The sequence below is a fragment of the Camarhynchus parvulus genome, chromosome 4 (assembly GCF_901933205.1).
Source record: "Camarhynchus parvulus chromosome 4, STF_HiC, whole genome shotgun sequence".
Classification (NCBI taxonomy): Eukaryota; Metazoa; Chordata; class Aves; order Passeriformes; family Thraupidae; genus Camarhynchus; species Camarhynchus parvulus.
Genome location: NC_044574.1, coordinates 47,416,433 through 47,487,002, shown reverse-complemented (window position 1 = coordinate 47,487,002; position 70,570 = coordinate 47,416,433). Strand labels below are relative to the sequence as shown.

The following is a 70,570-nucleotide window of genomic DNA, read 5'->3' as shown; positions in this document are numbered from 1 at the left end:
GATGCTCATGCATGTGTCATTCTGTCACAAAAGGTGTTGCCACCAGAGAAGCAGCTGATTGGCACAAGCAACTTTTGTGATGCTACTGGGGATTTCTCACAGTCTTCAGAAAAAGCCACCCAACAATTGCCTAAGCCTGCCTTACACCTCCCTGCTGCAGCCTGGCCTCAGGGTCAGTGTGAGGCTGGCTGACTGGTCTCTGTATTTCCTCTGACATGACAGTGCTTGATTCAGTGCTGTTAATGCCATTTCAGCAGGTTCAGCCTGCATCATCTATAATTCTGACAAAAGGGAATTATGCAATGTCCCTTATTATGCCTGTCAGAGCAGAGAGGCTCAGCATGAGAGACTGGCATATTGCAGTGCCCTCTAAAAGCAAGAATGCCTGAAATCTCCTCCTGAGGTATGATGGCCATTCTGGCTTTGTCCTCAAGCATGTCACTCATCACTTCAACAGTTTGGAGATTATATTTGGCTGGCAGGATGTTTTAATTTAATTTACTAATAAAATTAATTAAAGAGTGGGGCTTTAAATCATGAAAGCTTTTTGAAAATCAAGTGTTATTGTAAGTAATCTCTTTCCAGTTGTCTGTTGCACAGCGGCAATTATGACAAACATCCACTGGATTTTTTGGGAGTTTGAGTACCATAATTTTTCTGCTATGATTACATTTTTTCCTACTACAAACTGATTCTAAGCAAAAGAAAAAGTTTAAATTATCTGTGTTTAAAGCATACTGTTAACTATAGCAAATATTATCTTTTTTAAAGCAGTTTTACATTTAACATTTTAACAGCCATCTTTCACCAGCTGCTATACAGTAAATACATATTTCATCAGCTAGACCACACTGGAATCCACAGAAGGATCCAGAAAGAAAGTTAAATATGCTTTCTCTCCTATCCCAACAGCCAGAACAAGAGTGAAACATTCTGGGGAAGCCACACAGCACATTACTGACTTACAACATTTATCAATGTTAGATGACTACTTCAGGCCTCTATGTTAACAGACATGAAGGAGTAGCTAAAATAGCATGTTGAAACAGTCAGTTGGCTCTCTGAGGTGGAAACAAAACTGAAGATAAAGCAAGTCATTTTTTTACCATGAATAACATCTTTGCAGCTTGCTATGTGAGAACATTTAACAAAGGATCTTAGTAACAGGTATGGCATTAGTTGACTGTCAGAGTTAAAAAATGTATCCTCTCTGTGTGTTTTGCTGTTTCCCTCATGGCAAAATGATTTCTAGTACACATACTAGAAGAGCTGCTCTAACAGATCTCTCAGAACAAAGGCACTGGCTGAAATCTAATTTCACTGGTTTTTAGAGTTCCTGAGCACTCACCACTTACACTAATATCAGTAAGAGTTTAGGAATTTATCTGTCAGTCCATATGCTCTTATTTCAAGTCCATCTATCACAGATATTGTTACTTTTACTTTTTTTTATCTGATAAGCTCTGGCCTGGGGAGGTGAACAATTAAATTTAATTTTTTAGTCAACATTTTCTACCTCCTTACAGACATTTTCAGATGGTTTATTCTTCTTATGACCATAGAGAATAAAGAGCAAGGAACATTTTGTAGTTTTGTTTCATAGTTGCCTTGCTGGCTATGTGGAACAGAATCACTGCACTTACCAATCCAGTTCACTCTGTCCAATTAACTCCATCTCACCTGGTGCATCTATAACACCAGTTTGGCACATCCACACAAACCCACATCTGCATAAACTTACATCTGTCTAGCACGCCTCAAAGACAGAACCAAACAGGATGGACAATAAATAGGAGTAGAAGCAGAAACAGGCATTGTTATAGTCAGCTTTCCACAGCAAAAGCACCTGAGGTGAATCCAAGACTGGAATTGTCTTGGATTGGAATTCAAGAGAGAATTGAGACCTTGCCAGTGCCCAATACTGAGCTCCTGCAAGCAGGTTGCAGGGTGCTCCCAGGTGCTGCCATACTCAAACACTCTGCAGGAGGCAATGACATCCTGAGCATGTTGCAAGCCACATCTTCTTTGTGGAAGGTCATTATTTTCCTACAAATGCCCATGCAGCTGGTGTCAGAGGGATTCTCTGGTGAATTGGTGGGCAACCAAGAGCAGGTATAATAAAATACACTTCTGGCTGCTGGGAATGTTCAGTTTTCCTACAATTCACAGAACAGGTTCAAGAGCTCTTTGGAAGCAATTTTTCCTGATTAGTAGATCTTTGAGCATTGAGCATTTCCTGAAATATTTGCTCAGAACCTGCTGAAAGTAAACTTGCACTTGGAAGTACAAGTTTTTGATGTAATGGCATTTCTTGTGTGAGACAGTTTTATGGGTGCAATATAGAACAAAAGCAAAATAATAAATAGGGTCAGACCCTACCCAGAGGGGCCAGAGTGGATTTCTTATGCCAAATTGGAAAGCAGTTGGCACGGAGTGATCAGCAAGGGCTCTGCCATGCAGGAGGCAGCTTGACCTGACAGCACCTCAGGGAGCTGCAGGCAGGGCAGTGCCAGAGCCTATCACAGACCCAAATGCCTCTGTGAGCGTGATATCCCAGGACTTGGCATCCAAATCCTGCAGCTACCAAACACACCCTGCTTGAGGCCACAGCTGCCAGCTCTCCATCTAAACAGGGACAAGGAGAGAAGAGCAATGGGGAAAAAGGCTGGGGCATTAAGCACAAGCAATAACCCACATTATATTTAGCTTTCAGATAATGGTTCTGTACTTCAAAGCTTTGAACAGATTCCATGTTGCTGGTTGGAGTGTGAATATGGAAGCTCCAGGTCAGACTCCACTGACAGTGGTGATTTTAGAAAGGAGAGAAACCATTCCTTGCAGTTGTCATTTTCCCTCTGGAGTGCTGTAAAACACTACTGCACTACAGGAATCCTCTGGGACTGCCTGCAGGAGTCAGAAATTCTATTATTTCTACAGTAGTTTTGAAGAAATTGAAATGACCTAACAAAGGCTTGGTTCTCAGGGACTGACCAGGCAAATACTAAGAACTGTGCTAAGCATTAGGGATGGGAGAAAATCACTTTGCAACACAGCAGCATAAAACTATTGTGTAAGCAACAAACAAACAGCAAGCAAAGTGCTCACTAACATTCACACACATTCTCACAGAATGTCTCCTTGGCTGCACACAACAAGCAACGTCTGTCTAGCTGAAGGGTGAATGAACAGATTCCTGGAAGCTATGGCCACCTCCTTTACAATTGCTAGTGTTGGCTGGCATAGCCTTTACCTTACACCAGGCTGGGAAAAGCAGCAGTGAAATCAATCACAGCTAGGCTTTGCAAAATAAAATGCCCTTGGATGCATGGAGATGTGGATATGTGCTGTAACCATATGCAGAGCATATTAAAAGGTTCCTTTATTTCACCTACATCCCTGCCACAGGCTTGGATGTGTCAGGTAGTACTGAGTGATCCCGGCATACTGTGCAAATGGTCCAATACTTCCTTTTATATGAAGAAAGGTTATTTAATTTAACAGCTGTTGTAAAGTACACTGAGACTCTTGCATGTAAGGTTGTACTCAAAATTGCAAAGTAGTTGCTCATTTATTCCTGCTAAGATCAAATAGAGAGAACAAACTAGGCCATAATATACAAGGTAAAAAAGAAAATGAATTTGGATTTGTATATGAGTTGTATCAGAAATACAGTGGTGTTGGAAAGCACTGAAAACTTCTAAATATCACTTGCTATTCTCAGAATGCAATATATGCTTATTTCTATATGGAAAAGCACAGTAAAAATACATTTCCTTCAAAGGAGGTATGTTAATGTTTGTAGTGCTCTTGTACCAAAAACCATTGCAGTGTATTATAGAAACTTATCTTTTTCAAAGTGCAAGCTGGATTTATTCTAATAAAATTCCTATTAGCGCTATGAGAGCACTGATAGGAATTTTATTATAATATTTTATTTTGAGGGCCATTGCCCCACACACTATATAAAAAAATGCTCCACACTCTCAAGTCACTTCACAAGCTACCAAACTAAAATTGCTATAATAATGAACACAGTATCTAACCCAAGATCACCATCTACAAGATGCAACCCAACCTATTACAGCAACTTTATTAAAAAATAGAGTATTTCAAGACCATTCTGTATAATATTACAAGTGGGCATTAGGAAAATAAAAGGAGGAAAAAAAAAGGAGCCCCCGTGCAAATTCTCCTCAGCAACGTGCAGGGAAAAGGTTCCTGTACCTCTTGGGCAGTGCTTTGCAAATTAGCCATAGGTGCCCAGTTTTCCAAAATGAAATAAGACTCCAGTAAGGGGAGAGGGGCACAGGAAATCTATTCTGGGAGTCTGCGTTCCCAATGGTGAAGAGACTTCTCCATTTGTACGTTTGCATTTGGCTGCCTTATTTAGAGCTGGGCTGGCAGGCAAGGCAAGACGTGTCAGAAGAAACCAAACCACACCAAAATATCTGAGGCGAACACTAAAATTCTGTTGCAATCTATGTATTGAGAGAGAGGGGCTTTTAGAAGTGCCTACCTTATGTATGTTGGCACAGAAGCCAAAGACACTCATCCCTGCTTACATTCCCGATGCTCACAGCCACTCACAGCTGCAAAATGTACTAAGGGCAGGGGCTCTCCTCAAATGTTACTGGATCACAGTCTTACCTTCACATTCCAGGATGAAATTCCCAGAGTGACAGCTCTTCGCTTTCAGACATGAAGGAGGAACTGATCCTGAGCTCACTGATACCAAATTCCCACTGATTGCATAAAAAACACTGGACCAGTCCTACCTTATGGAAATGACAGGTTCTTGTCTTAACCATCAGCACAGCTTAAAGAAGTACATTTCTATTTTATCCCTCAGAAATCAAAAGTGATTAGGTCCTTTGGTAAGAGAATATCACTATCATATGCTTTCCAGGGCCCACCTAAGTTGTTTTTTTAAACATGTATAGTTTGAATTAGACCTGACACTGAGAAACAAGAGAAAAAATGGAAAATTTTTCTAATATTTTAGAAAATATTAGCAAGCATAACAGCAAAAAGAGGACAATCTGATTAAGGCCTTGGGATATGGTTTCCATGTCATGCCCTTTTACACCTGTCCCAAACAAGGTGCCACTGCATGAGAATAGGACGTGGACACTACTTTTCCCAATCCAAAGTCTACAGGAGGTTCCACCAGCAAACACTAGCAATTGGCATCAGTATTCCTTTTCCTCTATTGCCAAACACAGGCACCTCTTCACTTATATCAACAAAGAAATAACACCTTCAAAAATTATCAGTTATTAAAGATTATTCAAGGCATGGTGTTCTGTGGATCAAGCATGCAGCTACTACTAATGCTTTTATAATAAGATGAAGAACAATCTATTAAGTGCAGAAGCCTTCAAGAGAGGGAAGTCTTATAAGCAGTTAATGCTCAGTGGTTTGCCTGTACTGACATTTGGCTATTGAGAACTCTTGCTACTGCTGCACCCAAATGAATAAATGACAACATTTATCTTTCACATCCCTCTGGTTTTACCAGGACTCATCAGATTAAACATATTGTGGAGAGTAATGTACAGAGAGGAAAATACTGCCATATCTTAGCTTCAAGTGTTTAACATAGACAGATTTACCACGCAAACTTACCTCTGAAATTGCCAAGATTTCTCCTCATTAACCAACTGAACTTTTCATAGAAGAAATGTAGTACCTATTAGGTAGCTGAATTAGTATTTTTGATGCAGCAAAGCTCTTGGCAGTCAGTGCTCAGGCAATGTTGTTAGGGCTTGAAATAATACTCTGGAGATTGGAGTGCTGGACTCAAAGCAGTTTTCTGTGCTGGATTGCAGACTTACTGAGAAGCAGCATTTCCACAACTAGAATTCAGCCTACACTAAAGAAGGACTTGGTGTGCTACATTGTGAGTGGCAGTCACTTTTCCTTTCTGCAGCATCATTACTTAAACAGTAGATGTCCTAAATTCTGTGACTAGCAACTTAATGGCAGCTGGAAGCACTGTTTCTCATAAACTGCTGAACTTTCAGGATGGTGGAACTGCTATGAAACACCTCCACATAAACAAAAATGCACTCTTGCAGAAATATGCTGGGCAGAGCAGAGGTTGCTGATGGCTAGTAAGGCAAATTCAAGAAATTGTGGAGAATTTTCATGTGTTTGCAGTGATTATTTATCCATACCAGGTTCATACAGTGACCCTTCAGTTGCGCCTCCATGAGCCCATTACCCTGCTCAAAATCTCAGTCACCTGTGGTCTCCTCAATAAACAATTAGTCAGCCTCAGAGGCTTTTTTGGCACAACATTTTTTGGGATAGGTTTAAAATACGTTAATAAGGGACATTTTATCTATTACTTTTTTATCAATACTGCAAGAGGCTTTCCCTCTACCTGACACATTGCTGAAGTTACCAAGATGTGGAAGCATATTCTGAACCTCTCACACATCCCAAGCTCTCACCAGACACTCCTGCTATTTATGCCTGCTTATTCTTGGTGTCTGAGCACTGCCAGAAACAACGTGGAACAGTATTCATCTCACTGTAACTGGAGCACCACCCCCCTAAATCCTCCACCACTGGCATTTGCTGAAATGGCTGTGGGCTCAGAAACATTGTCAAATGTCAGTTCCCAGGATGTTGTCAATAAATCATTTAGAGCATCTTTGCAGAACCTCTTCCTATGTTTTCTCCACAGCCCACACAAGGCTGGCATCATACAGTTCACAAAGAACATGGCCTTTTGTGGAACTTACTCCAAACATTCATCAGAGGAAGAAATCTCATCATTTCAGCTATATTTTTAGGTGGTGACATTTGATTTCAACTTCCCCCAGGCGTGTCCCCCTGACCTTTTGATGAATCACAAGCTATTTGTACTGTAATAGTCTTCCTATAGTTAAAGTTTGGTTAATTCATTCTGCCCAGAACTATAACTGGGAAGGATCAGAAACATGTGCAAGGTGTGTTTTGATGTGCAACATCCACTAAAAGTACATCACCTACGTGGCTTATTTCTCTCTTCAGTTTCAGTCTTCTACACAGTGAGACTGACAATCATTCAGGCAGCAGCACTGTCCAAGTTCACTCCAACTATCTTTCTAGCTGCCAGCTGTTATCAAACACTGGTCTAGCTTTTCCCACTGAACATGTGGCCCATCTAATTTTTACAGTTCAGTTAGATTCCATTGATGACAAAGGTGTCAATCTTGCAGCTCCTTTCCTATGCAGACTCTTCTTCTTTCCTTCAGCCTAGGCTTTCCCTATCCACAAGTCTTGTTGCAAAGCAGCTACCTCAGCTTCTGAATTGATATCAAATATAGTGAAAAAATCACGTACAATAAGAGAGTCTTTTATCCCCCAGGTCAGATTTCTCTAAACTCTACTGAAGATCTTTCCTGGATCCATTACTGGAACTGGTGAATTGTTACTATTCTTTCTCCTCTCAGTTCTTGCCCGTGTCTTTATAAGCCAAACAATTGGAGGATGAGGTCCTTCCACTCAGGGAACTGCATCCTCTTCAGCAGAGTGTGTTTATTCTTTACTCAGTCTTACTTGTGTGTTTTCTGTAGGAATCTCCCTTGCTTCTCATGCATTCTCCTCCAGCACAGCCTTTTGGTTAGTTTAGAATCTGTGTTTGATCAGGTGCCAATTTAGTACTCAACTTCAAGGCAGACTTGCACATAGATAGTTACAATAAAAATAATTGTTTCCTGTTCCAGCCACAAATCTATCATTTCTGTGTTCTGCTTATACTGAGCACCTTTCTAAATGTTCATCCACCAATTCTGGCCTTTTCCAGTCTTTTATTTTAAAAAGAGCAGTTGTTTAACATTATTCCTTTTTTTGGCACATCTTCTGGCTGATCACCCCTTAAAAGAATTTTCAGGACCATTCTTCTAGTTTCTTTATGCAGGTCAATGAGCTTTAGGAATCACCATTTTTTCTCTCGCATCATTTGATTCAGATTTCATTTCTAAATCTCTGAATCTTCAGTAGGGAGAAACCAAAAACTTAATCCCCTTGTGACCAGCCAAACTCTTGTCTCTGCCAGTGCACATTCAGGCATTCTCTAGTGTTAAATCCTTATCAAAAAGGCACAAGAAAATGCCACTTTTCTATCAATGAACAAGGGGCTTTATTACTTACCTCTCCTCATTAATTCCTGTTACAGTTTGAAAGAAATAGTTCATATAGCTACTGGATACAATGTCTATTCAATCAATTTTCCTGACCAGAACAAAGACCATTCTTTTTCTGCCTTGTGAAAAATGCTTCTTTCCTTGTTTTTGCTGCTGATTACTCTATCCAAAGGGAATGTCTGCTCCTCTGTCAAAGAGTAAAGAATGCTCAAGCAAGGAACAAACAAACAGCACTTCTGTGTATGAAAATATGCCTCCACCATTCTAGAGAGTTCCTTTCCTCATGTTGAGAAGTAATTTAGCACAATCTTCTACTGAAAAATGCTATGCTCAGATTTTAGGCTGAACCCAGAATGACTGACACAGAACTCCAGGAACTGAGTGCTCTGGAGATATTGATCCAGACACAACAGCAAACAGTACAATTGCAAGGTGCTGTGCCTAAGTTCATGTGGAAGTTAAATCACAGAGGGAGAAAGATAAGAGTACAGTAAGAAGCCAGCTACAGAGAATGGTAAATTAAATTTAGGATAGTATTACTTTCTCTAATCCTCAGCTATGAAACATGATGCTCAGAACAAACAGGAGTGTCACAATTCCTGTTTTCACATTCATGCTTCAGCAGGAGGAAATCACGCCACCATGTCAATTCTGTGCCAGAGAAGAAGAAACACCAAGCATATTCTTTTTTGGAGAATCAGTGAGAAACCAGAACAGGTCACTCAAGACCTGAGAGCATGCTCTGGAAAAACACCCACAGATAATGTCATTCATGTGCAATCTGAAACAAGCAATCCACTGCAGGATTAGCTTAACATTGAAGAAGGTTCTATGCAAAGAGAAAAATAACATTAAAAGTCAGTAATGTTATTGTGAATTTAGTTTGCCATGCTATGTAGCTGCCTGTTTACTGTATGCTTATACTGCCTTCTTTCTCTCTCTGTCATTTCACTTCCACATGATCTTAAACACAAGGGACTGGGCTATAAAACAAAAAAATATAATTGATCCGAATTATTTTTGGAGTCTTAAGCAATTGGCCAAATATTAGCAGGAAAAAATTCAAGACACATGACTCAGCAGTTCATCAAATCAGTGCATGGCATTAGATTTCATCATCATTAATTAAATCAGGTTCTTACAAAAACCAGTACTTATGAGTATTGGATTTAATTTCATTTTTCTTCAACAAAGGTGTGACTGTTTTAGAGACTGGAAAATACTACAAAGTAGACAATACATAGTGTTTTGTTCCTCTTTTCCAAAACAATACTAAACTAGAAAGAATAAATGAGAGTCAAGCAAGAACCTGATCTAGAGATTTGTTAATGAATTTACTTTTTGAAGTATTCGAGAAATTTTTTTGAGGATGCTAGAGGTTTCTTCAACTGTGTGTCTAAAAGAATAAAAATACTAAAAAAAGATAAAAGCAACAAACTATTCATTTAGTTGACCAGACAAGCAACGTATTGAATTTAAACTAAATATACTAGTTGCACCAAATATACTAGTAATTGTCATTTTGGATTGTTCTTACTTTCCATCTAATCCAGTAGCATTCTCAAGCGCCAGAAGCCTATACCAGAGGCTTAGAAGAAATTGCTTGAACTTTTCAAAGATCATATAAAAAAAAAAAAAAAAACCAACCAACCAAAAAAAAAAAAAAAAAAAACTAAAAAAACCCCAAACCCCACCAAAAAACCCCAAACCCAAGAAACCACAAATTCTTTGGCTCCTCCTTAAAAAAAAAGATCTTTTCATAAAATATTTGATAGCTCATCCTGCTTTAGAATAAAGTATTTTCTTCTCAGAGCCTCTTTTGCAAAATGCAGAATTTCATACACTGTCAGTAAACTGGTATTCCATTATTATGAGAGGTTAGTTGTAGTTGTTTGCACAGTCAGCTCCTTTCATAATACTCTTAAGTCAATCAAGGCTCTTTCAGAAACACCAGACCTCAAGTTAGAACAAATATACTTAAAAAATATACCTGGCAAGTGCTATTGATCTAGCTGCAGAAATCCTACATTCTTTTTTAAAACACTAGGTTAGGATGCTATTTCATGAAAAATAGAAAATGGAGAAAGGTGCAGTTACTTCTATATTGGAAAATATTATATCCTTTTGTTCATAGCTGCTTTCTGCCTTTTTGATTGAAATTATTCCCATCTTTAACACCTATGAAAAATACAGCTTTGTTAAAATAAAAAAAATCTTCATACAGGCTGTTTCAGACTGATATTTCAGCTTGATTTTCATCTGTTTAGCAAGGGAGTCTTTCAGATATATAAAAATTACACATTATTTGTGCCTCCATTCTGAAGGGAACTCTGATCTCCTTCAATTCAGAGTAAAAAAAATTCAGTGATTGTAAATAAAAAACAAAACATCTGTTCTATGGAGAACTTCTCATTTTCAACAAAGGAACGTGACAGTGCTGACCTGGAGCTTCTGTGGCTTCCTATAACAATGCAATGAATTCCATGAGAGAAGGCATCCAGGTCAGCAGGTTTCCAATCTACACACAGTTAGATAATTTTTAAAAGGTTCATTTTCAAATTTCATCTGTGGTCACGAAGAAGACTCAAGTTTGTGTTTACCTCCCAGCCACAAATCTAACAAACTGGTTGTTTTTAAAACAAAGTCATAGATCAAGATGCATGATTGTAGCATATTATATCTTGGTTTCAGAGTCTCTCCAGAACTGTTGCTGATGCATGTCCCTTTTTTTTGCAGTAGATTCACCCCTTTTCAGTTTAAAGGCAGTGCTCTCCAAAAACTTCTCACAACTTTCACTGTGGCACAGGCAGACTTCAAGACCAGCTTCAAGTGCATTCTTCAAATTCCCCCAGTGCCATTGTCCCACACTCCAGTTTTATGGCTGCCCCCACCTTGTCAAAACTGGGCATGTGTAGAGGTAGAGCTCCAATCATTGCAATAATCCAGCAGTATCTTCATGCATCATTTTACAGCTACCTGTCTGCAGATGCCCCAGCACCCTTGCCACGCAAATGCAGAATTGCAAGTAAAGGACATTGTGGCATACAGTCACTGAATTCTCTAGGACATCATCCTTCTGTGGTTTCTCAGCCTTCTTTCTGTATTCTCTCTGAAAATTAATTTATTTTCAGACTTCCTTTTGTCCCCACAGCTACACTCATCACATGTTGCCTAACGCTATAAACAAAGACAAAAGGGTCAGGCATACACACTGCCTTGTACAAAAACAATGTTTTATTTTCACATGAAAACAACTTCTGGTTTACTTACTTCTTTGAAAAGGTATTGAGTTTGAAATGTCCTTTGTTTAGCCCCCTAGACATAGTCCAAGTGTGAATGTTTTTGCTATTACAGACATTCTCATGTTACACATTAAAGAGTTTTCTCTCTTAATTGCCTCCCTGAGAAAAGTATGAGACTCTGATGATGGCGCAAGGAATATAAAGCCCACTGTGAGCAAGGACTAAAATAGATGCACAGATGCTTTAAGTTTGGCTTCGTAAGTGCACATTGAAGCCAAGATTATGGTTTAAGACGATAAGTATTAAAAAGTATTATTATAAGTACTATGCTCACTAAAACCCTAAGTGAAAATGAGGTTTACTTAGAATTCAGCTCACATTACTCAGTTATTTCTTTAGTCATCCAGATTTGACACATCTGTTGTAGGTAATGTATAAAAAGATGTCTAACCTTTCTGGGAAAAGCAGGATTAATTCAGAAAACAAAGTGCAAAATATATGAAAGGTGACACATGAACACAGGCTAAAATCTCTGCATTTTCCTACACAGATTATAGTCCTCACTGTTCACACCAATGCTTGATCCAGTGCTGCATTTCAGAAGACATTATACAAATGATTATGAGTGATAAAATCTATCTCACAGTGGTTCCATCATTAACAATTGACAATATAAAAAATTACATCTGTTAGCAAAGTATTTCTTCAGCATTTTAATCAAACCAGCTCTGGGTGATCCAGTGCAAATGTCTTCACTGTGTGATTTGCCCTTTGTGTCAAATTCCTGCCAAAATTCCCCAGCACATTTGGTGTTTTGACATAGGTTACAGAAGCATGTTTGGATTATGTAACTCTTTTGTCACGAGAACCATGGAAAAAATAAGGTATAACATGTTTTCTTGAAAGAACATGCTCTTGATAGTAAATTTCATCTTTGATACACTGATAGCCCATGTGGCGAGAGATTAATTTCTAACTTTAGGGCATGCTAATTCCACAAGGATTAGTCAAACCGAAAGCTTTAACGTTCACAAGTGAGCTATTTCCAATGAACTGTGCATCACCTCAGTTCCATATATTGATGTATCACCTGCAAGTCAGGTGATATCACTTTTGAACTCCAGAATTAGATTTAGAGCTTTGAAACCTGAAATCAAATACTCTCCAGGAAAAAAAAAGAGAAGTTAAAACAATTGTTCTCATTAACAAAAAACATGGTATTTTCAATTGGAAACACCATCAACAACTACCAACTATACTGTCTATCAGGAAAGTAGAAGGCAAATACTGGAACACTTCAGGTCCTGCACAAACCTGGTTTGTCATTAACGTGTCAGATGAACCTTGGTTTTGACACACAGAGAATCTCTTTTCCCTAAAAAATCCTAAATTTCAAAAACAAAAAACCCTGCCAAAGTAAAATAGCTTAGAAAGATAAAAACATTTTCATTGCAATCAAAATTATTCATGGAAAAAGAAGAAAGACTGATTTTTCACCACACATACTTGTAACACAGAAAGGAACACCAAGGATAATTCTAAGCAGGCAAGCTAATTTTGCACTTTTGAACATCCCACCTGCTTCTTTATTACAGCTCCCATAGTCTCAAATACTCATTCTACTAATCCTGGTCACTGGACACCATGGTGTAGGTGCTACAGAGATTTTTCAGTGTGTGTTCATTTCCTGCCATGATTTTGTGTCAGAGGCTTTTTGACACCTCTCACCAAGCTACGCCTTACCAGATAAGCTTATCAGCATTCCAGCAGGCAAAATTTCATCCTACATTAGTGACAATGAGAAATGCTACTGTTTTGAAGCTGACAAACTAAGCTTTGGTTTGTAGTTTTGAGTAATATTTCTCCCTCTGGAAAATGTCAATTCCCAATTTCCTATCAAAACAAACAGTTCCTCTAGGCATAGAAAGGTCCAAGAAAACAACACAGCTGTAATTTTCAGGAAAAACTGTGACTCACGATTCATATACACTTCTAAACATAATATCCGAACCTAGAAAACAAAAGTTCTCTTATTTACTTCAGGCATTACTAAAAGCAGCCTCAGAATAGACTATTCATTATTATCATTAACAGGCAATTCTGAATTCACTGTTACTATTAATTCCTGATTTTTAAACATTGGGAATCACACTCACAATTAACTTTCACTATGCTCATGAAACCTCACATCCAACATGCCCTGAGGACAAAAACTCCTCTTACTTTATATCAAAAGGTATTATATTACTTCAGTGTAGTACATAACACTGTGCAACATCTGTCATATATTTACATGTAAGAGTGTGTGTTGTATTACACAGTACCACAGAGTTTTCTGTACAGAGGTTTCTGAAATTGAGGTATATAGACAGACACATCCAAGTAAATTCTAAGGCTGAGATTTTGCAATAAGATCATCTGATGTAAGTTAATATAATTATCTAGTGTCTCTCAGTTACTTCAGGACACTAAAGAAGCTTTTTTGCCCTTTGCAATAACATCTGCAAAATGACAATACGATGTGCATTGTGCCTCTCAAGAGCCCACAAACTGTGACTTCTGTCTTGACTGGACTGAGAATACTTCAACCCAAGATACTGTACAAACAGCTGTATGACACTTCAAAGCACAAGCTGATGTCAGAAGAAAACTTGTAGATCCAAATAAAGTTTTGATCACAATAGTAGTTAAAACTGTTTTCCTATTATGTTGAAGTACATCAATTTCAAGAAGATTGTGATTCATGTTTTATACATGCCACTAGCACATCATATGGTAAAATGAGAGAAAACAGAAGGGTTTTAATAAAACAAAAAAATATCTTTAACCATAGAACCACTTCACGCTGTATTTTTCTTTGGAAGAACATCACTCCTTCACATCCAAAATCCCAAACATAAAAAATAAGAAAATAAACAGGCAACATTTTTCTTCTATTCCCCCTCCTACCCACCACCACCCAGTAAGACTCTATTACACCAGATAACATATTCTGACCACCATCTAGCATCAACCTGCTTCCAGACACAGCATCACCATTTTTAATTAATTTTACCTATTATTTATTTCATCTCCACCCTGACCCATGTTCAGCACAGATACTCAGACCTGGAGCCCTCACTTTTGAAGGTCATTTGAGAATCCATGCTTGACCTAGAGCAAAGGAGAAGTCTTTCTGACTCATCCGTGTACCTTCGTGCCCAGAGCTGGTCTCCTGCACCCAGTGTTCGAGGCTTCAGCGACAGTGTTTCAAATTGCACATAAGTCTCTTTTGCAAGTTCAGCTTCCTTTGCAGATTTTGGTTTCAAATGAAGTTTTAAAACTTTGTAGAGTAAGAAAAATATCAAAGGTAAAGCAATCACACATGCTGCACTGCTGGCCACTATCAGAATAGAAAACTCAGAGCTGCTTTCATCATTTAACCCATCAGTGGAGAAAACAACACACTGCTCTTTTGTAGGTGGCACGCCTTTGGGTGAGACACATGCCTTATATTGAGTACTAGGTTGCAAACCGTCGATTGTGACTTTGTTTTTGTTAGAATCAGTGCTGAGAGGCAACATATCTTTCTCACCATACTTGGAGTATAACACAGTCACAGCAGAATTGCCTGTGGCATTGACAGTTTTCCAAGTTAAGGTCACTCTTTCATCAGATTCACTGATCACTCTTAGGTTCTTCACAGTAACATTTTGTTCAGCCATACCTGCTGTGCTCAATGAAGTATCCTCACCTTTCTTGCTTAACTCTCCAATCTGCTTTCTGTTTCCATTTGTCACTGCCTTTGAAACTTTCTTTCCATCTAGCATGAGCCTGGATTGCTTTCTGTCAGTAAATGTCATGCTGGTTGATCTTTCAGTGCTCACCAGAGCTGTGGTGGTCGATGTGATGGGAAGAGGTGTGGTTGTCCTCTCGGGTTCCTGCTTGGATTCCTCCTGAGTTGTATTCTGCCTCTCAGCCTCTGGCTTCCTCCCAAACTTCTGTGGTGACACAGTTGTAGTAACTACACCAACCACTGTGACAGTCACAGCAGCTTCTGACATCCCTGCCAAGTTCTTGGCTTTACATCTGTATTCTCCTGCGTCCTTGTATGAAATTCCTGTCAAGCTCATTATGGACCACCTGACACCCTCTCCAGGAGTTTCCTGAATTACTATGGGAAAATGTAAAGAGTAAAACATTATAAATGGGAAGTAAAGAGGAAGTAAACATTATTAGAATACTTCTTACCTTTCTGCCAGAAGGAATTACATGTATGAAAATTTTAAAAAGTGAAACACAAGCAGTCAAAAAAACACAACAACAACAAAAAAACCAAAACAAAACCAAATTTCCAAAATAAACTATGGAATTCCCAGCTGTACTCTATTATTAAATAGAAGTGCTCAGCTTGGGTCAAAATGCAAATAAATGTCTAGAGTCATTAGAATACAGTTTGCAATTTCACTAAGAAAAACAAAACCACATAAAGTGAAATCAAATGTCTTAAAGCTGCTATTGACTCTTAAATACAAGACCTACTGACTTCTCGTGACACTTATCATGCTACCCATTTAAAATTTTATTGGAAATTTCCTTTGTCCTAAGATATTTCAGTTCTCTTAACTTCATCAGACCTATGATAACTGCTGACTACTTAGCATTAGCAAGTAGCATTTTTTACATTTAAGTTATTGCATAAGTATCTGTCATAGCAGCTAGAAAGATGTCAGACAATGATGCCTTGCATCATTTGCACACAGAAAACATGAATTTGGAAAATTTTATGTTTATAATGCTGAGTTTTAAGTTGCTCAGTTACAGCCTCACTGGCTTTTTTAACATGAACATTTTCAAACAGAGGTTCCAGCAAAAAAATTCTCCTTTCTAGCTTCTGAGTTAGGGTCCAACTAACCCAAACTCCATTTCCCTTTATCCTTCCCCCACTTCATCCATTTCTCCCTTCCACACACATTGTTCTTGTAACAGACCAGATCCACAACCAAAACAGTCTGCTGGACCTGTTAAGACCCAGAACTAGATAGTTAGAATTTCATAACAGCTGTTGCACAGATACAATTGCCAGCTTGACACAACACATGGTCCGCTGTTACTCATTACAATGATCTCAAAGCACAAGCAACCCAATAATTTTTTGTTCCCCCATTTCCTATAAAAGAGCAGTTATACCTGTGTAGTTCACTGGAATATTGTCTGACCTATTCCAAGTGAGCTGTGGTGTTGGGTACCCCGTGGCATCACAGCGTAGCAGGACATTGCTGCCCAGTGGGGAGGTGATTTTTGTCGCTGAGGTCATCACAGATGGTTTAAGACACTGCTCTAACTCAGCTCTCTGGAACAAGATTCCTGCCAGGCTCTCAGGTCCACTACATGAGACCAATGGATCGAGAAGTACAACGGAGGTGTCCACAATTTTGGAAAATTCAATTAGCTTTGAAATGCGACAGTCACAAAACCATGGGTTGTCTTGAAAACCTGAGGCAAGAAGGGAAGTGGGGAAAGAAAAAAAAATTGTCAGTCAATATATGGATATTGTGATTACAGTGTGACACATGACTATCACCAAATACAATCAAGGACAACCCTGGACCTATTATGAGCTAATCTTTTCTCTTTCAACTTGTGTTTTTTGTTCAGCTGATTGGTGGGGGAATATTCTCAGAGGTTAGGGAGAACAGTATGAATGTTTATTAAGCTAAACAACTTCACAAAAGTCTATGGGAGCTTAGTGATGTGCTGGCATTACCTGTGCTTAACTTTGCTATTTATCTACCACATTTAAGACCACTTTGAAAAGATGTCTTAAGACTGCTGATACATTTTCACCTGCCTGTGCCTCCTGGAAAGACAGCTTCTCTTTGCTTCGTGTCACTCTCCTCTCCTCTTAGTCCTTATTTAGGCTCTTACAGCTCAACCTTCCCTGACCCTTTTTTCAATGCTTGAGGAGAATACAATGATTTAAGGGTTTAAGAGCTTACACCAACATCTCTGCCCCTTGAGAAAAAGGGATAAAGGCTAAGGAGAAAAAGTTTTAGGCCAACAAGATTTTTATCTAGCTCTGAACCACACCAATATTGTTAGAAGTTGGCTTCACTACAGCCTCTGAAATATATTCAAGAAGAATAACAGAAGAGTAGAAAATAGGAAGGACCACAAAACACCATAATGACTACAATATTTTAATGATGGCACACAAGAACCCTCTCTCTTCTGTCAGACCCAATAATATTTGCTTCTTGCTTCCAGTATATTAATTAGAAGCTTTTCCCTCTTTGTGAATTTATGACATTGGAAGAGAATAACCATTTCTGAGGAATATCAGTCTAAATCCTCAGCTGGTATTGATTGTCCCACTATGTTGACTTTCATAGAGTAACAGTGACTTCACCAGGTAAAATAAGACACAGCATATCACTCAGGAGTTCAAGTATTTTCCTATTGGACTCATACTTTTGAATATGCCTTTCTCATTTTCTCCAAGTACTACTAATAAACAAAACTTATGGTCTGAAATAAGGGATGCAAGGACTTCTCACTACTGAATTTACTGATCAGTACAATAAACAAGTCATATAAGTCAAACCAGTGTTGAAAGAAAAAAGAGCTGTGAACACCAGCAAATATTTTTCAGAGTGTAATTTTAAGAATCATCAAAACAGCTACTGGAAAAATGATGGGTTGTTCTGGAAAAACCTGCAGATGAAAGAATACATGAATATTTAACTACTTCTTCCTTTTATGACCAGACCAAGATTAGGTTATTTTAAGCACAATGGTAGTGATTGGTTAAAACTATGGTAAACCCCAATTAATCCCTGCTCTTTAAAACAACACTTGACCTGAAGAGATTCCATGACTTTGACATCACAATCCAATTTCACCCCTTCCAGACAGAAGAGATTTTACATCTATTCACTACTTATTGTTTGTGGGGAACAGAGAAGGAGAAGTCAAAGGAAAGTGAGGAATGCAGCAACTGCTTTTTCCTCAAAAAAATCTCCAAAACATAAAAATTTTGCCTGTGAAACTCACACACATATTCATACGGAGAAAAGATATTATCCAAGTCTTTTCTTTATCTAGGTACATCAACTGCTTGTGCTCATAGAAATTCTGCTCAATCAGGCACATGCATGTAACTATTTGTGCTCATCTTTTCAATTAGGGAAACTCTGTAGTCAGAGACAATACTCTGGTAATTTTCTCTTTCTTCTCACTTTCTTGCAATTTTCCTCACTATGTTAAGAAATTTACTGCAGGAAAGGAAGGGGTTTATTACTCTTTTTAACCTACTTGAAGCACTCAAAGCCTTTGAAATAGAACCAAAGAATGGTTACATTAGAAAAGACCTTTAAGACCATTAAGTCCAACTGCTAACCCAGCACTGCCAAGTCCAGCACTAAACCATGACCCTGAGGGCCATATTTACATGTCTTTTAAATACCTCCAGGAATGGTGACTCCACCACTTCCCTGAGCTCCTTTTCAGGGAAGGAACTTTTCCTAATATATGTACCTACACAGCTTTCATATTCTCCCAGTGTCCTGAAGAAAAACCCAAGTCATTATAATAGGTATCAGACACTGACAAAATGAAAGGAATGATGAAGCAACAACAAACAGTCCTTAGATTGGATGGCTCTTAAGTCCAGCCTGGACACTGGTTTGACCATCTGATTGTAGGGCAGAAGAAGAGTTATGTCAGTCAACCACTTCATCTTACCCATCCATCATGCTTCCTGATGAAACTGCCTAAAGAAGCAGGATTTATACAAATACATATAATAGATATAGCTACATTAGTTCCTTCCTTGCCCCCACAGCACAGCACCTCAGTTTGTCTTGCCAATATCTGACAGCATTCACATTATTTGTAGCCATTGTAAATCATCAAGTTATGTGAATTCTCAAAATGCAAAGATGAAAGCACTATTGAGTTGGAAGCCAGATAAAACACTGAATTTCATTATACTTCAGTTAGTGTTGAAGAGAACAGAAATGTGAATGTAAACCTAGTTTCCAAGCTACAAGGGGCATTTTGAACTTCATTCAACAGTTTGGGCTGACAAGATGTTAGAAGTGAGAACAAACACATGAAAGAATAAAGAAAAGGTTAAAAGGTAAGGGGGAGGGGTGGAATTAGAAAATTGAAAATATTTGGGAGCTTTAATAAAAAAGTAATTTCTTTAGAAGCAAAAATTAAAATAATGATAAATCTCTGATGGCACATATATCTGAGGAAAGAGAATGTCTTTATAAACCTTGGATTCTTTTGTAGAAATATCAAAGCAGCTTGTTGATCTGAGAAAGAAATACTAGCCAAGGTAAAACAAACATTGATTAACATTTATGCATTGTGATATACCAATGCACAGCCATTTTAATATTAATTACAAATTGGTCTAAAAGCCTTTATTCTAGATTTAGCATATTTTATATTTACTCTCACACATTCATATGTATGCATGCACGTACAATGGCAAACTTATGTGTATGTGTGTCCATGCATGCACATTTTTGCAACCTCTTCAGTAAGCAGGATTTCCCTGGGCTGTGTCAATATGGACTTTAGCTATGAGCAACATTTCCTTTGTTAATCAGTAACCAGACTCAGACCATAACTTGTGTAACACACTGATTTTTAGTTGCTGCAAAATAGCAAGATGTAAAATATTCAAGGTTTGGGCTGATAGAAATACTCACCACAGCTTGGGCCAGCCTACCCTAAGCTCTTTCCAACTGAACCTACACATTTTGATCCATGGTTCTAAACAGTAAGTTCCATATCCAACACTGTGTCACAGCATTTTCCCCACATGGCGATTGCTAAGGGAGTACTTTCAGGAAAAGCAGTATCTACCCAGTGGCTCAGCTTAACCCATGGGAACCTGATGGACCTGCAGTATTCCAAATTTTTGGCACCCCTGCATGCAACAGAGGCAAGATCTCACATAACTGCCACTCTGTCAAATACTGGACTCTTCTGTTCCTCTCAATGACTCACTAGAATCCACCACATGGAAAAAGCTACTGCCATCATTCCTGACAGAAATGTAAATCTCTATACAGCAGCCAGTGCAGAAACTTAGCTGTGACTTGGATCAAAGTGTCAGGCTATGGCTCCAGAGGTAACCAAGAGGGCCAGAGGAATTCACACACTGGCCCCCCAGTCATTTGCACTGTTTAATTTTCAGCTCACTCCACAGCCCTGTTCTGAGGTGTTCCAAGGGCACTTTCCAAGACAAAGCCAGACACGGGTCCAGGGACAGCTGGCACTCCAGGGGTTGCTCACTGAAAGGCTTATGGATGAGACCACACCAAGGATGGCTCTCTCTATCCTGTTGTTTGCCCCAAAGCAAGTGCAGCAGGCTTTGTACCTCCAAACTATTCTGCATGTCTGTCAGCCCTTCAGGCATACAACACACCCCTGCTATTTCATATTCCAAAAGCACAGATCAATGATTTCCAATGCAATTCTCACATAACTTGAGGCAGGTTAGACTGAAGAAAAAACACCTCCATTCCCAGAATTACATTTGAGAGTCACTGTAGCATCCTGTAGAGCCAACAGAGAATCAAGGGCTAAATCTTACAAAGTTTGGAACAGACAGCCAGCTTTAAAGAGAGCTGTCCCTAAACTGTGTGGGTAAGAGCCAGAGTGAGCCACTTGCCCAAAGGGCCAAGAATCATTCCCCAAGCCTCTTTCATTTAGCATAGTGCACACACAGAGGAACATCATACAGAGGGAAGTAGTTAAAAACCCCAAACCTCTTAGTACAGAGAAGATGAACTGGAATAAGGAGATGTTAACATGCCAGTCCTCTAGCAAAAGTAGCCTTTGGCTCCTCCAAGAGTCCTTGAGATAAACATGGGGAACCTGAACTTTCTCATTCAAGCAACTGTCTTGATGCTTAGTCAAGACACTAAAGATAAAATTGCCTCCTGGTATCAAAAAAATTTAAAAATACATTTGCACAAACATATGAGTTTAGGGCCTTGCTGGTTTTGATCTTGTTAATTACACACATATGACAATCTTTTTTTGCCAGAACCAGGAGAGAAGAGAGCTCAAGTCATAATTGATTATACTAATTAGAATCCAACTGCTGTGTTCCTGACTACACAAAACCAGCATTTATTTACTCTGTGTTTCAGCTTCCAGCAGAGTTCTGGCTGCAGTGATCATTGCATGTAGGTACACAGGTCAGGCTGAACGCTCCCCCAGAGAGAGGCTGGAGCACATAGGAGACTCTTGAGCATCAAAGCATGCAATTGTGGGCATCTCATTTTAAGAGAAATATTTTTTAAACCTAAAGGTGTCCAAAGGGAACCAGTAACAATGGTAGAAAATGAAAAGAAAATAAAAATACCACACACAGCAAAAAAAAAAAAAGCCAAACTAAACAAATGAAAAAACCCAACAAAACCAAACCAAACAAACAAACAAACAAAAAAAAAAAAAAAAACAAACTCAATCAAACAAACAAAACCCCCCACAAAAAACTTCCACATTATATTAGAAGCTGGTGAAAGAAATTGTGTGGTTAGTTAGGATGGCAAACAGGGAAGGAAAACCTATGAAAGCTTACTATAAGAGATGGTGATTAGTTTTTTCTGTATGCCCATGCCCTGTAGGACAAGGTAATCAGCTTAGTTTGCAGTAAGGGAGATTGAGGTTAGATATTAGGAGAAACTTTCTCACTATCCTGACAGACAGATAAGCACTGGAGGAGGTGCCCATGGAAGGTTCTGGGGTGGTCTGGCCACAGCTTTTGAGAACAGCACTGACTTTACCAGAATGGCTCAGCTCCTCTGGACCTGGTATCCCTGCAGGCTTGGTCCTTCCTGACCACATATCTCTGTGATCCCTATCTAGCTCAGAGGAGGAGGAGGATATCTTGGGATGCACTTCTGTCTCAGGCTCCAGCAAGCCCAGTGGAGAAAGGAGGGCCATCAGAAAGGAAGCACTAATACCAAATGGAGTCTAAATAAACTTGTCAAAATAACCCATGACATAAAGAGCACTGCACTTTCTAATCTCCAGAGAAAGGGGATGTTTTCTTATTCACTATAAAGTTTCTTATGTAGCAAGCACTGTCTGTCTGCACTGGGATAAACTCATAGGAAAACTATTATGTCCATGAAAAAAAAAAATCAGCTAATTGATTCACAGCTTATCCAAGGTAAATTTACTCAATATAACACCAGGAAAGTACCACCTGGCATTTTGTATTCTCAGGTGCAAATCTATAATGGCTGCACAGAGCCTCCCTTAGCACCTAACAGAAAAAAAAAAAGGAGAAGCAAGGTTCTGTCTAAACCCAGTGTGTGTTCCTCTCTGGAGGCCTGTGTTAAAACCCAGATGTAGTTCATAATAGAAAATGGTCCAAAGGTCACATCCAAAGCCTTCAAAGAACTCAATGCTGACACCAGAGGGTTTGCCAGGACTACAGGAGGCTAGAAAAGTGCCTGCACCAAGGAAGCCTGCAGATGATTCCCAGAGTTAAGGGGAGAGAAGAGTGTGTGACGGTGTAAGATTTTTTTGGTGTTTTTTTGTGTTGGAAGTAATTTTATTTTCTCAGTTCCTTTAGTTTTGCGTGAAGTGGTGAGGGCTATGTAAGATAAGGAAACCAATTAATCTCTGGGCCTCCCACATGAGATCATGAAGATTAGATCTAGCACAATCAGCTCCCACTTTACAGCCTCCTGTAGTCTTCAGTGTGGGGACAGGGAAAGGAGTACTGAGATGGACTTACTTTTACAGCTTTTAGTCTTTTATTTTTTTAAAGCCTGAATAAACCAAAACCCTTTATCATGCAAGCCTACAGTTACCATATTTATGAAGCCATGCAGCCTACTTGCATCTATTAAATTACTTATATAAAATATGATCTAAATGAGAGTTTCAAGCTGCAGTTTCTGCTGTGAAACAAAGCAGCTAAACAAATGGACACTGAATATTGGGAATTTAGACCAAGAAATTGGAAATATTGGGCAGTACAATGCAGGACAGATCTTTACCAGTGCTTATAGAATTACTGCAGTAGATACAGCCAGCTGTTTTTCCTCCCTTCCACCTGCTGCACTACAAACACATCAAATATGCACTTCTATGTAAACAGTGATAGAGAAGAACAGTATTGATAGAACTGTTCCAGCTTGAGATTGAAGAAGAGAAAGGGGTTACCCTGCCAAGACCTGGAAGTGGAGATAAAGTGTCAGATAAAGCACAATGCCACAAACAGAACTGATGAAAGTGCATGCTAGAGAAGGGGATCAAATTATGAAAAAAATCAGAGTCTGACCAAATTATTCTTAAATACTTACCTTAGATACTAAAAAATAAAGTACCATGAATAAATAGGGATCAGACTCCTATTTTCTCTCATATTCTATATGTAAATTGCAAAAACTTCAGGATAATCAGTCAGCTTTAGAGTAATGCAAGGTCAGCAGAGGTCCCAGGGAGACCAGAGCTGCCCTCTTCTAAGCCACCAACACTATCTGCAGCATTGTGTCACAGGACAGGCTTTATAAAAGCATCAGCTCTAGCTGCTTGCTTGGCTTGGGAGCCTCTGGAAAAAAGCAGTTGCAAATGGACATGCTTACAGTTGCAAACACAAAAAAAGATGAGGGAAATGTCATCAGAAACACAATATAAGTCCTCTATTTATATAGCTACTGAATGGCCTGTATTCCTGCAATCTGGATTCTCATAGCATTTACTTCAGTTTTATAGCTTTGAGATAACAACACACATGGAGGTCACTATCTTCATTTTATGGTTTTCTGTTACCAGTAGAAAATAAATAAATGAGCACAGAGCAAACCACAACAGCGCCCTGGGTAAAACCCCCTTTCCTGAATCCTAGGCTGGTCCCCCAACTGTTCTCACTTGGAAGTTAACGTTCAGGTATATTTTGGTAAGGAATGAGATGGGCTGCTCAACATACCCAAGATTACTCTCTGTGTCACCAGAATGTCTGTGTTCTTGGACACAATAGCTCCTGAGAAGGGGGGCCAAATGTCCATGAGGTCTGATGGCAAGGTGGTCAGCTTGTTGCTGGATAGGTCCAGGTAGGTGAGGTTTCTCAGGAAGCGGCCAGCATCAGCAGGAATGCTGGTCAGCTTGTTGTTGTGGAGATCAAGAGTCCGTAAATTGGGCATCTCGGCCAGGGATTCCCAAGGGAAAGTTGAGAGCAGATTACCATCCAGCCTCAGCTCATGCAGCTGTTTCAAGTTGTAGAAGCTGCTGATATCAATGTTGGCTACACAGTTGTAAGTGACCCACAGGTACTTGAGATCTACCAGGTAGTAAAAGGCTTCAGTCGGAATCCTTCGTATGACAGTTTTCTCTATGCGAAGCTTTACAGTATCCACAGGAACATTCACAGGGATCTCATACATGTCAGGGTCATTACAGAGTACAGACCTAGCAACCGAGAAGGAAAAAAAAAAGGGAAAAAAAAGAGGGGCCAAGACATATTTGCATTTATTTAGCAGAAATTTGAATTTCAGATTTAAATGCAAATGCTGTAGCTTTCTGCAACACTACTACCAGAACAAAGAATGTGGAAATCAATAACTGTCCTCTGCATTTAAAAGTTGAACAGACTCTACAAACTTGGAGTCTCTAAAGACAAAAAGAATACAAACCAGAACTGATCCTTTCACATTAAACCTAGATTTGCTTTATTCTAAAGTATATAAGCACCACCCTCTATCCACCCCTCACTCTAGTGACAACTGAAAGACAGAAGCCATTGTACAAGGAATAATACATGCATGTGTCTCAAGTGGGAAATGCATGCCCTTAATTAAAAATATTAAAATTCAAATTTAAGGTTACTATTCTCTAATTTTTCTGTATGATGAGGAGGCAAAGTATTTTCTATACTTACCTTTTGGAATAGACTAAAAATTTAAAATATACCGAAGAAAATTCAGTAAAGAAGAGCTTTCTGGCCCTCTTTTTGATGTCTATGTACAAATTACTTGCTTTATAGAGATGAAAAGAACTTTCTGCTCACAATGATTTCAGTGAAATGAGATCAGGAAACAATTTCTTTGGGGTATATTGTTCACACATACTAGCTTGAAGGATCCCCTGCCTTCAATAAGTCTATCCTTAATTTTCTCCCTCTTTTCTCTAGATTATTCCTCTATTTTACTTTTTCCTCATGCAGCTTTATTCCAGATAGCCTGTGACAATAAATAGCAATGAAAAGAGCATCTCCTAGAATTGACATGACAATACCAGGTCACCACATTTCAAATTAACCTCCTTACTATCAAAAATTACATAATTTACTGCAGATTTAAAAAAAATAAGAAACTACTGTATTTATTTAACCAGAATCCTCTTATATTAGTTAACTAGTTTGTAGAAATAGAAAGGACATTGCAATAGTAGGAACGTCATGGAGCAGAAAGAAATTGCCACCTGCAGAAAATGAAGATTTAGAGAAGCTATTTGCTAAGTACAAAGCCATAATCACCATCTGCTCCTGTTCAGGAATGCTGTTAGCCATTAAGTGCTTGTGTAAAATATACTTCATTGCAACTATGCCAGAAATAATTTGCAATGTCTGAGAATGTTAGCTCCAATTTCTTCAACACTTTTTCTTTATAAATGACCCTATATAACAAATAATAAAATATATACCTTGTTCCAGTGCCATCACTTCTGCCATGGTAAACACAAGTGCATTGTGAAGGACAAAAGCCATGAACTTCTTCAAAAAAACTCATGAGGAGGTAGAAGCAAATAAACAGATACATGGCTTCCTCCCAGAAGAACTGACATGAAGAAATGTGAAGGCTTTATTCCTGGGCATTCATGTGCAGTGTGCTACAAATGTGAATGTAGCCATCCATTTAGTAACAGCAGATTACAACAGATTAGCCCAGATCTGTGGTTGCTTAACCTTCAAATGTATCCTGAATGCCATCAGTTAAACCAGCTCACTCTTTACTCTGTCAGAACACTCTCTGCTTCAAATCACATCCAACCATGTTCCAAGGCTGTTTTAATGTGTAGATTGTAAAGTTAGTGTGTAATAATATATCCCTTTTCCTCTCCTAAGAGGCAGTGCATATATTATACTGTCTATGAAGTGTTCCAAGGTTCCTGAAGGAAATCTAGTACACCATGAGGATATTGCATGGCATTTTCTTTAATACTAAAAATGGCAAATTAATAGGAAGCCTAGATTCCAGAGCTTTTAAAAAATCCCATAAAAACAGGGTTTTGCCAAAAATACGTATATGGTTTAAGTTTTACACTGCAAAGCCAAACTGCATGTGCACACACACATAATAGTTGAAGCTAAACCTATACAGTCATCTTTTTCACCCTGAACAAATCCATTGCTCATACTGACAAATGTATTTCTTGAAAATCAAACATCAGACCTACATAAATATAAGACTGACTTAGAAGTCATGAGAAATTACCATAAATATTTACTCAGTTTTATGCACCACCCAAGTGAGAAGCTTTAGGGTACATTTTGTCATGCTTTCAGGATTTGCTATGCAGTCACAAGCACTAGAAACATGCTACTCACAAAACAAAAGCTGTCTTTACTACAAATTAATTTGGTTCTACCAGTCAAATTTTTAAAAATATTTTAAATATGCTGAAATTCCTTCAAAACCCTAAAACCTAATAAATGATTCTATGGGGTCAGTGTAGATATTTTGACAACATATTCACAGAAACAGAACTTTGTAAAGCATATCCACATGGACACTTGGAATGGACATATACCAAGTCATATAGCCATAGGGAATAATCAGAATATTTGAAATTTGAAAAACTTTCAAGGGAAGCTGGTGGAAAGTACCTCATGAAAGGAATTAATACATAAGAAAAATCTGGGGTTATTGAACTTCAGAGTAAGAACTTCGCAGTTCTGTCTTTCTTGGCCCCTCTGTCACCTTGTCTAGCTCTGTAAGAGTCACAGTGGCCACTTTGCTACCCTTTTTCGTTTGGAACAGCCATATTGGACCAATAAACCTCACTCTCAAAAACTAAAGTCTTGGCAGGTTTTGTCTCCTTAGCTTCTCTAAAAAGATTACTGTGACTAACACAAACCACCTAGCTGGGAAAGATTATTATTCAAAAAGAAATTGTCCAAAAGATTGATGAACTTGAACCCAAATTTCACTTCTTTCCATGCAACTTATGCAGGCAAATGACTGGAGTTCTGCGATGTCAGTGCACTTTGAGACACACTCATGGGCAAAGCATTGTTTATGGTTATCTCTTGCCTTGTCTGACATCGCACCATTGCCAGGATTGCCCTCCGAAACCTGCCAAGGGCAAAAAAGGGAAAACAGAAAGATCATTAGCTGGAGAACCAAAGAGAAGGGAAAAATTTGGTAAGATGGTCTTAACTATTGCAATAGTTCTCAATTTTAGTAGAATGGACTTAATAAAAAAACATGTATTTGGAATTCAAAAGGACCTGGATCTTTTACACTTCCACGTACAGGAGTGTAAAGCTAATTTCATTTCTTAAATAGGGATCACAGCAGCTTTTGTTTATCCCAGGAGAGTGTACAGACATAACAAAGATGATCTCACAGAATGGGAAAAAAACACAGATGTTTTTCTATTGACTCAGCAGGTATGTTCACCTAGGCAGAGATCACAGGCTCTGCTTGAAGGTTGGTAGCAGAGATGGGAAGAATGCCTCTTTGCAAAACACAGTCCCCAGTCAGAGGCACTGGCGTGATTAGAGCATTTGTTATGCTTGCTCAAATCAGAATAGGCTTAACCTATTTACTTTAATGAAAAGGGTCAATCCATCCTAATCCATTGGAATATGATACATCCCAAATCAAACACGAAAATCTACACTAGTTACATGTCACTAAGACCACACACTTTGGCCACAGTCAATAAAACCAGTTTACTACTGATGCAACCTAAATTCTGTACTGAATCCCCTTGAGAAAACACAAATAGGACTTTCAAAAGCTATGTTAGTATGTTCTCAAAAATATGTATCAATTCAGGATGTTGTGATGATGATGATAGCAATTTACTTTAGGCTTTCCTGTCCAAAAGGTTATCTTCAGTAAATTAACAGTGCTGTACCCTTTGCTCTTCACTAATCAGCTTGCCATGTTTTACACGTGATCCTTCTGTACTCAGATGATATGCTAAAATCATGAAATAGACAAATTTCAGAAGACTTACTTTTTGTTTGCAATGACATAAATGCAGGGATTATAGAATGTGGAAGATTTTGCGAAGAGAGGAGCTATGATGGCCATTGCAGGAGAAATTTTCTTTGGGTCTCCAAAGGAAGACCACAAACACACAATAGAATATGGAGACCATGCCACCAAGAACATTATAATCATCACAACAGACATCTGTAAAACAAGAGGAACAGATACATAACCAATATTATCTCAAGATGAAGACCTCACAGCAAAACCTTATAACAAAAGCACATACACCTAGGTGAAAACAGAGCTATCCTGAATGAAATAATATATAAACAAGCACACCTGACACATTCTAACAGTTAACACTGAAATCTTACTTTGGGGATTTAATAGCACACCTCACTGCATGGTCACGAATGTCATTTCATTACATACAATATTCCTTCAAAATCAGCACTACTAATTATGTTAAATCTGCTTATCAGGAGTTTGAATTACCAGAGAGGACTTCACACATGAATTACGACCTCCATAACAAGTCACTCTGGGATGCTATTACAAACAATAAATATGAAGAGAGACAAAAATTTAAGCCAGATATTTAATTTGGCTGTTAATAAATATGTTTCATAAGGCTTAATTATGGTACCATTAAATAAAAGAAAGCAAATGTTCTAGGGCATATAGTGGAGGAACCCAGAAGTCTCTGCTTGGTTTAATGAAGCATTATAGACATGTTCAAGAATGATACAGAGGAGGTATCTGAGCTGTCATGTCTTCTCTGCCTGCCTGCAGAGAGAACAACCCAGGCAGCTTGGGGCCCACGCCCCAGGACGTGCCATGCCACAGCCAGACCTGAACAGTGACAAATTGGGGGTAGCAGAGGTCATCAAATGATACAGAGTTTTCTGGGTTTTGTCAGGGACATGAATCAGCAGTGGAAACTGGAATGGAAACCTCAAATGAATCAAGAGGACAAAACAAACCACTAGAAAACCAACCAAATCTGCAGGGTTGCATACACACTGGATTCCCTACTGCTGCTCACCTACATCACTAGTTAGTCTTTCAGAGATGAACAAAATGAGAAACAAGAAATAAACAGCTACTTTGTATGAGCTGCTCTAGAGGACAATCAATACACAAGCAGTGACTCTCACAGAAGATCCCTATTTAAATGTAAACACAACACCAAAATGTAAGAAAGAGCCCTTTCATTTAAAAGTTTGGTGCATACAAAACTTAGAGGAGGCTAATTTTCAAAAGGTACATACTAGTCCAGTTCTAAAGAAGGATATTGCTTAACTCCAAAGTATTTTTTTTCTTTTTTTATTATAACTTAGTGTCTTCAACTGCGAAATAGGAAAAATGCATTTTCTTCACAAACATCAGTCTAAATTTTTAACTGAGTCCTCAGTTTCAAGTATTCTGAAAGTTCTTCACAAAAGTAAAACACTCAAATTACTCTTTTTAGGTAAAAATACTATTCCTCAGAACTTAACAATGAGAAAGTTTTCCAAGGAATGCTGTTTGCACTGATAAGTAATTCAAAAACATTGGTACATACTCTTCTGTCCAATTCTCTCTCACTTTTTCATCATGCCCAACCATAAATCACATCTTTATACAAAATCAAAGGAGCTGGTGAACTTCAAGATTTCTCAAGGACTTTTATACATTAAAAGAATGCCAACCTTCAAGGCAGGATATATCATTTCATGCCATAACTCACATTTGCTACTGCTTACATAAGAGATAAGCTCAACAGACCAAAAAGAACAAGGGATTGGAATTACACAGCTTGGGAGCTGAAAATGCACTCTCATTCCTAGGCCACAAGTTCAAGTGAGAGTTGACCAATCCATTTCAGACCAGACACATCTGTGAACCAAGCAGGAAGCCTAAGGACTCTGCAGACACAGAGTAAAAGTTCTCCTAGGGCACCTTGGAAGTACATTTCTAGGTAATGACAGAGGAGAGAGGCAAGGAAAACTCACAGTGTTCCCAGCCTTCAAAGCAGCTATTCATCTGGGAAGGGTATTAGACCAAAAATAAAGAATTTAGTGTGGTAAGTCAAGCTAAGAGTTTTCACCAAGGCTTAGTAGCAGCTAATATTTAGTATAAAAGAAAAGGGGGAATGTAGGAAACCAAAATACTTAAAAGACTGCATCATCCCTTTGCAACTAGGACTTTAACACAAAGAACATGCTTAAAACAAAACATGCACTCATTTACCTTTGTCACATCTACTTGGTCAGACCAATCTATATTAATGCTCTCCAGGCAGTTACTGCTGGCATATTGTTTCATTGTCCGGGAAACATTGTAATAACAGTAAAACATGACTGTTAAGGGCACAACAAAATTAACAGCAATTACACTCATTGTGTAGGAAATAAAGGACCTGATAAGACAGAAAAACAAAACAGAGTAACTTACAAATAGCCATCCAGGAAAAGTTACCAAAGAATTTGGTATTTTGATTTGATTGTGACATTTTGTGACAAGCTCTAAAATAATAGGGAAAATTTTCTTTGGCTACTTTTTTTGTAATTAGAAAGTACAAGTATTGAAGTTTTGAAACATATCTCAACTCCTACGGGGTTTTTTGCTAGACTTGCACTATGTTATTCTATTGTTTTAAATTTTTGTTTAAAATTTTACTTCATACTTCAGAAAGAAGTTATGCTCCTACAGCAATGAATTAAACAATCTTAGACTTTGGTGAGCCAGCAAAGCTAAAAGAAAGCATGAGGGGGAATCTTACGCATCATTTTTCCTCCAGTTTACTGTGCACGTTGCTCCGGTGGGATCGGGAGCGTAGCTGGCCCAGCCTGCAGTAGGCATGGAAGACCAGAAGACTGCGTTTATCCAAGCAGCAAGGATGAGAGTGGCATAGCTACGGGTGGTCATTCTTCTTCCTGCAGCCAAGCACAGACACAATTCTCATCGGCTGCTTCTTTCCAGTGTCAAACTAGAGTGGTAAGTGGCTTCCAGCAAGCACATAAAGAGTTAATAAAGATCCTTTCCAGTCCCAAACACTGTAGCATACCTGTTTCAATCTGCCGCCTGACATCTCTGCAGCCTTTAAAGCTGCTTGAACATCATCACCCATTCCAACTCAGCATACAGGCAATACCTGATCCCAACCCCCACGCCAAAAGCTTATTATGCGACACTGCATTCAAGTACCTCCTTGGAAGATTGCAGGGGAGGAATTAACTGTTACAACACAGCTGCAACAGAGGAGAGAAAAACACCCAGGAGGTGTTAACAGAGGCACACACCTGCTTGACAGAGATCAAAACCTCACATAGCCAGAGACTTTTTGTGTGCTTCTCTGTATGGATGTGGCCCTCTAAAGACTGAAAATGGCCATAAAAACACAATTTATAAACAGAGTAACAGCCTAATGATGAATTTTTCACTTTAATGAGCAGTATGCCAACTAGGTAACTTACTTAACCAGGTACTGTAAGTTCAAGTTCTGCCCAGCACTGTAACTATGGAGTCATTCATGAGAAAACAATACAATCAAATCAGAATTTTATTCCTCCCAACAGTGACTGAGTTTTGACCCTAAGTCAGTACCTATATCAGGCCTGCAGATGGTCAGGTAACGATCAACAGCAACAACAGTCAGCAAACCAATACTCGCCATCCCAAAAAAGATATTTAAGGCAGCATAGATCTGAAATTAAAACAAACAAGCAAGAAAACAATTTCTGAGAAATCTTTCAAAGATGCAAGCACAAAGCTGGGTACTGAATCAACACAATTCAGCCAGAGTTCTCTTCCGTAAGCAAGGTCTTAAAGGTCTTATTTCAATGCAGAAAATTTGAAATTTGAAGGTATCTCATTAGAAAGTAAACATTTCAAAAGCACCAGCTTGTGTGCACATTAGAAATCCTAAAGACAGCAGTCTCAAAATCAAAGAAACACTGTCCTTCAATAAGTAAATTTTGAGATTCAGAGTTTGGAGGGATTTATTTCATGTTATCAATATATGTTAAGGAAACCTGAGGAGCATTTGGTCCATCAGAAAGTTACAGCTTTAGCAAACATGAGGTTCTGAATTATCACTCTTTCATCTGATGATTTCACAGATGTGGCTCACTGATTTACCTCCCCAGGCTTCATTTTGAAGTGTGTCAGATCTTTTGCACAGTACAACACATGCTGCAACCCCAGCATGCTCCAAATGCATCTGCCTGGTCATCCCATGGGAAGCCTGACCAGGAAGGATGACTGGGATGGCTGTGTTACCACTGGCACTCCAGTAATACAGAGCCCTGAGCCAGAACATATGGCACCAGCAGTTATAACAGAACCACATGGCATTCAGCCATCTCAGATCACAGGAATCATTTGGTTTAGGCTGAAATGAGCTGTGCTTCAAGTGGTCTCAACTCTCGAATCAGTGAGATCTCTCATCAACCTGAACACACCACAAATCAATCCAGACCCAAAGATGTTAAAAGTGAGGCTTCCTGCCAAACAATAACTGAATTTTGACTGTGAAGGTACTGTCTACTGAGGCCAGTGGTGTCAGATTGTGATGAGCATCTGTTAGATAAATGTCCAAAATTTTTGCCTTATGACACATTTTTCAGTATATGCCTTCACATTACTACTCATATTCATGGGCACTTAAGCCCAACAGTCTATCAATTATGTAAATTAGCATCACAATACACAGTGAGCAAAGGCCACCATCTCTCTGCTATGGAAGTATGTTTTTCAGTCAGCCTATTCTTAAAATAGGCAGCTCTTAAAAGTAGGCTAAATCTTTAATGGGAGACCAAAAACCATAGAGGCCTTCACTTTGGATATCCCATTAGTCCCATCCAAAAAGGACATGAATTTGCCAAGCAGAACTCACCAAGATCTGTCAACCTCACCATCAAAACAGTAGCCACTATCAAAGTTTTTTAGTTCTCAGCAAAATCATCAAATGTGCCTGTGCTACTACAACCATCTTCATTTCAGGATTTGATTTTGTAACCCTTCTTAAAGGTATTTTAAAATGTCTAGTTGATAGATATAAGGTCACGCTTTAATGTTTTCAGATTGTAAATATAAGTTTAAAGTGAAATTCACACAAAACACCATTGCCAGAAATTGCTGATGTCACAGAACATCAGCTTCAGGTCCAGAGTCACATTCTGCATCTCTGCCTTATCTCTTAAAATAACACGAGGCAGAGCCATTACTTATTTCTCAGTTTGCTTTTAAGTGCTGAAACTTTCTCTCTAACTGAATTGCAATACCTGGCATCCAGTATATCCAAATTTCCAGCTTCCATGCAGGTCTGAGGCAGCAGACATGGGGTAACCAATGCCACTAACACCAATATCAGTAAAAGCCAAGTTGATAATAATTGCGTTGGTTGCTGTCCGAAGCTCTTTGTACTTAACAAAGATGCCTAACACAACAATGTTACTGAAAATGCTTATCACTCCTGTAAAAACAGAAAAAGGAAAACTTTACAAAAGGTACACACCAGCCAGCAATACACATGCAGAAGAAAACGCAGCCTATTGCAATACGTAAGGCCCAAAAGAGATTTATTTTCAGTCAAGTACAAGTTTGCAAAGAGGATAGACACCTGAAAAGGAGAAAAAAGCTTTTCCAATTAGGCAACCTTCACATGGATTCAGCCAACGAGACTTTTGATGCAATGATAACAAGCAGAGCAGAAGTTCAAATGCATCTAGAATTATACTTCAAACACTGGCCACCAAGTACAGTGCTGACCTCCATGGTAAAGAAGAATCCAGGTTGGTGACTGGTAAAAAAAAAAGGGTTAGAAAAAAAACTGTATGCACCTGAGCTAGAAGAAGGCCCCTGCCAACCCTTGAGATTCAGTAATTTTAAAATCAAATGAGGCATAATCATAATTACCCCTCAGCTATCTCTCCTTTAACACCACCAAGGATGTCTGTTCTCAGGTGCAGGTCTCCTGTTGGAGGTCCAACATCTTTCGGCCCTACAGATGCCATCATCTATCATATTCATATACTCACACATTTCAGGAATGACACTGATCCTATGTGCTCCTAAAATTTAAATAAACAAGGAGCTGAGGATCTGATTTGAAATGAACACCACATAAAAAGCCCCAGGCAGTACCAGTTCTGTCAGCTCTCCTGTTGACAGATAGCATTTCATCCCTTGGGAGAAAGCAAAGGAGAATTACAAGTTTAATAATGCAGACTTCTTACAAGGCAAGTTTTAACAGATATTACAGCTACCAATAATGAAATCAGACATACAACAGCACTGCAAACTCGTATCCTCAGGGTGAAGAAAATATCCTTCTAGACACACTTAAATTTAATAATCCAGAGTCCAGCCTTAAAAGTAAGGGGGGGAGAGGGGAGGCAGTGAAAAATAGGGAAGAAAAAGTGGAACCTGTATTAATTAAAAATGATAGTATCACTAAAGTAAACTAATAATAGAGCAAAAAAAGAATTTTGTTTTAAAGAACAAAATACAAGACGAAAGATGGATTCCATCTTGAACAAAGTGAAAAAAACCATGTAGATACAAGAAATTATCTCTGTTTCTGAGGAACAGGTCAAGCAGATGAATGAAGTTTCTCCAGGTAGCAGTTAAGCAGTGCCCATTAAAAGAGCATTGAAGCTGGTCAAAGTGCTGGAGCACAAATCTTATGAGAAGCAGCTGAGGGATCTGGGGTTGTTCAGCCTGGAGAAAAGGAGGGTCAAGGTGACCTTTTGTTCTCTACAACCACCTGAAAGGAAGTGAAGCCAGGTGGTGGTCAGTCTCTTCTCCCAGGAAACAAGTGACAGGGTGAGAAGAAATGGCCTCAAGTTGCACCAGGGAAGAGTACTTTTGGATATTGGGAAAAATTTCTTCACTGAAAGGATTATCAAGCACTGGAACAGGCCACCCATGAAAGTGTTTGAGTTGCCATCCCTTGGAATGTGTAGATATGGTGCTTAGGGACATAGTTTAGAGTGGGACATGGTGATGTTAGGTAGTAGCATCAAAGTAAAAAAAACCAGGTACATGTATAACATGGAATTCACCTTTCCAGCTAACATTTTAAAATGATACCAGAGCATTCACCACTACAAGCCGAAAGACATCCATGAGGCAGCAGAACTTGCTGCAGCCTGAGTATCCCTGCTGTCATTACAAAAATGACCAGTGTATACTGACCAGTGTAATGCTTAACAATTACTTCCTTCCCAGAAAACAAGAAACACTTAAATCTTTTAAAGAGCAGCATAATGATGAACACTGCACCCAGACTTCATTCTAATTTTTACACTTCTGCTTATTAACAAGGCTTTAATCTTCCAGATGTGAAATTTGCCGCGGTAAAGCTGGTGCAAAGCAATCAATCATACTTTCAAATATTTTATGGACTTCATTGTCAAAAACATTTCTCATTAAGAAAGTAAAGACTTAATCTCTCATTAAGAAAGTAAAGATTTATTAGACTCCCCAACTATAATTAGAAATAAAAAATTGAAAAAAACCTAAAACGGCAAAGTAATCCAACTTTTTTTTCCCATGACATTTAATTTCCATGCAAGATTAAGAAAGAAGAGCTGGCTTGATTCTGGCTAATTCCATTGATACCCTATGATCACCAATGATAGCTTTGATCCTGAACTGTCTGACCAGCTGGTCAAAACTATCTGAAAATATCACCTTGTTACATACTACATAATCAATTTTAATAAAAATATAAGAGGTATATCTAGGCTTCTAACACTTGGCAATTATTTATCCCTACAGCTTCTTAAGAAACCCACTGCTCTGTGTAGCTGTTCTATTAATTTCTCCAAAGACCTTAAATAAATTATTGTCTTTGCATCCAAAAATACCCACTTTTCCAGCACAGCAATTTGATACTCACCACTTCAGATATAGATGCTAAATAAACTGCAACCATCAGCAATACTATTTCATATAAATGTAAAATAAATTAATATTTTACAGTATTTTAAAATCTAACTACAACCTGGAAAAATTTGTGGTACAGTCAATGAATAAAGACTAAACTGACTTGATTTTCCATAATAAAGGTATGGAAGGCCTGTTCTTAAACACAGTAGGTTTCTGTTTTGGTTAGCTGGATATTTCATTACTATGGCACTCAATGCTTCAGAAAAGCACTACTGAAGAAGCTGTGGTTATATAATGAATAAGTTTTTAAGGGGAGAAGAAGAATAATTTTACAATCATTCAAGTTTAGCCAAAGACCACTGCAGTCACAGGGATAAAACATGATGTAAAGCTCCACAGCGTGCTTTTGTAACACGTGTCATTGGTGAAAAATACAGCTGCAACTGGAATCTGCTCTTCTGTGATTAATGACCAGCTCCCTCCCTCTAAGTCACATTCCAACTCTTCCCCTTACATCCCCCTAACAGACACCCGCTCACATGCTCAGACTACACACATATTACTACAAACATGTGGCCCAGGAGAAATCTCAAGATAGCTTCGAGCACATCACAGAAAAATGCAAGATGTGACAGCTATGCCCTATTTTTATCTATTTTGCAAGCTGGCAGAAACTAATTCTCACTCTCTTCTATAATTACATATCAACAAAATGTAGTTTTTGAGACACAATGCTGCCTTCAAATATAGAGCAGAAAACTTAGATTCTGCACACTTCAAATTTTTCTGCATATTTCAGTCAGGCAGCTGATTGCTAACTTGTCGGTAAACATGGAGAAAAGCCATCAGACAGCTGTCTAACACAAAAAGAAATATCATCACTATTACTGTACAAAATGAGCATTCAGATCTACAAGTTCTATTTTAAAAAGTTATGCAACAATTTGCCAATGCCCATACCTGCTGTTATTAAGTAAGCTGCAACTATGTTGTGCTCAGTCTGTGTGAAGGCTGAATGAGCTTCATTGTCACTTTCTGAGGAATTGGATGAGTCATTCCAATGCATTGTCATCTAGCCTCTAAAATAATTCATCAAGAAGACGAAACACTACAAAACCCTGTCAGGCAAATTCTTTCATTATTCAACAGACTCACTGAACAATTAAAAGAAGGGGGGTAGGGAGGAGTTCCCCCCACCATTGACAGCTGCCAAGCATGATTTAATTGGACTAAAGTGGAAAGAAGTTTACGCTCCCAATCTATGCAAGAGATTGTTAATTAAAACAAAGAGCAGCACAGAACTGAGTAAATTTTGAACAGTGTGCTTAAACTTCAATCTTACTGCTAATGAGATTAACTGTCACATGCCCCCAAACTTTTTCCCCTCAAACCTCTTGTGCAAGGCTTTGGAAACCTCAACAAAAGTTGACTCAGTTCAATCAATCATCAGCCTGGCTTGGAACTAATTCCCATCATCACGCAAAGCACAAAAACCTGCAGTACAGCATGAAGAGACAAATGTCAGTTTCCTTAAAAACAGAATACATTTATTCTAAAGCCCATCCCTTCAAATCTTTAAAGACTTACTTCTTCAAGGTTGATTTAAACTCTCTGACAAAGACACAAGAAAAATACATTCCAGTATTTTCCTGTGTGAAGCATGACTTCCAGAAAACTCAGCTGCTACATCTCTAAAATAGCCTGGTCTATAGAAAACAGTTGTTGAATATGCCTCCCTCTTCTAAACACAATTCATGTGAGCTTACTTTGGGAAAATTTTTCAAAGCATCTAACTGGACATTCTTCAAAGATCTGAGCAGTGAAAGCTCATGTTTTCTTCCCTCCAATGATGAGGTACCAGCACACCAAAGCAAAGACTTTTTAAAAACCCTGCATAAAAAATAGCTGCAGTAAGTCCTTGCCCAAAGGACTTACACAGATCATCAGAAAGCAACTGTTCTCCCTCAGTCATACAGTTTTTGCTTTCAGTCAGTATTCATACTGGGTGCAAAAGTGACAAAGATGAGCACCAGCGGTTCTTCAGTAGTATGTGGTAGGTGAAGCAGGTCCCAGGCTAGGGCTGTGCCTTCTGAGCAGCAATAAGGGTGCAGTGACAAAGAATACAGTCATGCCATGGAAAGTATACCTGAAGAGCTCACTCTTCTATAACCTGTGAAATATTCATAGAGCGTTCCCTCCCACTCCTCAGTTCTCCAAAACAAACATCCTGCATCTTTCTTTTCAATATAAAGGTAAGAAAATTTTTACATAAACTTGTGGGGTTACAGCATTTAGTCGTCATTACTACACACAATCTCACATCACAATCCTGCAAGCAAACGTTTCCTTTAATGCCCGACATCTACACTCACAGCTCTCAGGGTGTTTGTCTTATTACAGTATTTTTCCTGTCAGAAGAGGATTAGGCAGGAACAGGATGGGAGGGTTCTGAAAGGAAAGATGATCCATTTGGCAATGAAGCCACTTTCCTCATGCAACACTGTCATGCCCTGAAAGATTTGGCACGGCAATAATTTGATGTCTTCGCTTTCCTCCTCTGACACTTTGGCAAGATTTTCAAAAGCACCTCAGATCTTGCAGCTTCCACAGAAGTCAGAACTTGCAATGTTGAATGTCTCAAAAAAGCAAACCATTACTATTTTTACTCAGATAGTATTCCAGATGTACAGTAGCAATTAACAAAATAAATTTTATACTTGTTGGTTTAAATGCAACTTTCTAATACATGCAGTCCCTCCTATGTACCAATTGTTCCTGCCTCTTCTCAAATTTGACTAATGTTACAGCAACTAGAATTGACAGAGAAAAGTCAAAACTAAAGGCAGACATCATCAAAAGTATTCTTTTTCTGCAACACTGTAGTTCATAAAATAAAGTCAAAAAGACAAAACAGGAAATTAAATATTGAAGTAGAAAAATAATCTACAGCTTCTAAGCCAGATAAAGTATGTCTTAGCACATTGCTTATTACTTCTGGTATAAGAAGATAAAATCCAAAACCTCAGGCTGTTTTTATCCTTCAATAACATAGCATTACAGGTGTCAGAGGGGTACCTTATAAAGCGATGCCTTTCCTTCTCACCTGTACCATATCAGTAGCAAAATGTAATTTCTATTAAAATCCATTCTTCAATTTGCAAGTCTCTATATATATATGTGGGGCAACGCAATGAGAGGTTTAGCAAGCTGCTTTCAGTTATGTGTAAAATATATATCAATGCACAAACGATGTGAGTAGAGAAACGTACCTTTTGCATTAAAAATAAATAAATTGGAAACGAAAACCAACTCCAAATCTCTTCCTGTTTCCATTAACCCTGCTATAAATCCATCCCAAACCCAAACCCTCCCACGTTTACTATGCCCTCCACCACTGGAGGGCTCTCTAAGGCAAAACGTCCCTTTAACGTTTTCCAAAACTGATGCAAATGGTTCAAACCTCAGGGAAAACAAATGAATACCTCTTTCTCCTCATTCTCAAAGACTTTTACTAGACTTAAGCTGTTGGTTAGAAAAGTTTCGCTCTATAGAGATTTTCAGCTGACAGCCGTGAAAGACGCATGACCCCACTGAGATTTTTACTTGCCATACATCACACAATAGCTATGCTTTTTTTTTTAAACAATGCTCTTCCTTACCAAGACAATGCTTTACACAACTGCAAATTACTTTGCACCAGTCTATGTGCAACAGTCCAGCATTTCTTCAGGCAAACATCCACATGTACAAGTCAGTGCCAGAGAAAATCCTTCCCGTTCTACAACTGCCAGTGGTGCGGACTTACATTAAAATATCCCAATTATTTTCTGCACTTCATCAAATTTCTGTAAATAATATAGGAAATCTCTGAACCACATTGAGCCATCCTATCCCAGCATCTGCAGAAAACACAAGGAAAATAAACAACTCCACAAGGAATGCAGAGCCACTAAAGCCATTCTCATTAGGTAACAATTTAAGCCTTATAATACGCCGTCATGTATTACCCTCTGTTTAAGGCGGATTTGGATGCCAAAAAGAAAAAAAAAGACTCCAAAATTTTGCTGTGGCATGGACAAAAGGCTCCAGGTCTTCTAAATACTTATAGGCAATCTGATCCTGGTGATGTACCTGGTGTCAGTTTCAAAACCAGTTCAAAGTCAGAGCCTACACCTGGGTCAAACGCTGCCACAGGAGTGGAGGAGGACACAGGTAGGTGACACCACTACTGCTGTGTACCGAGCTGCTCTGAAGCCCACCTGAGCTTCAAAGGAATTTCCAGGACAGCTACCCGCCCTTGTGCTGCTGGAGCAGGTGGCAAATGAGAAGCTATTTAGATGCCCCAGTTATGTGCTCCAAGGGCTACCAGAAAGGGGAATATAAATACAGGGAACACCAAACTGTCATCCAGAGCCTACAGTAACACCTTACCCCCACTCCCCTCACTTCAGATTGCACTCTGACTTTTCTTCCCCAGACACTACAACTACTTGAAATTTGCCATTTCTGCCAACACACCTATTTCTGTCACAGTAGCTGTGAGCCCCTCTCCTATTCTCTGCAGCAGCAGCCGAATATCTGTAATTATGCACATAAATAAATCCAGAACACTTCACTTACTAAGATCAGGAGCACTGTGACAGACTCACAGATAGAATCTGAATTAGAAGTTCAAGACTGAGAGACGGGTGTCATTAAATTAGAGAACTTCTTAGTTCATTACAGTGTTACACTGCAGACATGACATTTTCATTTTTTTGAGACTGAATTTTAATCTGTTAGCACCTTACTTATATGGAGGAGGGCAGGGTCACACCATGGCACAGAGAAGACAACACAGAACAGGGACTTAATGTGCCTTGCAAATCCCCCCTTCCCCAGAATGGAGAATGAAAAAAAGGCATCATCATATGGCAAATACATCCAGACAGATTCCTCATATATTCTTCCATCCTAAGAACATCCTACAACCTCCGTGGAGATCTACGATTTCTCTGAATATTTGCATAAAATCCAAACAGATTGTTTGTATGCATAGGCCACGCCATAATGCTCCCTTCCCTATATCCAAGAGGCCAATCTTTCCTCCAGAGCTGCAATGGATGTTGCTGTTTAGCCCCTCTGCACACAGAGGTCAGAGCCTTTGCTTCGCCCTTGCAGCGCCTGAGGCTGACTCACTGCTCCATCTGCTGAGAGACTCAGCACACTCGCCTGCTCCTGGGCTGCCAGGCCACACTGCTGCAGCCACACACTGCCTGTCACACCCTGCACTCCACAGGCCATGGCAGGAGCCTTCTGACACCCCAGCAAAAAGCATCTCCCTAAAGAATAGCAAAGAGCAGCATGGATTTGGGTGCAAGAGTGAGGACTGTGTTATGTTAGTCTTTCAAAGTGAGAACAGTAAGGGAAGAGTGTCCAAGCCAGCTGCCCGCTATTGAAGAATCAGTGAGGAAACCCAGCACAGCAGAGGAACCAGCTGCAAACAGGACAGAAGTACTGACACTGCAGGCGCACTTGGTTTGTGTTGTTCAGCTGCAACGTGGAATGCCCAAAAAGAATTTAGATAAAAGGCAATTTTACAAAGCCTCAAGTCAAAGCCCTGAGGCACTTAGGCCTAGCACTGCACAGCAACAGAAGCCTAATGATTCTCAGTTCTGAATTTAACTGACCTGGCTAAAGCTAGGCTTGTAGCAATACCAGGGAAAAAAAACATGGAATCCCTCATTTCCTGAATTTCCTGGGGTTAAAAGTAGAGTCAGGTTCTTCTCACAAAAGCACACCTAGCAGAAATTCAGTGTTCTGTGTTTTTGTTTTTTAAGCTGAAAAACATTTTTATCTATTATCCTTTGCAGCATCTACTCACATTTAAATGAATTCTTTACTATTTGTTTTTCCACTCTTTCAAGTTTTGTTTGACATTACTAAAAGTAATGGTCACATTTGTTAAAACATGCAGTAACTGTCCAATCCTGGAACTGAAAAATTACCTGCTGCCTTTGTTAAGCAAGAAGCTAACATAATTAAACTGCCTGTTACTACATTCATCAATTAAAAAGTGTAACAATGCAATCAATTCTGAAAGGAACTTTTTTCACGCTGAACAAGATGTTCAAAATACTTGCACATACCTTATTCTACAGACCCCTTTTCAAAAGTGCTTGGTAGGAGAGTCTGTGAACAGACTACTGGCTCCAGCTGAAAGAATCCCAGGAAGTTCTATTTTCACCTATTTTATTTCCAAAGTTCCAGAGCAGAGGCACCCTTGTCTCCTCCATCCTTAGGAAGACACAGTCCCTATCTTTCCAACAACCCTCATTATGCATCCATTTAAAGAGACCAGACCCATGCACACTTTGTCATGCCTTTCTAAGCAATACATAACTGAAAGCATTGTGTGCAGAAGAGCCCTATGATGAGCTATTAAATCTCATCTCTACACAAACCCAGAGCACCACAGAGGTGCAGTACCAGGACATCAAAACCTCAAGACAAACAGGCTAATGGGGAGATGCAGGGCCAATAAGAAACACTCAGCATTTTAATACCAGTAGAATTAGATACCATTAGATGACTGAAGTATAGTATTAATCTTGTCTTGCTCATTAGACAGCACCATCTAAGAGGACTTACATCTTAATGCCTTTGGCTTTCATTAATATTTATACAGAAAAATTCACAAAATATACTCTGATGTCTTCTCTCTTATACATTATTATGCATTTAAAAAATTATCAACACCAAAGTTTGAAATTTAATTTATAAAAAAAGGTTCACAAAGGTTGTTTAAACAGCATGTCCATTTCAGAGCAGCCCAGAAGATTCAATATAAAAGGAGGATGAGAACCAAGGATCAGTCATGCACAGGTTCACACTGAAGTATGTGCATGCAGCGGACCTGTAGGGTCTTTTGAAAACCCATTTCAACTGATTGTTTACTCCCAACTCCAACATGGAGTTAAGCACTGATTGCACTGCTTGTCAGAAACAAACAGTTTAAGAATAACATTGAATTGTGGCTCAGTGAGAAAAATTTACACATATTCTGAGCAATCTTCAGCTCTTCACCTGGGGCTACGCTCTCCTCATGCGTCCATCAACAGTCATGAAGTGTAAAAATAATTGTCATTTGTAGCTTCAAGTTCTTTATAAAAAGATTTTCAAGGTCCTTTACAAAAATTTTGCATCGTTCTTTGCTTCTGCACATGACATGATAAGACAATGAGGAGATACTCATGGCTCCATTTTTAATGTCCTCTTCCTATTTTAAGAGAAAAGAAAAATACATCAAATAATTCTTATCTTAGTTGTGTTTAAAGCAAATTCTATACATAACATTGAATGAATTAGTAGAATAAATGGAAAAAACTAACACGGTTTTACACATGCATCAACAAATGCAGAGTACTGTGCTTCAGTTTAAACTACCAGGATGCACAAAAATGTCTTGCATAGAACTATAAACATCTGTAAGATATTAAAAATCACAATATTCTGTTAATACAAGCTTTAAATTATTTTAATATTTACAAGTTTTTTAATATTTGCAAGCTTTTCTTTTTGGAGCTATTCTTATTACTGAAAGGTAAAAAGAACAACACTCACCCCGAAAGCCTCCTCCACCACCTCTTCCTCCTCTGAATCCTCCTCCTCCTCCTCTACCTCCTCTGAATCCTCCTCCTCTTCCTCCACCTCTGCCTCCTCCAAATCCCCCTAAACAAAAGAAAAACATTACCCTTTGAGGAGCATGTAAATTCTTGGTTATGTACAACAATTTATTTCATAGACAGCTTATGAAATGAAACAAACAACAAAAAAAAACCCAGAAACTCAATTGCTGGACAGTTATCAGGTCAATTACTACTAGCCTGCTTCTTCTAGGGACCATCTGGAGCATTTTAGGTATTGCTAAATATCTGATATACCATGTCCAAAATACTAAAGAGACTGCAAAAAATTAATTACATATATTAACCAGTAATTCATTACAACTATTAGTAATTATTATTTATTACTACAACTCAAGATTAAACCAAACAAACCAAACCACTTTGAAACACTTGTGCCTTGCTGCAAAGGGGCAGGGTATGGAAAAAGAGACAAGAAACTGTGATGTAAGAAGAGATAAACTTCAGCTTTAACTGAAGAGTATATCACGGGTTATATTCAAAAAGCTCTCTGTTATAAATCAGCATTCCCTCCTCCCTGTGCTTTGGAGCTGTTAATTAGCCAGTCTCACCACCTGAAAGGTACCTCTGCCTTTTCTACAAAGTCAAGCAGAAACATTTTTATTTGCAATACAGCTGTTGATATTCAAGTACTCACCAGCAGCTTTAGAAAACAAAACACAAATACTCCACAGAACAAATGACCAAAGCAACCCATGGCATCTCAAATAACTCCAACATTCTGCAGCTTTCATTCTTGTGATCTTACCTCTACCACCACCTCTTCCTCCCCCACGTCCACCACCACGTCCTCCTCTACCACCTCCTCTGGGAGCACCTTTTTCTCCAGGGGGCCTTGGCAAAAATCTCTGAAGAGGCAGCAGCTTTGCTGGATCAATGTAAAACTGCAGGAAGAGAATTCCATTAAGCTTTCAAAATACCAAGACTAAAAAGCACATTAATATCTCCCTTTACAAATATCCACAATTTGGTCTTATCCCATTATGTCAAACTGTCCTCTGCAAAAAGCCAAACAGAGAAAGCACACAAGTAGTAAATCTCAGAATTAAAAAGCTGCTAAAATATATTGATATTTGTGATTTTGTTGCATCAAATACGGTGATATTTGTGTGATTTTGTTGGATCTTTTCTCGTGGGGCAGGGAAAAGGAGTAATGTGGCAAACACAAAACTGGAAAGGACAAGGAACTTAATTCCTATGTTTACATAGGACAATCTGCTCTTAAAGTTATTAAAAACTTAACAAAGCTTTTATTATCTGCTGACAAATTAGACTTAGCTAACCGATGACATTCAGTAAAATTCTATAATTGAGACTGACTTACCTTTTGCATTTTTTTAAATGAAGAGGCTTTCATGTTCTCAGACAGTTTCACTGAAAAATACTGTTGGTTTCCTTAAGGAGCATTGCAGTAATAAAACATGCAAAACTGTGATTTTGATCAGTATATGGAAGGAACATTCAGACATTTTCCAAGTTAGTATTTTATAAATTCAGCTAAATTTCATCACAATTGCAATTAAAGTTGATTTAAACCTGCACAATTTACTTCACATTTAATGTGGGAGAGGAAAATGCACATAGCTAGTGACTGGTGCTCAACCAACCAACACAGACTGTCATAGCTGGGTTACTCCCCCAGCTATCCTGCTTTTGTCATGGATTTTGTCCACCTGGCAGTGACAACAAAATGTACCCAGTGTCTCTGTGTCAGGCTGGCTCTGCCACAGATGTCCTGGCACATCCCACTTTCATGGGCAGGTTAAGTAATACCCTGGACAATGAGCCACAGGACATCTTAGTATAAACCCACTTTATAATTAAATCATGAGCATGAGCAGCAGGTCCCCTAACACACAAAAAAACCCCAAAGCCCTTGATACAACTCTGTTATGGCTTAGTAACCTATAGCAGAAAATTTGGTCAGTTAGCCAGAAAAAGCAACAAGCTGAACCACCATGGATCCAAAACACATCATCAGTACTGCTGAAGAGTGAAAATCTCTGATTACTTCAAGCATTCTGTCATATCAAAAAACCTCTAAGACAGGCACTTAATGTGAATGAAGCACCTACAGTTGCAGCAAGACTCACATATAACTGGTAGCCAAACCCTGAACTGTTTTAAAATCCTAGAGAAATCCCATTTCATGTCCAATCAATTAAAAAAAACCAAATATTGCAAGTCACACATTTTTTGAAGGATACAAAGTCTCTCAGCTGTCCAAATATTTCATCCACTTTGCCAATCTGCTCCTTATTGTCCAGGTACACTGGCGCATTGAAATAAGGCACCTTGTTTTCTTCTGTTTTACATTTACAAACTATGTCATCTTCACAGGGATGCATGAACTCTCCCAGCACTGAAATAAAGAACAAACAAGCTAAAGGGCTGGAGCAGACAATCTAAACAAAACAATAAACGAAGTTTCTCCATGTAACTTACAAACTACCCTTTCTGGAGGGCCCTGGTCATATCCTCCTCTGTTGAAGCCTCCTCTCCCACCTCCCCGTCCAAAGCCACCTCGCCCGCCGCGGTTGAAGCCGCCTCTGTCACCGCCACCTCCTCCTCGGTGAAAGCCACCTCCTCTTCCTCCTCCACCTCCTCTTCCACGAAAAGACATTCTCTACTGTTTCCTGCATTGTGAACAAAAAAAAATAAATTAGTTAAGATATAAAAGATATATATAGATATATAAAGACATTTGCTTTGCTGTACAAATTGCAGTCTCCTGTCAGCCAGGTTTGTTAATTTAATGGTTCGTCCTTTTCAATCCTCACTAAAAACATGCTGGCCTATGAAAAATCAAGTTTGCACCTAGGATGTCATCCACTGCAACATCCAACTGCAAAAAGTGACTAGCAGTGATCAGCTGGTATAAAGATGCCACATCTGATGGCAGTCCCCAGCCCCACAAGTGGCACAAAGTGAGAACATCATAGAATGGTTTGTGTTGGAAAGGATACTAAATGTCAACTTCTTCCAAGCCCTCTGCTGTGTGCAGGGACACCTTCCACTGGGGCTGCTCAGGGCCCCATCCAGCCTGGCCTTGGGATGGGGCATCCACAGCTTCCCTGGGCAGCCTGTTCCAGTGCCTCACCCCACTCACAGTAAAGAACTTCTTCCTCATATCCTATCTCAACCCACCCTCTTTCAGTTTAAAACCATCTTCTCTTATTCTATCCCTATGTTTTCTTGTGAAAAGTGCCTCTCGAGCTCTGCTGTAGCCTCCTTCAAGCACTGCAAGGCTGCAGTAAAATCTTCCCAGAGCCTTCTCTTCTCCAGGCTGAACAATTCCCACTCTCAGCCTGACTGCAGAGCAGAGGTGCTCCAGCCCTGTGACCACCTTCGTGGCCTCCTCTGGGTTTGCTCCAAAAACTCCACGTCTCTTCTGTGCTGGGCCCCCCAGAGCTGGATGCAGCCCTGCAGGTGGGGTCTCACCAGAGCAGAGCAGAGGGGCAGAATCCCCTCCCTCCCCTGCTGCCCACGCTGCTCTGGATGCAGCCCAGGACAGGTTTGGCTCTCTGGGCTGTGAGTGCCCATGGCTGGGGCATGTCCATCCTGTCACCCACCAGCACCCCAAGGCCATCTCAGCAGGGCTGCTCTCCCTCTGTCCATCCCCCCAGCCCGTGTTGGTACCAGGGGTCGTCCCGACCCTTCCTCTCGGCCCCGTTAAACCTCGGGAGGCCGCACTACCGAGGCTCGGCCGCACTGGTCGCGCACCCGCAGCGCCTCCCAGGGCCCTGGGACGCGGCCTGCAGCCATGGCTGGGGGACTCCAGCCCCCGGGACCGTTCCCTGAGGGATGACGGACGGACAGACGGACACGGCAGCGCGAGACGTACCTGCACGTGCGCGCCGCGCCCGCCCGGAAACACCCGCGCTGCCGCAAACCGGGCTGCCTGCCGTAAGTGAAAGGGCGCCTGCCGGCCGACAGTGTCGCAAAGGGCTTCCCATTCCCGGTAATGGCGGCGCGCCGGGAGCGAGCGGGCCGCGCTCCCGAGGGATGGGCGGGACAGCCACAGGGGGCTCGCCATGGATACACACCCCGGGTGTAACAGCACTGATCCTAACAGCACAGTAACCCGGCACCCATCAGCGCCTACAGACAGGGGAGCCGGGGCCAGGGATCGATCGGACTCCTGTGCGCAAAGAAACGTGCAACCCCAACAAGCGCTTCCTTTTAATCATTTACTTCAAGGGCTTTGCTTTTGTTATCCCGCCATCCACTTCCGATAAAACCAGTTAAAGCAGGCCCTTTTGCAGAGATCAGATTTATCGGTTAATAGTTGAGGATCCTGTACTTTATTTCTAAATACACTTGAAAATGTTTTTCTAATGGTTAAAAATTAACCCCAAATGTAACAGCTGACATTCAAAAGAATCCCAGCCAGAGGAATTAGTGTAGGAAGGGAGATAAAATTTCATCATGCGAATGCTCCCAATTTGCTTGGTTTTCTTGTGTCTCTTTTGTCTTTGTGGATCAGAGGTAAGATATGTTTTGTTGTGCTAACAGTAATTTTTTAAAACGTTTAATAAACAGTTTATTGTTACAAAAGCAAAGCCAATTGATTTTTTTTAAAAAGTTCCTTTCATAGTATTTGTGCTTCATACATTTCTTTTAGCCCAGCCTGAATGTTTGAAGTTTGCTATTTCTCTTTAATGCTTTGATTCTACCTGGGGATTATGCTAACAGGTTTGTGGAAAAGATTTTAATCATGATCCTATCCTAAACCAAATTTGCAAGCATGGCTGACCACAGAAAGGTGCTGCAATTTTCCACACCTCCCTTGTTTGAGAAATGGGATTGCAGTCTTGTAATACGGCAGCATGGTATTCTCCTGCTGCCAGGTTTCCTGCAGATTTTCTCTGGGCAGAAGTGTCCAGGAAAGCCAATCTGAGCTGGGCATTCAGCACAACCCAAGTCTTTCAGAGAAGTTCTGAGATAAAAATCAGCACCTGCTGTTCCCCCTGAGGAGGAACACCTAGTACAACATCAGAGTTGTGCCAAGGCGGATCTGGCTCACAGTTTGGATCCTACTGACCCAAGAACAGCAGGAAGAATTTAATATGATTATACAGCCATGAAAAGGAGAGGTATTGGATTGAATTCTGCCCCAGCTACATCCTCCCAGACTTTACTGTGGGCAGGATTTCTTCATGAGAACTTTAAACTTCAGCTCTATTGATCCAGTTGACACAGTCAAAACTGATAAATCACATTTGAGGACTAATGTTTTTCTCCCATTTTTACACAGAGGCCATCCATATATATTTTCCATGTTCAAAGATTCATCCTACCCACAGATCTTAGTAAGCAAAAGCACTCAGCCAGCACTGAAGTCAGCAGAGAGCTGCACAAACACAGGTGCCACTCAGCCAGAGGCCATCAGAGGGAGGGTCACAGTCTGTACCTGCAGTGCAGTGATGGCCAGCAGCCACCCTGCAAACCCACTGCTGTGCAAGACACAGGAAAAACGCTGATGAGGATGAGCACTTAATTTTCAAATTGCTTTTGGATACTTGTTAAGGTACTTGAGGTACTTGTTACTTGAGCAGTCACGTGGACTCTGCAAAACAAATCATTAATTATAATTCATTTGCTAGTAAGTAGTTAATAAATATTTACACATGATATTTAAATCCAGAGTCAACCAGGCCAATAAAACAAATCTTAGGAAAAAAAAAACCAAATTGCTATTTTTCTCTTTCTCTGGTGCTTAAATTCCTTTATGTTTTAATCTGCTTACAGTCCCATTGCTGGGATGTGTTATAAACCAGTGCCTTTAGAAATGTTTATAGTCTGCTGTGCACTTCAGCTGATGTTTGAAAGGTAAAGGGTATAAAGTCTGTGGGAGATGAGTAAGACTGAAAATCCCACCAGGTAAATAATCCAAAAAGAAAAAAGAAGTTCAGAAAAAGTGAGAAAGATGAGGTGGCCAAAGACAAGGGAATAAACTCTATAAACGGTATTTAGGGACTTTTTGATTAGATAGGAAAAGGCTTATAAATGGACACTTTGCCGAGGTTAGTGAAGGGGTCTGCAAAACTCTTGGTACAGTCCCTAATCTTGCTTTCATTTAAATTATATTTTGTAGCAGCATTTATTATTTTTTCAGCAGCCTCTAATGCTGAAGAAAACCATTTTCAACAGGTTAAGCCTGCCCAGCCAGCTGAGCAAGACAACTACCTCATAGAAGAATGCTTGGGCAACAAATACACCCACAAGTCCTGTAAGAAAGTTTTTTGTCACCCATGGGAACGATGTGTGGAGGGAAAGTGCCTGTGCAAGCTTCCCTACCAGTGCCCAAAGAACGGCTCTGCAGTTTGTTCTAGCGGTGGGAAGAACTTCCGTACCTACTGTCAGCTGAAGAGCTATGAGTGCCAGCAGCCCAAAGCAAAGTTTCTGCACAGGGGAATGTGCAAGCCTGAAGGTATTCACCCCTCCTTTTCCAAAATCTATCCATCAGTGGTGGCTGAGGAGATGCTTACACTATCTACAGAAAGTCTGTCCGTTTACTTGTACTAGTAACAGCATGAAACAGAAAATGAAAAGTCACTGAAAATGGGCACTATCTGCTGATTTTCATAAAAAATAAAGTGATTGACAGGCCCAGGTCACCCTGCTGCTGGTTTTGCTACGCAGACTGCTGCAGGCATTTTGCAACACAGGTAATAGGAGTAGGATGTGGCCCTCTCACTCCAAGTATTACTGGTTGGTTATCAAAAAGCCCCTAAAGAAGGTCATTATACTAAAATGCAACCTGTTCTTTGTAGATCTTCAAGTACTCTTATGGACCCATTACCCTCATTTGTCCTTAAACTGACATATTCTGAGAAATTAGCAGGCTCAAAGACACAAAGTCAATCCTCAGAACTAATTCAGGAATAATACCTGAAGCCTCTAATTCCCAGTCTTCTTTCCTTTCCATATGAACTTTGGCAGTAAATACAAAATTAGTCCTGATTTGCTTTTGTGCTGTCTTTCCACTAGATACATCTATATAATATGATTTTGTTTGGGGGTTTTTTTCATTTCTCTCTTTTTTATTTTTTAAGAAACATTTTCAGTCTCTGTGGGTCATGGAGATTCAAGTTTGCTTCGAGTAAAACCCGTGAATCACAAGGAGGACAGTTTTGTGTGTGCTAGTGAATGGACTATGAATGAAGCGAACGTGGCTTGCAAGCACCTTGGCTTTGAATTGTGAGTTTGGGCAATTTATCTCTGGATAACTGCAGGGGATCTGAAAAAGTAGTGATGCTTACAGAAGTGTCAGTCACAGCCAACAGTTAGGACAGAAAACTGATGAACGATGTATTGGCTACAATATTCTGATAAAACTTCCTAAACTGACACCTGAGAGTGAAAGCCAAAACATAGATTTATGTGTTCTGTTACAGGCTACAACTATACAATCCATAACTGCTTTGCTTTAAAATAAAGACGAAGACCAATGTGGAGGGGTTCTCTCAGGCCTGTGTTAGGGAAAATGCATGGATGGACCACTCCCAAGTAGCTCTGAGCAATGATCTGTGTGCAGAGAAAGGTTTCTCAGGACAGCTGACAACAGGGTACAGCTCTGTTTTGCCACTTGCATTAGCCAGACTAACAAGGAGCAGAACATGGAGTTTTTTCTTCACCCCTGCTGCCACTGCTTGCTCACTTTTTCCCATGACCATAGTGATAACCCAAGTTGCATATTCAGCTCCTCATAAAGTTACCTCTGTATCCTGTACATAATTTTACACCTGTAATGTAACATAACTTAGGTAGCGTTGCCTTCCCAACCTTACCAGAAAAAAAAAACCTAAAAAAAAGTCCACAGAAAACTAAAGCTGCTATTGCAGCGCCTCTCTAGGTGAGAAGCAAGTGTTTCCTAGTCCTGATCAGTGTATCTTGAGATAGCAGAGAGGGGTTTGCCCTGGACAGAGCATTCAGCTGTGGAGTCTCATTGAAAGCCTCCCTAGTTACTTATTTACTTGAGACATATTTCTTTAAGGTAGGGGATCATACACTGTTAGGAGAATACTGCTCAGGTAAAACCAAGAAAGATAAAATTTATCAATCCCAGCCTTGCAGTGGCCTGAGCTTGCTCAACATTCAGTGGTTTGGATGGAACCAAGGATAGCTGGCTCCATGCAGGATGGTTCCCAAGTTATGGCTCACCCATGTCCATAGAGACAGAGATCTGAGCTTACAGGTTCTGCTACTGCTACTTCTACTGCTATAAGGAGACTTTTCTATCCATCGTGATACACAGTGACTTTCATAGACCTACATGTGCATTTGGGGACAGCAGCCCACAAAAATTAGCACTTCTTCCAAAGTAAACATCTCCTATTTACCCCTAGACAACTCCAGTTGCTAGTCTGTTCTTTTTCTTAGCCATGACCAAAATTCTTTGACACTGAGGAAAATCATATAACTTCTAAATAATAAAAGCAGTGGACAATCCATTGTGAAATTATATAATTTGTTGTTATTATTATCTTCACAGAGGAGCTGAATATTACCAAGTCACTTCCAGCATCACAGGATCTGCCTTAAATTCATTAAACTGTCTGCAAATAAGTTGCAGGGGCCTAGAGACAAGTCTTGCTGAATGTCACATAGAGATGAAATCAAGAGATAGTAATGAGGGACTGGTTAGCCTGCAGTGCCATGAAAATCTCAGAGGTTAGTAGATCTTTTTAGTTTAATATCTATTTAGTGTTTTTACATTTTAAGTATATTTTAAATAATGAGGACCCAGTTTGCTGAACTCTCAGCCACAGAAAACCCACACTGAAACCTTTTGACCACTTTAAATCATAATTTTGTAGACTTTAAGACAATTGAGGCAATCTGGAGTCAAGATAGTCTCGAATTTTCAAGCTTGAAAAATCACTGCTGTCCCCAAAGTATTTTTACAGATATAAAGGAAATTTATTTCCTCCATGGTTCTGTTTATTCCATCATCCCTTCCAACGGTATCCAGGTATATTGTATCCCATGCATCTTACCTCTCCTGGCTTAGCTGGTGAGGAGACAGGTGACAATGTGGTGCTCACTGGTTGAGGGACATCAATTAGCCCACCACTAGCACCACAGCCAGACAAACATGACTACAGTGGGAAACTGCTGGTGTCTCCTGCTGGGTTTCAGGACTCCTCAGTTTCTTGCTGTAAAGGGGGAATCAAAGCCCTGTTTAGAATTCTAACAGCTTTTCATTCTCTGTAGGGAGATTGCTTTGGCAATGGTGAGCATCAGCCTGAGATGCTGCTAACTGGAGGAAGTGCTATGAATCATCTAATTTTTTTTCTTATAAAAGCAGTTATTCACAGACTCTTGATGAGTTCTTTCTAGAGGAGGAACCTCCATCATCCTAATCCCTTGAATCATTTATAGTGGGTTTGAATTGATCATTTCTGGTTTAGTCCTCACCAGTCCTTTCATTAGAAGAAATTAAATTCCCTTTTGCCAGGCTACTGGCAAATTTGGAGGAAGAAAATGAGTGGTCATGCTGAAACCCTGGTGAAAAGCAACCAAAGCAATAAAAAATTCTTCCTATTTACCTGACTGGGCCCCAGCATACCTACTGCTGATAGGCCAAACTGCTGACAGAATCCAACATGCAGGCAGAGCATTTCCCTGGGCAATTATGAACCTACAGTCAATTCCATAATAACTTCACTTTCATCTTGCTACACAGTTTGTTCAGATGGGGAGTTTCACTGTGTCAACAAGAAGTGCATTTCTCTGAATAAAACCTGTGATGGGATCAATGACTGTGGAGACCTGAGTGATGAACTGTGCTGTAGAGGTAACAGTTTTCTTTGTCAGGTGTTTCAAAATAATTTCAGCAGAAATCCACCCACAAAGAATTTTTACAGTGATGTAACAGCTAAATTCTCTTTTCCATTAAGTCACTACATTAAAGAAATCAGACCATAATTTATACATAGGCAAGTGCAAAAAAGCAGGCATGAAATACCATTTTGAAGCAGACAGGTGATCTCTTGAGAATCTGGATTTCTTCAGAGAATGAGAAAATACAATGAGATCATTTAGGAGGCTGTTAAACATTGATACAAAAAATTAGTCCTGATAGCATGAAAATGTACTTTTACTTGGAAAAAATCAGTAGTAATTAAACAAAGACGCTGGTTTTCCAATGAACTATCTTTAAACCAAAGTAAGATCTCCCTTAAATACATTTAAGATCTCCCTTAAATATATTACTAACGCGAGATCATCTGTGGAACATCTGTGATGATTTCCTGGCACACTGCTTGTTCATGAGCAGTCATTCCTTTAGCATATGCAATTCCAGCTGTAAAAGTTCTGATTAGAAATGAGGAATGGATCTAGCATGACTTGAAAGCAGGAGAATACTTTCAAAATTTGTGTTTCAGGTGCCAAATGCTAATGTAGGTTACAAATCCCATCATCATCCCTCCATAACCTTAATTTTGTAGTGTCGCAATTGTAAGTAATTTTAACGAGATAATTGTGGAAACACGGTCACAGCATTTTTAGAAAAAAAAATAACAAATACCTGTGATTTCATATCTTTAGTGGACATGTATTTGTACTCCATGTGACAAAAATAGTGCTGTTTCTGCTGAATGGGCTGAAAACATTGCTTCCTGATATCAAAATAAGTATTTCAACTGAGTTCAGTGTGCTTTGGATCATCTTGGGATATCTGGATACTTTAAGAGAACCTCCTTGTTTTCTATTAAAGACAAATATCTTAAATAGAAGATTGACATAAGATTTTAAATTAGCTCAAAAGACCCTGCCATGAATTCATGCACTGCTTTGCTTCTGATAACATTCAAAGTGATCACAAAATTTAAAAGGAAGGGGGTTCTCAGGTTCATAATACCTTTTCATATAACCAAGAATTTTAGAATATCTAAGTTATTTCATCCAGTGTTTTCCTGTCAGGACTCTTGATTCCTAACCCTGCATTTAGGCATTTAGCTCATTCAACCAAAAATCAGCTTGGTCTCTGATTTGGGGGGTGGGATTTGGCACAAGCACCATCACTTCCTCATTTGAGGTGATCAGTGATGCTAGCAAAATTGGAGATCTTTTGGCTGAGGCTGAATGTGGACAAATTATGGATGAAACTGGTATGGAGTGACACCAAGTCTAGCAGTACTGCAGTGGTAACAGAGATCCACATTTTTCAAATCTTACAGTTCCAAGATTTTAAAGTGAGGAAAGCCAAGTATTCATTTTGTTCAGATGCACAGAGCCTGCTTTTGTAATCTTTTTATGAACAGGCAGGTCCCCTGTAACACGGATATACATTTGGTTTAGATTGTAAAAAGCTCTCTGACAGTGTGAGGCTGCTGAACCAAATCATCCTGTGACTTACATTTGTAATTCCCCTGTGTTACAGAGTGCAGAGAAAACAGTTTCCACTGCCGGTCAAACATCTGTATTCCAAATAAGAGTGTCTGCAACAAAGAAATTGACTGCCTCACAGGAGAGGATGAAGCTGGAGCTATCTGTGCAGGTCTTCTGAAAGATGTTTTTGTTTCTTTCACTCGGTTCAATTTTAACTAGAGGCCACACAATGAATATTACTTTTATTTATTATGCAAGAATCAATCTTCCCTAGATTATGTTATGCATAGTAGGAAGAAAAGGTCATAGAATTTTCTCTCCTTTCTTTCTGGAAAGGCCTGACAAAAAAACTAAAGGAAGGAAGAAACAGATGATGTTTTGGGAAGCTTAAGGCAGATTATGTCTTTTCTTTATGTGGCCAGCTATCAAACTGGTATCCCCTAAGAAAGTATAAGAAATAGGAATACTTTCCTCACAAATGAGGAATTCGACAAGTTTGTCAACATAATAATTCTTCTGTGCTTCTCCCCTCTCTGTTGAAAAGATAATGTTTTGTTTGAAAATTAGAATGTTTTTCTTGCTCTCAAGAGAGACAAAGTCTAAGGCCAAAAAAGTAAAAACTACTGGTAAATGGTAATTAGTACAGGTAAACTGAACTCCAAATGTAAACATTACTGTCAGTGACATGAGAAGAGACACAATGCTCGGCCCCCATATAGGGACTGAATTCAATGGGCACTTTGTTTGAATAAAAGCTGACAAACCAGATTCACCAAGCATTTAATTTACCTCTCATGTTGAATATCCTCCCTTACCCTATTAAAGGAGGAACACAGTACCCATCAGCATAATCTAAATTCGGGGGAAAAGACCAAATAAAAACCTGTTACTTAATGCTCCTTTGAGTTTTAGAAAGTTTCAAAAGGTCAGCAGGACAGGAGAAAAAATTTTGGTTGTTTCTGGTGGAGGAGAATGGGACATCTCCCCAGAGATCACAAACAAAAAAGGGGCAGTTTCTCAGGGTTCCCTGGCAGAAGGAGTCCCTAGGCTTGGAGAGTGAGTAGATGTTGTGTAGTTACGAATGAGTATCTGCTGGCTGCTGGTCATTTGTAGGCTGAGGCAGCCAAACAGTGCCTGGCAGGAAGGGAAAGGGGAAAAGGAGGGGGAAAAGGAGGGGGAGAGGAAAGAGCGGACACCAGGCTGGAGAGTATTGCTCTCCATGAGAACAGTATGCCCTTATGCATTTAAAATGCGTTCCATCATTGTGGCACACACACATATACTCAAGTAAATGTTTGCCGATAATTTAAATATTTTGTTAATACTACAGGCAAAGAAGAAGGTGCTGAAAATAACAGTATGGATAAAGGTAAGTGTAATTAGCCCTCCAAAATCACCAGCATACCCTCTTGTTAGTGACTTTCTAGCTACCAGCCAGCTGGTAGCTGGCTAGAACACTCAGATATTCTGACTTTGTAATTTACTAATATACACTCTGGGACTTACTGTTTGTCTCACTTTTCACTGACTTCAGGAATGCCATAATAATTCATCCTAGCTGAGGACCTACATCTGCATGTTTTGGCAACTGGTAAACTCTCAGCTGAGGTAAACTCTCAGCAAAACCTAGGGGAACATCCTTAAAATTATTTGCCTGAATAATTTGCACGCAGCATTGAAAAATGGAGAGAAGTGATGTGATGCTCAGACACAAGCAATTTTGAAAGCAAAAACAGATGCCAATATTTTTGGTCTTTGTTTTCCTGCTATTTCAGCTACTGGCATATTCACAGCACTCAAATTTTAGCAAGAATGTATACCTGAATTCTGAAATATATTTTTCCTTTTTGTTAAAGAAAGAAAAATGATAAAGACACTTCTTCCCCAAGCGCACTGTGGTGTTAGGAATCACACACTAACTCGACGGAAAAGAATTGTAGGTGGAGAGATTGCTGGAAAGGTAAAAAAAACTTTACCAGATATGAGTTCATTCAGCATTGATTTAAATAGCATTATTTTCCTTCTGTTAAAGTTATGGAAATAACAAAATCAGCTACAATGCTTATGCATGTTTTGCAGCAGTAGTGGCATTGCACTGAATGTAAGTAAAGAGAAGCACAGTTTATAAAGTAAAATATGGACTTACAAAATTAAGCATTGAAGTACAAGTAGACACTGACAATTACTCAGAGAAATTATTAATACTACAGCCAAAAATAACAATTCTGGCATAATGGAATTAAATGTTGTGGCTTTGAAACAGAATATAACAAAAATGTATTCAAACCATGTGAGGTCCTCCATCTGTTTTTCTGACTACAAGGAGTTTCATGACTAAAAGCTGGAGGTAAAGATATATTGCACAAAGTCAGAATATTAAATAAAATTGCTGAATTTTTGTATATATATCCTTTGTATCTGATGGAGCCCAGTTTACAACTTCTGGAGAGCACATCTTTTATTAAAATCAGATGTTTTTCCCTTTATGCACTAGAAGTTGTACAATTGTAATGATTTCTCACTGTTTGTGTTTGTTGATTGAATAGGGTGAATTTCCTTGGCAAGTGGCAATTAAAGACACCAGCAATGAAGGTTCCACAGTGTACTGTGGAGGGGTTTATATTGGTGGCTGTTGGGTTCTGACTGCTGCTCACTGTGTCAGGTAAAAACAATTCATTCTGAAATTCTTTCTGCGAGGCAGAAAAATTGATTTGGATACTACTGCCCTTCTCAGCTACGTGTTTGTAATTTCCATTTGTCTGTTGAATAGATCAGTTTAAAACACTGACTCACCCACATTAAGGATGAGGAAGATTCAGAGAAAACAGAGCGTTTTGGCAGTGAATAGAAAGATAAAAAGTTAACTATGAGTTTGAAGAGACATGGCATACTTCAGTCAGATAGCAGCAGGCAGGAAAGGTTCATTGTAACCACTCTGCTTGAAGTTAAATACAACAGATCTCTTCACCATCTCTACCTTGTGGAAGTCCAGGATCTGTTCCCAGAGAATGTCCCTGAGGTTATATACTCCCCAGAACAAGCCAAGAGCAGATGTGTAAGATTTGCCAGTCCCATCCACATCTGCTCACCTTTTACCAGAGTAGCAAAAATACCTGCTTTCTGTTTGTCACAACACTAAACAGAGCCTGACTTTAACATCATTTTCTGTATTAGTTGCAGTACTCACCATGTGTCATCTGCCTTGAATTTGCTACACTTCAGAAAAACCTGGGCATTAAGTCCAGAAAGAAAATATATGTATCTAATATGGATTTTTATTCTATAGAAACTTCAATAAAATGCAACACTTTACAGCTTTAAACCAAATGTAAGGCTTGTGTTTATTTCACTGTTTTTTTCCAGGGCAAATCGGGTCCATCTCTACCTTGTCTGGGTTGGAATGTTGAACACAATAGCGTATGACAAAGAGACAAATACTTTCAAACTAAACCAAGTGATAATTCATGAAAACTACAATGCCTCAACGTATGAAAATGACATTGCTCTGCTGGAGCTGAAAGGTTCTGCGCTCGGAGAATGCACCCTGGAAGAGAGCAGCATACCTGCCTGTGTCCCCTGGTCAGAGTATATGTTTAAGACTGGTGACAGATGCAAAATTTCTGGATGGGGACTAGAGAAAGGTATTTGCTTTAGTGCTCACTTCAGGAATGTATTATTTGTATAACTCATTTCCTAATTGTGGTGAGCTTTCATTTTGAAAAGGCTGAAAAACAGTTGTGCACAAAGTACTCAGAAGAGGCTGAGTACAGAAAATGTAGGCTGTGGTTTGGCACTCAGGTATCACTGTTGGGTTCTCTTTTCTGCACTGCTTCCTCTGCTGTTTCAGCTACTTTGTAGATTCATATAGAGGACATACCTGGATGAAAACTACCCTGGAAGTAAGAAATTTTCCTTTTGTCCATCTAATAGTTCTGTCAGCTGTGGAGACCTGTTAAGGACATGTAACAGATGTTGTTTGGTAGCTCAGAGGGGCCCATAGTCACAGGCTGTCCTCTGTCCCCTTCCCAACAGGATCTGAGCTGCAGCCAGCAGTCATGAAACTCAGCACATCCTGTCTCTGCCATGCTTGGGTTCAGCCCAGAGAAGCTTGCACAGAGACAAATATAATCATACTTTCAAAGATTTGGGAAGCATTTGTTTTGTATAACAGTGTTACAGCGTGGTGTTGGAGCTACCACATACTGGCTGGGAGGTTTCTCCTCTCCATACTCAGTAGTTATCCACCCAGCAAATGCAAAGTTGGGAATTGCTAGCAAACAGACAGAGAACAAAACAGAGCATCTCTTTAGACTTGTGAATACATAGCTCACCCATATCTTCAGTAACTGCTCCATAAAGATAGAGCAGATTTGGAAAAAAGGTAATAAGGATGAATCACAGTCACATCTCCAGTTCACAAAAAAGAATGTACCCATTTCCAAGGTCCTGGAAACCTTCATATGGAAAACACAGGAAAAAAGCCCTGAGGAACACAAGGAAATGGAAAGAGTGAAAATGTCACAAAATGAAAGCATTGTAGTTTACACTGCAATTAAACCACTCTGCTTTTATTTTGAAATATATGGCCAATGCACTGTAATTCATAGGGGTAAATATTAGTGGCAGTTTAAGGTTTCTGGTTTATAATACTGAAGATAATATTATGTAAATAAGTAAATAACTAACTTTCAAATTATTATATTAAATGTGTCTGATGTGTACTTGTAATTTTAAATTTTGATTTTTTTTTCTAGGGTACACAAAACAATTTATCCTCAAGTGGGGAAATGTTAATTTATTTCACAATTGTTCTGAGTTGTATCCAGGACGATTTTTTAAAAAAATGGCATGTGCAGGTAAGCATCAATTTTCTTACTATAATTTCTCTACCATCAAGCTCTCAGTTTAGGCCAGACCTACTGGCTGGGAATCTTCTAGACTTAAGAAGGACAATAAATGAACTACCACAATATCACTGTTGGCTACATGCCAGCCACCAAGTCCATGGCATCCACCATTATACACTTATTTGTAAACAGAGTTCAGATGACAGCATGACGAGTTTCTGTGATTATTTGGGCAAATTTTTGCATGTAATTTGAGTTATGTTTTCTAAATACAAAAGCCCTTTACAGCCTACTGAACCTCCTGCCTTTAATTTATTTGATTCTGATTCAGCAACATATTTAAGCAAATGCCTGTCCTAGAACTCACACCCCTGTTGAGTAGAATATAACTGTTCATCTGCTTAGACATCTGCCTCTACCACACTGCATGCCAGGAAAATACAATTAACTTTTCAAACTTAGATTAGTCTGTCCAGGAAACTGGTTGTCACCCTAGTATTAAAATGAGGATTTTTAATACACATTTATTGCTTCTTAAGTGACAAAAAGTGTTGCCAAATACATGACTAAAAGAGCAGTGAGTATTCAACTCACAGGGCAGATAGTTTCAACTGTTTATTAAATCAAAAAGTGAAGGCAATCTTAAAACAAACTACTCAACAAGAAAATTAAAATCAGATATAAAAGCAAAATAATTTTTGATAAATTTAGAATGTCATCTGTAAGATACTGGGTTTATTTACTGCACCAGTTCTAAAACTTGTCTCCCTTTTCTTCAATATATTTCAAGTCATCATATTTTACCATGAGGCGACAATGACAGTACCACATGAGACACATTCAGAAAGGGGATGCAAATAAAAACTTTAAAATAAATGGCTGGTATTCACAGGAGTTAGTAATACAAGCAAGTATTAATTAAACTGATTAAAGGCAATAAATTCTTGTTTCATAGGATTAGTAATCTTAACTCTGAACAATTTACATAACTCTCAGTAAGGTACAGATTCAAGAAAGAGCTTTTTAAATCTTGGGGACTTGTGCTTTGTGCTTCCTTCATACTAGGACAGTCAGTCAAGCAGGAAAGTGTAGTAAGGGTGTTAGAAATTAATTAACTTTTACTAAGTACATAGGAAAAACCATAAATCATATTCTAGCTCTGTAGCAACATTTCTGCTTATATCACATCCATCTTGATTCTTGTTTTTCATGAATGTTGTGTTTGTTGACCTGCAAATGAGTAGGTTTGTGAACAGTGAAGCACAAAGGGCACTGGATCCTGCACACCTGTGCCTCAAAGCTGCTGCACTACCTGGTGTTTCTAAAGGTTCCTCACTGAGACCAACCATGCAGTGAGGGAACTTAGAGACAGCTGCTCTCCCCCCCATCCCAGGATTCATCTGCTCTCCTTCTTGTACCTGTCCACCTGCTTTCACAAAGCTGGTAAAGAGAATAATGGAACAGATGAAAGTGGACCACGGATTACTGGGTAGAGAGGACACCAAAGGCAGACAAAAAGGCATACACACATTATGGTATCTTCACTTCCAAAGGAATCAGTGCACAAATCTTTATACCTCATTCCATTTTTATGGGCTACTTTTTACAGTAGGGAATGTGGCTGAATTCCTCTCTATTGCACTGCATAAAACAAGACTGATGAAAAAGCAAATGAGAATTTGGGCCAGCCACAAGTATACAGAGAAGCCCTGCACTTGAAATGAGAAGTAACAGACTTGAAGAGGTTCAGAGTCTTCTTTACTGCTGACCATTAGACAAACACCTGTCAGGAAGTGACACAGACCTGAAAAAATTTCCTGAGCTCTGCCTCGTGTGCCAGCTTGTACCTTAACTTACCTTTCCTTTTTATTTCCTCTTCAGGTACTTACGATGGCTCCACGGACAGCTGTAAAGGTGATTCAGGAGGGCCCCTGGTGTGCTTTGATGCAGAAGACGTGGCCTATGTGTGGGGCATTGTGAGCTGGGGTGAGAACTGTGGCGAGGCTGGTCACCCTGGTGTGTACACACAAGTTGCCAGCTATTATGACTGGATTAGCCACCATGTATCAAGGGGCCTCATTTCACGGTACAATATATGAAGCTCAGAAAATTCAATGCTTCCTTCATATCACCTATGCAAAAATAGTCATTTTCCACAATCAGCTGTCACATAACTTAGCAACAATCAGTACAAATCTTCAAGGAATGTATTTTGAAAATTCTTAACACTCTCTGAATGTCACATTTTTGCAGAGCCTGTGGGAAGAGAATTTTACAGGCACAAGTCCACTGCAAAGGTCTCTAATAAAAGCAGACATTAAAATATTTTTTCTTGTAATATTATTTTTTCCACTTTTCACATTGAATTTCAGTTGCTGTTGTTTATTTAGCTAAAAGTGATAATGATACTGGAAGCAGTGGTTGGAAAATGATTGCATTGGCAAGTGAACTTCACAGAAATATGCAGAAGAAGACTTCAGCCCATCTATTAATCAACAGATTGGCTATGACCATGAGATTTGTCGTCATGCAACAATTACTCAAATAATAAATCTTGGTAGTTACCTTATACACATAGATTTAATTCTACAAAACCATGTAGCAGATACAAAGTTAGACTTCTTGCTGTCATAAAGAAAACATCAGGCTATACACAATACCTTCCCATTCAGCAAGAGCTGCTCACAAAAAGTGTGCACAAATTCTTTTTGAAGCAGTAGAATTTGATTTGTGGATTGGTACCCTCAACACAAAGCTCACATAGCTCCAGCCAGTTGTATGAAAATGATCAATAGCTTTAGAACATTTTTCACTGTATTCTAGTAACAAATACTTTCAATATCTATTTCACTTTATTTCTCTAGATTATCCTGCTGAATAAATTGCATATGTTCACACAACACAGTTGTTGTGGTGCTATTTCTTCTATAATTCAGCACAGTCTGACAACAACAATTTTTACATTTTCATTGACTTTTCTTCATCTTCCAGACTTGTAAAAACCCCACATCAGCATGACTCTGTCATGTAAAGACATCATCAGTCATCGAAATAACTAAAATAAGGGTATGAATTCCTTCTCTTAAGAAACACACATATCCTCAAAAAAATTTGCTATTTAGGAAAGCATTTTAGTACATTCCTACACAGAAATTATTTTGCTGAATCAGGGTCTTGCTAAAGAAAGCCTATAAAGGAAAACGCTGGACAGATGTACAAAGAGCTCCCTCTTTTGTTTGACTTGATTTTCGCGTGAAGAACTTTTCCCATCAATTTCATTAGTAAGTACACATTACATTAAATGCTGAGGTTTAAAAAAAAAAAAACACACCAAAAAATAGTAGAATGTGTGTCTTATACCCTGTCTGTTCTGAAAGTCTCTCGGTTCTCTTTCCATTTCTGGTTCTTCTTTACATTTAACTTTAGCCCTGAAGCCAAATATTACTGTTTTCTGAGGGATGCCATGCAACATCACACAGAGTTTTCATTACAAAAATTAAAACAATTTTCACATTGTTCCAATTCAGTTAATCTGTGAAGCTTCTATCATTTAGATATAAATTTTTCTTAAAATTCTGAAAACCAAACACGGTGCTTAGTAAGCAAGTTCATTCTGGTCTGATTTTTCTTTTGAACAAATCAAGACTGGACTTTTACCGTTTAACAGATACACTTTCATTTCGCTCCGCTTCACAACCTCGCCTTGCACTTTTGGCGATGTCATGAGAGCCACTCACGTACAAACACGGCCGGGTCAGTTTCCTTCCCGCCCAACATCGTCACAAACTTCGGTACCTCCGGGGGCAGCGCCGAGCTGCCAGGTACCGGGGCACGCCCCGCTTGTCGCTGCCCGGTTCGGAGGGCCGCGCACGGCACAGCGGACAGGGCTGAGGGGACAGGGCACAGGGCAGAGGGGACACGGCAGAGGAGACAGGGCACAGGAGGCATGGCTAAGGGCACACGGCACAGGGGACACGGAGCGCTCCGCGGCGCTGCCCTGAGGCCCCTCCCCGCGGGCGGGCGCACGGGCGGGGCCGCGGGGACCATGGCGGCCCTGGCGGTGGCAGCGGGCCGGGCCGGGCGGGTGGCGGAGGAGAAGACGGCGGCTTAGCGGGCTCGGCATGGCCCCGGCCCGGCTGTCGCTGCTGCCCCCGCTGCTGCTGCTGCTGGTGGCGGCCTGCGCCTGGCGGCCGGCGTGGGGCCAGGAGGCGCCGCAGACCCCGGACTGGCGGATGACGCTGAAGACGATCCGCAATGGCGTGCACAAGATCGACATGTACCTGAACGCGGCCCTGGACCTGCTGGGCGGCGAGGACGGGCTCTGCCAGTACAAGTGCAGCGACGGTGAGCGGGGCTGGGGCGCGACCCTTGTCCCGGGCAGGGCGGCCCAGCGCCGCTGCCGGGTAAACCTCGCTGAGTTCTCCTGGCGTGCTTTCCTATAAATAAGTACGTGTATGAACCGCGGCGAGCGAGCTCCTGCACGTGTGTGTGTGTTTAAATACGCGTGTAACGTGTACGGAGCATATGTGCACGTAAGCTGTTCTCTTAAGGCGACTTTTAATAGCTCCTTTCCCTTGGTGAAAGGCTTATTACTGTCAAATATGTAGCTGATGTGTCCAGGGAAAAACCCTGGGGTGGGAAGAGTTACTCTCTCCCGGCTGCTCATTTATGAGCACTCCTGAGCATTTCGGTTTGGGACAGAAAAGCTTATTAACTCCAAGCTTTGGAACATGTTGTTTCGAAGTCACGCTTGAATTACAGGTTTTAATGGCAGCCGCGTTTGCCAGAGGAAGGAATGCATCCTGCTGTCAGTAAGTGTCCTGCTGCTGCCAGCAGAGGACATCTGTGATCTGCGCTTCTTCCCTGCGCTTCAGCTGCCTGATTTACCTGAACTATAACTGAGGCAGCTCAAGGTGGCATGACCTGGTAGATGACGATGGTTATTATTATCATAATCATAATTATTATGTTAGACTATTATTATTAGGATGAGCCTGCTCGAGCAGGGCGTTTGGACCAGATGACTCACTGTGGTGCCTTCCAGCCTGACCCATTCCGTGATCGCCATCCCCAGTGCCAGGCAGGCGATGCTCCAGAAATGGGATTTCTTTCCAGGCTTTTCAAGAGCACCCCAGAACGGGAGGCTGGCATAGCCTGTCGTGGTGGGGTCACATCACCCCAGTTTTCTGTGTCAGATTATTTGTTATTTCAGGAAATGAGTCTGGTGTTGACACCCTGGCTGGCTCTACAAGAGTGGCCAGGACACTGTGACATTTACACTCTGTACTGAAGTATGTGGTTTCAAATGTGGTTTTTTCCCTATTACATTTAACTGTGGCTTCAGATTGTTTCCACTACTGAAATGAACGGGAGGGTCATTTTTCAAATTAACTCCACAGTCTTTCTTAACTTGGGATGCAGAATTCCTTGGTTTGCTGCACTAGTGAGTGTTCGGGGAGATGTGAGTTTAGCAGTCTCTACTAATTCAAATTCTATTAATGTTACAGCTGTAGAAATAAAAATGATGTTTCATCCCAGTCAAGATGAAAATCAGAGAGCTACTGTTGGTTGCATATAGAGCATAGAAGTATTAATGAATTTACACTAAAATACTCTGTTAATACACTCCTATATATTGCATACTTAACCAAAACATGGATTTCAGTAATTTTTTTTTTAACATAGGAAGCAAACATTGACACTTGTTCAGGTGCCTTGTCCCCCTTTCTAAAAAAAATTGCTTAGTACCCCTGAGTTGTAATTTGGAAAGAATTGTTGATATGCAGGTGCCTGAATATATGTTTAAGTTAAAAATACAACTGACACTGTCTTGAGCCAAACAAATGCCTGTAGTGAGTTTTAAAACTACTATAGCCCTGTGCAAAAAAAAGCTTTAAAACTACTAAAATCCTGTGCAAAAAAATCTATTTGAGACATGACCATGACAAATTACCTTTTTCAGGATCAAGGCCTGTTCCTCGCTATGGATATAAACCATCACCACCAAATGGCTGTGGATCCCCTCTGTTTGGAGTTCAGGTAAGTATTTACATTTTGGGGCTCCTTTGTGTGTCTTTCATACATCAGCTTTCCTCAATGTAGATTTTTCCCATCCCCTCTTCTGAGACAGCATCCATGTACAAGGTCCCTCTTCTTATCAGCTCCTAACACATGCTCTGGTAACAACATACGGGAAGTGTTAGTATTGTAAATGAACCTAGCATAAACATTTTCAAAGATTACAAGCATAAAATGTAATGATGATAAACTTCTTGGGTTTTGAGTGTTTGGTTTAGTGTTTTGTTTGCACAGTCTTGAAAGCATTGCATAACTGCAGCTGTAGCCCTGTGAGAGCAGAGGGTTTGGCTATGACTCTTGCTGTTCTGACTGACACTAACCCTTTTTCCTTAATGCTAGAAAGAAAATAGGAGTTAGCTTCTTATCCTCCAGCTCTGGGACTTTCTTTTTCCCCCCAACTCTGCCCATCCACCACCCCAGAGTGTAGGCTGGGGCTGGGCAAGAGGCTGGGTGGGGACACAGCTGGGCAGCAAGGCCTACACTGAACAGAGGGATGTTCCTTTCTGTATAGTGGTGCCCAGCAATAAAAACTGGAGCAGTTGGAGAAGGTGGGGAGGGGGTCATTCCAGAACTGTGTGTGACTTCCAGGTGGTTGTTGCTCAGAGATGGGCTTGGTATCCCCTCTGCTTTGAAATGTGCTGAATGCTTTTTGCACTGCTTATTTTGGGATATTTTTGTTATTCATCTACTGTGTACAGTAGTACACAAGTACACATTATATTAAATGCTGACGCTGCAAATAAAAAAACCCCAAAAACCAGTAGAATATGCATCTTTATGCTCTGTCTGTTCTGAAAGTCTCTTGGTTCTCTTTCCATTTCCTGTTCTTCTTTGCATTTAACTTTGACCCTGAAGCCAAATATTACTGTTTTCTGAGGAATTCCACACAACAATTCAATCAGAGTTTTCATTACAAAAATTAAAACAATTTTCACATGGTTCCAATTCAGTTCATTTGTGAAGCATCTAGCATTTAGATGTATTTTTTTTAATTTTGAATTTAAAACTGTTTAACTAAACAGTTAATTTAAACTAATTTTAATCTAAAAACTAAATTTAAACTAATTTAAAACTAATTTAAACTAATTTTAATTTTAAAATTGTGTACTGTGTACTACTTCTTTTATTCATCTACTAAACTGTCTTTATCTCAACTCATCCCATTAGTTTTAACTGTTACAGTCTGTCCATTGGCTATATTTTTCTTATGCTGGAAAACCAAAGGAGGTGTGTATGTGTTTTCTTCACAGTTTGACATTGGTATCCCTTCAATGACAAGGTGCTGCAATCACCACGACAGATGCTATGATACTTGTGGCAATAAAAAAAATGATTGTGATGAGCAGTTTCAGACCTGCCTCTCAAAAATTTGCAGAGATGTGCAGAAAACGCTTGGAATCTCAGAGAGTGTCCAGGGTAAGTGTGAAAAAGCCTTTATTTTTTTTTTTAAGTTTGACCTGAGCTTAACTTGGCAAAGAATCTTTGTGCAGTGCAGCAAGGCCACAGTGTCACAAGCTGATGGAAGATGCTTTGTTCTGTCCTTCTGCTGTGCAGCCCAGATGCTTGTACAGCAGAGCAGTGACACAGCACAGGAAAATGATCAGGGTTAAAACTAACTTCGAGTTAAGGTTAGCTTTAACTTTAGGGGAAAAATAATGCTGACCATTTGGGAGTATGAGTATTGGAATACAACTTGATCAAAATGCATGTATAATTCTTGCATTTACTGTAACAGCTGTAAGATGACTGTTCTGCTGGGTGATTTCTAAACTTCTATGTGTGATTGCTAGTAAACTGTAGAAAAATACAGAATCCCTGTATGAAATAAGGTATTAAAATAATAAACAGTCATAGTGGAAGTAGTTAATGCTGTCCCCTGGTGAATAAATTTAGGTTTCTCAGTAACAGGCCATATGATACTTCTGGTTGTTGGCCTGCATCTGATGGATACATGACATAACCACTTTTTAACTTGGACAATGTCACTTTCACAGTAAATACTCCTACTGAGAGCAGTAAGTTTTTAGAACAATCTTGTGTTTGAACTTCTCAAATTTATTTAACTGTAAATAAATCATCATGTTAGTCTTCAGTGACAGAACTGGTGAATATTTGTTCAATTCTCTTGAGCTGATGTTAAAGATAGCAACCTCTGCATAAACTGGGATGCAGAGAGTGAGAAGGTAAACCAGATCTTTCATCTTCCAAGATTCAGTATGTTTCCAACACAGATAACATTCCATATGCAATGAATTTTCATTTTGTTTGGCATATTAAAAATCTTTTCTCAAAACTTAAATGACTCTGTGTTGGTTCAGTCTTTCATTTGACAATCGGTTTACTTTGCCCAGAGAAAACTGCTTCTTTCTTAGAGTCATTCTCAGTTTGCCAGAGTTTTCTCCTGTTAGTTTTATATTCCACTCAAAGAGTACTTTTAACTGAATTCTTCTTTGCTTGCAGCTTGTGAATCAACTGTTCAGCTGCTGTTTGATGCAGTTATACATTTAGGATGCAAACCATACCTGGACAGCCAGAGAGCTGCTTGTATGTGTCATTACGAGGGCAAGACAGATCTCTGAGAGAAGACACGTGGTATGGAACAAAGCTGAAGATCCAGCCAAAAGGAAGCAAGGCTTTGGTTACAAACTTCCTGCTTTTCAGACAGTGATACATTAAACACTGACATGAATTTACTGATTTGAAAATCACTACGATATTCTCATTCATGTAAAAAAGAAACAAGTCGTCCTTCTCTCCATTTTATGCCAGAAGCTTGGGAACTGAAATTGCTTTCCTTTGGTGTACGTTCACCTAGGGCGTGCTGTTATAAAATGCTGGTGCCATTTTAATGTTCCCAAGAAGACTCCATAGTGGGGACATCACAGGCACCAAAGAGTTATATTGAATTCTCAGGTGATTTTTAATACAGGTCAAATTTTAGGTTTACTAGCAGTTGAAGCATCTGATGTGTTCAACAGAAGAGTGTGCTGTGTGTACCAATATGAGACATCTTACATAGCCTGTACCTATGTGTTTCTGCTGCAACTGCCTTGAGTTCTCTCTCATGTATGTGGTCCTGCAGGTTTGTTGTTAAATAACCAGGAAAACGCCCCAAGCCAATGTACATGCACTACATATTTCTACCTGATTCTATATCAATGCCTTACTTCTGCAGCACTTTTCAGATCAAATACGTTGAGCCTTTCAAGGGCTGTCCAGTAAAAGGAACAGTTTGCAGCCTAAGGATATACTTTTGATTTGACAGAATGGTGAAATGTAGTTTCTATGTTATTTTTAAAAAATTCATCAAATGTCTGTTTTTGAATAAAACATTTTGTGTTGTGTATTATATGCACAGAAAGGATATATGTACAAATATGTTGATTTATATTTCTGTTGTGGCACAACTTGGCTTACTGTATTCATCTTTGCTTTCCTTTAGTCTGTTCTGATGAAAACTAAAAGCAAGTTCCACAGTTAAGATCAGTGTGCCCAAAAAACTTATTTAAGATTCCCTCTGTGAGGCTGATGGATATATGAGCCTGTACTTCTGTCACTTGTTCCCTCTCTGACTTCTCTACCTAAAATCACCTGATGTCTGAATTATTTGGGGGTTGCTCTCTGTACTTGTTGCTTATCTACAGGTGTCAGTCCTTAGTTAAGGTCTGCGTTAGGTCCGCTGATAGAAAGATAATGATTTGTTTTCACTAAAAAGCAATTTGCTTTAAATATTCACAGGAGAGGAATGAAAATTAAAATATTGCATCTGTGAACAGGCAATAGAAATTAAATGCATAAAATTCACTGGACTATAGACTATAATGTGATATAATTTTTGTGTGTTTTTTTCTTTACCAGTTGTGGTTTTGGTTTGTTTTTCACTAGAGTTTAGTGTAAATGACAGTGAATGTAAGGGCTTCATAAACAAAAAGTTTCTGTTAAAGTTCTTTGGTCGTACCTCAAGGTTTCTTTTCTTATTTGCGGATATGAAATAGCACTAAAAGAGAAGTATTACTGTAGAGCTTTGCAAAATTTTGCTAGATGAACTTGTACTTCTCCTAACTTTGGTGAGAGAAGTATTACTGTAGAGCTTTATGAAACTTTGCAAGATGAACTTGTACTTCCCCTAACTTTGGTGAAATTCATTTTCTACCACAGAATTGAAACAATTCTGCGTTA

The 70,570-nt window shown here is 39.5% G+C and overlaps 5 protein-coding genes across 8 annotated transcripts; 2 read left to right on the top strand and 3 right to left on the bottom strand.

The window, feature by feature from the left end:
* Positions 1-14,466: 14,466 nt before the first annotated feature.
* Positions 14,467-26,157, bottom strand: LRIT3 (leucine rich repeat, Ig-like and transmembrane domains 3). Its single transcript, XM_030948255.1, has 4 exons — positions 26,042-26,157; positions 24,330-24,808; positions 16,547-16,852; positions 14,467-15,530 (listed from the first exon to the last, which is right to left on the bottom strand). Exons 1-4 carry the CDS (start codon positions 26,155-26,157, stop codon positions 14,467-14,469), a joined length of 1,965 nt encoding a protein of 654 aa, XP_030804115.1.
* Positions 26,158-27,555: 1,398 nt separating this feature from the next.
* Positions 27,556-37,596, bottom strand: RRH (retinal pigment epithelium-derived rhodopsin homolog). Its single transcript, XM_030947981.1, has 7 exons — positions 37,402-37,596; positions 33,831-34,021; positions 32,152-32,251; positions 31,328-31,481; positions 30,796-30,964; positions 28,586-28,764; positions 27,556-27,693 (listed from the first exon to the last, which is right to left on the bottom strand). Exons 1-7 carry the CDS (start codon positions 37,511-37,513, stop codon positions 27,564-27,566), a joined length of 1,035 nt encoding a protein of 344 aa, XP_030803841.1. The 5' UTR covers positions 37,514-37,596; the 3' UTR covers positions 27,556-27,563.
* Positions 37,597-43,184: 5,588 nt separating this feature from the next.
* Positions 43,185-49,565, bottom strand: GAR1 (GAR1 ribonucleoprotein). Of its 2 annotated transcripts, none has more exons than XM_030947469.1 (7): positions 49,540-49,565; positions 46,572-46,762; positions 46,334-46,488; positions 45,451-45,510; positions 44,875-45,010; positions 44,044-44,151; positions 43,185-43,699 (listed from the first exon to the last, which is right to left on the bottom strand). In XM_030947469.1, exons 2-7 carry the CDS (start codon positions 46,747-46,749, stop codon positions 43,686-43,688), a joined length of 651 nt encoding a protein of 216 aa, XP_030803329.1. In that variant the 5' UTR covers positions 46,750-46,762; positions 49,540-49,565; the 3' UTR covers positions 43,185-43,685. The 2 variants fall into 2 exon arrangements, with proteins under 2 accessions (XP_030803329.1, XP_030803328.1); XM_030947468.1 differs by lacking the exon at positions 49,540-49,565 and adding an exon at positions 47,971-48,028.
* Positions 48,494-62,435, top strand: CFI (complement factor I). 3 transcript variants are annotated; one of them, XM_030947467.1, is made up of 13 exons: positions 48,555-48,614; positions 48,955-48,958; positions 50,245-50,559; positions 51,185-51,329; positions 52,624-52,802; positions 53,818-53,928; positions 55,519-55,635; positions 56,797-56,835; positions 57,323-57,426; positions 58,013-58,128; positions 58,830-59,107; positions 60,221-60,322; positions 62,195-62,435. In XM_030947467.1, exons 1-13 carry the CDS (start codon positions 48,555-48,557, stop codon positions 62,410-62,412), a joined length of 1,788 nt encoding a protein of 595 aa, XP_030803327.1. In that variant the 3' UTR covers positions 62,413-62,435. The 3 variants fall into 3 exon arrangements, with proteins under 3 accessions (XP_030803325.1, XP_030803327.1, XP_030803326.1); XM_030947466.1 differs by lacking the exon at positions 48,955-48,958 and adding an exon at positions 48,888-48,891; XM_030947465.1 differs by lacking the exon at positions 48,955-48,958 and having other exon boundaries at positions 48,494-48,614; positions 50,280-50,559.
* Positions 62,436-64,352: 1,917 nt separating this feature from the next.
* Positions 64,353-70,200, top strand: PLA2G12A (phospholipase A2 group XIIA). Its single transcript, XM_030947594.1, has 4 exons — positions 64,353-64,657; positions 66,276-66,352; positions 67,642-67,807; positions 68,852-70,200. The coding sequence occupies exons 1-4, from the start codon at positions 64,435-64,437 to the stop codon at positions 68,968-68,970; spliced, it is 585 nt and encodes a 194-aa protein (XP_030803454.1). The 5' UTR covers positions 64,353-64,434; the 3' UTR covers positions 68,971-70,200.
* Positions 70,201-70,570: the final 370 nt, after the last annotated feature.

Excerpts from the sequence above, each read along its gene's own strand:
- LRIT3 (XM_030948255.1), bottom strand. The coding sequence starts at position 26,157 with ATGTATCTGTTTATTTGCTTCTACCTCCTCATGAGTTTTTTTGAAGAA. Across the intron at positions 24,809-26,041 it reads AGTGATGGCACTGGAACAAG|GTCTGTACTCTGTAATGACC; the intron begins GTATATATTTTA and ends CTCGGTTGCTAG. Across the intron at positions 15,531-16,546 it reads TATTCCAGTGAACTACACAG|TAATTCAGGAAACTCCTGGA; the intron begins GTATAACTGCTC and ends ATTTTCCCATAG.
- RRH (XM_030947981.1), bottom strand. The coding sequence starts at position 37,513 with ATGACAATGCATTGGAATGACTCATCCAATTCCTCAGAAAGTGACAAT. Across the intron at positions 31,482-32,151 it reads CATCTGCAGGCCTGATATAG|GAAGAAGAATGACCACCCGT; the intron begins GTACTGACTTAG and ends GCTTGGCTGCAG. Across the intron at positions 27,694-28,585 it reads TATGTCATTGCAAACAAAAA|GTTTCGGAGGGCAATCCTGG; the intron begins GTAAGTCTTCTG and ends TGCCCTTGGCAG.
- GAR1 (XM_030947469.1), bottom strand. The coding sequence starts at position 46,749 with ATGTCTTTTCGTGGAAGAGGAGGTGGAGGAGGAAGAGGAGGTGGCTTT. Across the intron at positions 46,489-46,571 it reads CCCTCCAGAAAGGGTAGTTT|TGCTGGGAGAGTTCATGCAT; the intron begins GTAAGTTACATG and ends TCTTTATTTCAG. Across the intron at positions 45,011-45,450 it reads CATTTAAAAAAATGCAAAAG|TTTTACATTGATCCAGCAAA; the intron begins GTAAGTCAGTCT and ends CTCTTCCTGCAG.
- CFI (XM_030947467.1), top strand. The coding sequence starts at position 48,555 with ATGCGAATGCTCCCAATTTGCTTGGTTTTCTTGTGTCTCTTTTGTCTT. Across the intron at positions 51,330-52,623 it reads AAGCACCTTGGCTTTGAATT|AGGAGCTGAATATTACCAAG; the intron begins GTGAGTTTGGGC and ends TTATCTTCACAG. Across the intron at positions 58,129-58,829 it reads ACTGCTGCTCACTGTGTCAG|GGCAAATCGGGTCCATCTCT; the intron begins GTAAAAACAATT and ends GTTTTTTTCCAG.
- PLA2G12A (XM_030947594.1), top strand. The coding sequence starts at position 64,435 with ATGGCCCCGGCCCGGCTGTCGCTGCTGCCCCCGCTGCTGCTGCTGCTG. Across the intron at positions 66,353-67,641 it reads CCCCTCTGTTTGGAGTTCAG|TTTGACATTGGTATCCCTTC; the intron begins GTAAGTATTTAC and ends TTTTCTTCACAG. Across the intron at positions 67,808-68,851 it reads AATCTCAGAGAGTGTCCAGG|CTTGTGAATCAACTGTTCAG; the intron begins GTAAGTGTGAAA and ends CTTTGCTTGCAG.